This window comes from Pelophylax lessonae (assembly GCF_965119305.1).
Source record: "Pelophylax lessonae genome assembly, chromosome: 7".
Lineage (NCBI taxonomy): Eukaryota > Metazoa > Chordata > Amphibia > Anura > Ranidae > Pelophylax > Pelophylax lessonae.
In genome coordinates, this window is record NC_138774.1 from 205,193,788 (window position 1) to 205,265,876 (window position 72,089).

Consider the following 72,089-nt stretch of genomic DNA (forward strand, 5'->3'; position numbering starts at 1 on the left):
GACTTATTAGTACAAGGAATTTGTAGTACAACTTATAGTGGTCATCCTCTTGTTGAGAGATCAGCATACTTTAACCTTTCTAACACATTCTTCAGATGCCTGGATGACCCCAGCTGAAGCCTGATCTATTGTGTACCCAATAGGGACAATTCTGGGAGGGTTAGAGGCAATTAAAGTGGATATGCAGTCAGATTAGCTGCTGAAGGCTGGTGAATTCTCTTTGTATTTTACAGTGCGTAGGGAAACCCCAAAATCCAGTTTGCTCTAATATACAACTAGGCTATTGGTGTTGTCTCTCCACCTCCTCCCATCAATAGGATTGGAAATTAAAAAAAAAAAAAAAAAACATCATGGATGGGGTCCAGAAGCCAGCTTCCTAAATTGTCATATAGTATTAGGCCACCCTGATTCTCAGTTTCCCAAGAGACCTTAGGAAATAACAGAGGAAAAGCCTAACATTGTGATACTAGTAAACATCTGACAACATTACTACAGGTTCACTTTACAGGATAATTCCACTCAAGTGTTTGAAAAAAAATCAGCTCAGGCTGCAATACTCACCTGTAAGCCAGAGCCATTCATTGCAGTACCTCTTCTTCACCATGAGCGTCTCAAATCCCTAAAAAAACAGTGCACAAAGCAAGGTCCATAAAGATATGGATGAGAGAGTTGGGGTTGAAGAACTTGAATGGGCTGACCTCAACCCAATAGAAAGCCTTTGGGATGAATTAAAGAGAAGACTTCGAGCCAGGCCTTCTTGTCCACATCAGTGCCCGACCTCAAAAATATATCTCAAAATCTGAGGCAGTCACTAGGCCATCATCCGTATTTTTATATGTAAAGACGTTGAGTTTAGTCAGACTATACAGGCCAGAAAGGAGTACTACACAAGCAATGTATAAAAACAACATTTATTTCACATATATTAAAAAGTAGATGTCAATGTACATCTTCTCATATATTGCACATGTTCCCACAAATGTAAGTTCTTATGGGAATGTTTGACTATTCTTCGCGCATTTGTGAGGTCAGGTAAAGACAACGTAGAGTTTAGTCGGACTATACAGGCCAGAAAGGATTACTACACAAGCAATGTATAAAAACAACATTTATTTCACATTTTCACAGGTAGATGTCAACATGCATCTTCTCATATATTGCACATGTTCCCACAAATATAAGTCGTGGCTATAAGATATGTACTACAAATTGGTTCCTCAGAGGCCAACGTGTTTCACTACAGTTTTTGCTTCCTCAGGGCTTGGGGAACTGACATAGTACTTTCTCAAAGCTAACCAACATCAGTGCCGGCTACCCACAAGGGGCGCTGGGGTGTACAGGAAGAGGCTGACCAGAGAGATCTTGTTTGGTAGGTAACTGGAGTCAGCTCCTCTTTCGCAATGTATATTCAGAGAAGCCAGAAGGTAGGTATCATATATTTGACTGGAGAGATCCTAACAAAGCAGAGACACACAGCCTCCCCACCCGGATTCTGGACAGAGGAGTTATAAGATACACACTCTTACATTAAGGGGACACATTACTATCAAGGAAAGTTAATGTGGAGGGACTACACGTTTTTTTTCGTCCCCCCCTCTCTTTCACCCTAATTTAGTGGACATGCATACTTGGAAGCAGATTAAGTGAATTCATGCCCCTACAGTACCAATATGTGATATGATACCTACCTTCTGGCTTCTCTGAATATACATTGCGAAAGAGGAGCTGACTCCAGTTAGCTACCAACCAAGATCTCTCCGCTCAGCCTCTTCCTGTACACCCCAGCGCCCCTTGTGTGTAGCCGGCACTGATGTTGGTTAGCTTTGAGAAAGTAGTATGTCGCTTCCCCAAGCCCTGAGGAAGCAAAAATTGTAGCGAAACACGTTGGCCTCAGAGGAACCAATTTATAGTAGCTATCTTATAGCCAAGACTTATATTTGTGGGAAAATGTTCAATATATGAGAAGATGCATGTTGACATCTACTTGTGAAAATGTGAAATAAATGTTGTTTTTATACATTGCTTGTGTAGTACTCCTTTCTGGTCTGTATAGTCCGACTAAACTCTACGTTGTCTTTACCTGACCTTACAAATGCGTTTGTGGAAGAATGGTCAAACATTCCCATAGACACACTCCTAAACCTTGTGGACAGCCTTCTCAGAAGAGTTGAAGCTGTAAAGGGTGGGCCAACCCAATATTGAACCCTACGGACTAAGACTGGATGCCAATAAAGCTCATGTGCATGTAAAGGCAGGCGTCCCAATACTTTTGGTAATATAGTGTTGTAAGATTCTGGTACCTTTGGTACCCTTATTTACCATTTTCCTTTCAAAACATTGCGTCCCACCTTTCTAGTTAGGTGGAACGCATACACCTTTAAGACGGATGACGTCATCGCTGAGCGCCGCTGAGCGGCTATTTCAATCACCAGCATTCTCTCTCACGTTGTTCGTTCAATGTGTGTCTACATGCTCACAAGCCTTGTCTTGCTGTCGGAACCTCCAGCTATTTGCCTTTACCTGGAACAGACCGGAACCTCGCATCTGATCCCGTATCTCGCTACCGGATCACTCCCTCACTACTGGACCCCTCTACTTACTAAACCTTACTAGTGATAAGTACCCCACAGGGGAATCCTCCATAACTAACTTACACTATCATCTTCTGCACATTAAGGACTGTTACTATCTATGCATACTAATTCTACCATCTGCACTGTTACATAGATTGCTAGCTCTTGAGTCTACTACCATCTATCCTTGCACTGGGTTAGTCTATCCTGTCTATGTCATCTGCTGTCCTTACCACCTGTTACCATACATGATTACTAACCTATCTGCATTCTACCTATTACCATCTACTACTCTCCTGAACATTACTATCAAGTGCTTACCATTACTGTCACTGCTCACACCTGTCCCTTCAGCACATCACCTCCATACTATCATATACATCCTATCACTCCAGGAACATCTTATTGAGTGTGTGTATATCTGTATGCTGAAGCAGACAGGCCCACAGTGATGAGTCTGGAGAGTTGGATCTGGTATTCCAACACATCTCTACATGACTACTGAGTGGAGATTCTCCAGCTGCAAATCCAGCTTACAATAAAAACGGAGGAGCGTTACAAGTGTATGTATACATGCATATTATATATATATATATATATATATATATATATATATATATATATATATTCCTTTTAGTTTGATGACTTGGTTTCATTTAATTTTTTTTTTTTCAAGTAACCTAATTAGCAAATTTGTATTCATCACTTGCCTGTAAATGTTCTACAGTTTCCTGAGTTGGCTTACACCAGTGTCTCAGCACATAAGTGTCTGTCACAAAACTCACTTTAGTAAAAAATAAATGGCATAAGGGTTATATACCTCTGACTCAGACTCTGAATTTTCATACCACGCTTCCTGTCTATTCACAGCAATTTCCTGCATATTGTGCATTACACGAGTCCTGAAAAATGTCTTCTAAGACAGGAAGTGATGTCATGACTCTCTGGTTTGAGACAGGTCCTCACATATTCTGCATTTTTTCTTAGCTGTTAATTGTGTGTTTGAATGTATCTGTTTGAAAATATTGTACGTTTTTACTTACTTTACTTTTCTCTCCAATAGGAATGATGTGACAGTAGATCCAAAGGAATTACAAAATTGAAAGTGGAATTAAACCTTTACATTTTAAAGTTTTGCTTAAATTGGTCCAGTTTTGGTTAAATTAGTTTGGCATTTTTCTCAAGTAATGCAAAAAGTACTTTGATTGGATGAAGTGGAGATTGTGACATCCCTACCCAGCCTCACCACCTCGTTCATTCAGAGAATGCTTTGCATTCATTGTGAAAAATCGAAGGCATTCTGTGAATGGCGTGGGACTTGGACCACTATGGAGTAGAGTTGAGCAAACAGTTCAAGCCGAGCAAAAGTTGGGCCCCAACATTTCGCCTGTTTGCCTGTTCGACAAACACCCGAATTTGCCCGATGTTCTCCCGCCGAGTGCCCCACAATGCACTGCGCGTCACACAGTGCATTTTAGGGCCCTGATTGGCTGACGTAACGCACTGCTGTGCACAAGAGCTCTGTCAGAGTCCTAACTGGACAAAGTCATGATGACTTTGCCCATTCATGGCTCAGTGCTCATAGTCCCACCCCCTCCCCTCCTGGACCACACCAGGCCACACGCCCTCAACATGAGGGGGTTGCTTTGGGACAGGGGGGCTCCGCCCCAAAGCACCTTCTCTCAATGTTAATAGGGACAAGGGCCTCTTCTCCACAACCCTGGGTGATGGTTGTGGGGGTCTTTGAGTGGGGGGCTTATTGGAATCTGGAAGCCCCCTTTAGCAAAGGGGACCCCAGATCTCGCCTTCCCATGTAAATGAGTGTGGGGTACATTGTACTCCTACTAATTCACCAAAAAAGTGTCAAAAAGAAATAAAAACACACACACACAGTTTTTGACAAATTACTTCTTAACAAAAATGACCCCCAATGTAGATCCATGGTCAATCATGATGCACACCACACCGCAGGACCCGAAAAAGAAAAACAAAAACTTGGCTTCGACAAAGGCTCCTTGCGATCTGTCTGCTTCTCCATTTGACAGTTTGCAACATGTATCCCAGAGCAGTACTGGGGGCCCCTATACCCTTTTTATGAATTTTTCAAAATTGGGACTTTTGATTTTTCAAGTTGAGGGTGCATAGACTTTATTAGGGTTTGGGTCTGAACTTTTGCGATGTTCGAGAGTACTGGCACGAACCATACCAGGGGGTTGTTTGGCCCAACTCTACTATGGAGGTTTTCTGCTTCCAAAGGTATGGTATATGTATACTTTCATTGGTCCAAGCAGGACCAATATAAAACTCTGCATTTTGCCCCAAAAAAAAAAAAAAAAAAAAATGTCTCCGCTAGAGTTGAGCTGTAAATATAGCTGCAGTGTGGATTATTAGTTACTTGAAGAGCATGGCTTCTTTGTTGTCAGCGGGTCATAAATGAGGTAGGAATGGTCAATTAAAAAAATATATATTTCTGTATGAAATTTGTACAGTAGAGTATTGTAATAACTGTTGCTCTGAAAAGTCTGCACGCTACCCCTACGCATTTGCAGTTGTGATAGTGAAGCTGACACTCAAATGTCTAATTTGAACAACACCATGAATATCCATATTCTACTGCTGCAAGAAAGTTCTGTTGTATCCTGTTTTTCACAACAGGGTAGATACTGCTATCCACTGGATACCCCAGTATGCGGCATGCATTTTACATCCCCGTTCATAAAATGTAGGCTGCAGTGCAAGAGCCATCAGTATCCCAGTGTTCTCTCGCACTTACCATCTTTTAGTAACCCTGTTATTATTTGTTCAGAACAGACATAGAGAAAGGCCTAAAGCCAAAAAAAAAAAATTAAAAATAGGCGAAGGGCAGGCATGACTAGGCTTGCAGGGTAGTTTGGCAGTTAGAGGGTTAATAGAATATGGTCAGGAGTGGTACAACATGTGGAGCCGGTGATTCGGTAAAATGTAAGGTAGGTAGGAGCAGCGTAAGTGGAGAGGTGGAGTCGTGAAGTCGGAGGGGCACTTCGAGCCAACGGACAAAGAAGAGGCTTCCCTACCAAACGGCCTTGTGGATGGTGGACTTGTTGTGTGGCTGTAGTAATATGGCCGTTGGGGTCCTTGGAGGCATCCAAAATATTCTGTGTAATATCAGAGTAGGGACCCTTCTATGGTATGGTGTCCTATGGTTAATTCCAGTTAATGGTGGTTTAACGGGAATTTATGGAAATGGAAGTGTCAGCGGGAAATTTGGTATTGTCCTCAAGCCGGTGTTCTGCGGCGGAGGACCCTTAAGTGTTTCCGCAGATCCAATTTTTGTGTTGGTTCAGTAGTGCCTCCAAGGATCGGCAACCTTGGGGGTCATTGTTATTGTTCTAAGGTATGTTTATATGTTGTTAGGGTTAATAAATGGCCACTACTGCCAATTTTACTCCAAAAGTGTGTCGGTCTTATCATTTTAGTTATAAGTTGGAAGTGGGGTTCAGAGGGTTATAGTGGTCTACAGGAGCACATTTGGCACTACTTCTGGTATGCCTTAGTCATGATGTATAAATAGTTGTGTGCATTGGCCTTTTATTAATACATTATATATTTATATGACTTTAAGATCAGGTAACATTTTGGTGCCAGAAATCCAGGTAATTGCAAAGTCTTTACAACTGTTTACTTACAACTGTAATTAGTAACTATTTCTCGTGTCTGACGAGTTTATTCCCACACATCCCTAGTTGCCTAACTAGATTTACCTGTAAACTGCCAACTGCTACAGGACAAAAATCTAAAACTGTTTACGAAACACGTCCCCTCGTGATTGCCGGGATTACACATCCCTGCCGTTTATTTTACTGATGTTGTTTTTAAGCCTTAAAGGATCAATCTACCAAAAGCCAGGTTCACACTGGTGCAAAATACACTCCGACTTTGAGAGCACGTCGCATGGCATGGAAAAATCATTGTTTCCCTACGAGAGCCATCTTAACTGGTCCGACTTGTGCAAAGGTTCCTGCACTACTTTCGGCTGACTTGGATCTGATTTCAGCCCATTGATTTTAATGGAAGTCGTCTTCAAGTCAGATCACCATCTTCACTGATCCAACTTGTGACATGCGACATGTGCTCAGAGGCAATGTTAGGAATGCAAAATTTATTGGAACAAAAAAGTCTTGGGGTCCCCCCCCAAAATACATACCAGGCTCTGCAAGTCTGGTATGGATTTTAAGGGGAAATCTCACCCCAAACCAAAAAAAAAAAAAGTGGCATGAGGTCAGACCTTTATCCGAGCATGCAGCAAAGGGGGGAAGAATAAGCGAGCAACCCCCCACCTCCTGAACAATGCCAGACCACATGCCATCAGCATAGGGGGGTGCTTTGGGGCAGGGGGGCTCTGCCCCCTGCACCCAAAAGCACCTTGTCCCCATGTTGATGGGAACAAGGGTCTCTTCCCCACAACCCTGGGCGGTGGTTGTTGGGGTCAGTGGGCAGGGGGTTTATCGGAATCTGGAAGCCCCCTTTGAAAAGGGGGCCCCAGATACCGCCCCCCCCCCTACATAGCACCCCTATCAATTCACCCCAAAAAAAAACAGTGTAGTGTAAGAAAAATAGGAAGCAGTTTTTGGGAAGTCTTTTATTAAAAATTAATAATGTCCCCTGTGGTAGTTCCAATCACGATGTCCACCACCACCGCCCCGATAAAAAAAAAAATGCTCTTGCCCCAACAAAGGCTCCCACCGTTCTGGCAGCTCCGGTGTCTGACAGTTCTTAAATAACTATGGGGTGTGGCCATGCGGTGACTTCACCAGAAGATCCCGCCTTTTTTATGTCACCGCCTCGGGCATGATGGGTCTGTGATGTGACAAGGGGCGGGGTCTCCAGGTGAAGTCACTGCATAGCCATGCCACATAGGTATATAAGAACTGTCAGACATCGGAGCCGCCAGAAAGACGGGAGCCTGCGTTGGAGCGTCAGTCATAATTGACGTTGAAGCTACCATGGGGGACATTATTCTTTTTTAATAAAGTACTTATCAAAAACTGCCTCCTGTTTTTCTTACACTACACAGTTTTTTTTTTTTTTTTGGTGAATGGGTAGGGGTACTATGTACCCCATACTCATTCACATGGGGGGCAGGATTCAGATTCCAATAAGCCCCCTGCCCGCAAATCCCTACAACCACCGCCCAAGGTTGTGGGGAAGAGACCCTTGTCTACATCAACATGGCAACAAGGTGCTATGAGGTGGGGGAGCAGAGCCCCCCCTGCCCCAAAGCACCCCCTATGTTGAGGGCATGTGGCCTGGCATAGTTCAGGATGGGGGGGGCGCTTGCTCCAACCCTTTTCTGGCCTGCCAAGCTGCATGCTCAGATAAGGGTCTGGTATGGCTTATGGATTTTGGGGGGGACCCCACGCTCTGTGCAATACAACTACATAGAACAGATGAGCATACCCTCTTTTTTTTATTTCAGCAACAAAAATTAGCTTTACAACTACTCTAAAGATTGAGGACTAATTGATCCACAGTGCCTGCAGCTACAGATGTCTGTGAGGGCTTGTTTTAAAGCGGTAGTAAATGGCTGTGTTTTTTGTAACCTGCAAGGTAAAGCCATAATGTGCTAGTATGCATGACATACTAGCACCCTATGTAAAACTTACGTGAATACAAAGCCTTCCAGCGATGAGTTGTCACCTTCTAGGTTTGTGGACTCTGGTTGTGTGAGTGGCTGAAGCCGTAATTATGTCACTTCAGCACATGCACGCAGGAGCCGCCCTTTGCGGCACAGGACGGCGCATGTGCTGGTGATTGGTGATGTCACCGGCTGCATGTACAGTAAATATCTCCTAAATGGTGAACGGTTAGGAGATATTTACATTACCTATAGGTAAGCCTTATTATAGGCTTACCTATAGGTAAAAGTCAGAGATGGGAGTTTACTCCCACTTTAAAACCAATTTATTGTTTGTTGAGAATGTGCATGTGCATTATTGTGTTGAATGTCTATAATCTGGCAACAATTTCACTTTAAGGCCTTACTGGCTGTACATGCACACATAGGCTTTTAAAGGTGTTTAGAGGCAAAAAAAACAATATCATTGCATCCAGGAGCAGCAGAGTTTTGGCAGAAAAAATGCTGGATGCTTCTAAACACATGTAAACGTGTGTTAATGCTAGGCACATTTAGTGCTTTAGCATTAATTCATTTCAATGGGCAAAATAAATTATTATTCTGGCCAATGAAATAAGTAACACCCAAACGCTTGATGCAGTGAAGAGTGCTTAAATGCGTTACACACTTTTTTACAAGCGTCAAGTGTTTTTTTCTGCCAAAATGCCCCTGCCAGGAGGAAAGACATCTAGGAGAGATAGAAATACGTCCAGTGTGCATGAGGCCTTAAAGTGTTTAACCCAAATGTACTAAAACTGTAATACTGTATGAACCAAGTACCTCTGAGCCCCCTCCTTCCAATTCACAACAATGGAAGCCTGATGGCATAAACACATAGGAGCTACCATGGCTTGTTCTTGATGATGCATGCTCTGGGTTAGGTAATCATCCACTTACCAACTTCTCTGCCTCATAAAACCCTGGACTGCAGTGAATATGCATGTTGGAAATTCTCACTTTACCAGTGTTGATAATGAGGCAAGGATGAGGATGACAGGAAAAATAGAATTTTTTGTCTTACCGTAAAATCCATTTTTCTGATGTTCATTGACGGACAGCTCTTGACTGTAGGGTTATGCTTCCCCCTACAGGAGTAGGACACTAGGCAGAGAAAAAGCTTGAACATGCCTATGGGGCAGTCCCTGGGGGTATACTACAACTTACTGCTATAGGTATTCAGTTTTGTAACAAGTAGTGTCAGAAGGAAAAAAAAACCCAACTCCATAGAGGGGAGGGTGTTGTGTCTGTCAATGAACATCAGAGAAATGGATTTTACAGTAAGACAAAAATCCAATTTTCTCTTTCTTTCATTGACAGACACAGCTCTTCATCTTCTTGTACGTAGTAACGTCCTAAAGCAGTGTCAAACATCAGGGGTTTGAACAGCAGAAAAAAGGAAACTTCCCCAAGGTTAAACCTAGCCAATCAGGTAACCTGGAGCTCAACTGTCAACAACTGGAGCTAATCTGAAAAAAAACACCCTCAAAGAGGAAAAGTCCTCTAAACAACAGCCTGCAAAACTTTGCAGCCAAAAGAAGCATCCGCAGATGCCAGCACATCCACTTTATAAAACTTTGTGAATGTGTGTACAGACGACCAGGTAGCCGCCTGCAAACCTGCATCACTGACGCCTGACGATGAAAGTAGAGTGCGCCTTTACAGGGAAAGGAGGAACCTGACCCTTAATTGAATAACCCTGAACCACAGTCTGTCTGATCCATCTAGAAATGGTAACAGCAGAAGCAGCCAGCTCTTGCGAGGTCCATCCATGAGGGCAAAAAGTGAGTCTGATGTCCTAAAAGACTCCGTAGCTGCCAGATACACCCTTATTGCCAAAACCAAATCCAGGGAGTGCAAGGCAACTTCCTTAGGATGTTTAGGCTTGGGACACAGGGAGGAAAACACAATGTCATCATTCAGATGAAAGTCAGAGACGATCTTCTGAAGGACATGAACGCAGAACCTCCTTATCCCCGTGAACCACCAGGTAAGGTGAACGACAAGACAACGCCGCCAGTTCAGACATCCTTCGCGGTTGGCTTGGATCCCTTGTCTTGAGACCCTGAGGGATGAAAAAGTCGCTTGTGAGCCGTCTGCGACCAGAAGCCTGAGGAAGAAGAGAACTCTTTCCCCCTGTGAGGCCCTTGATGATGTCATCCATGGAAGCTCCAAACAAACGACCCTCCACGAATGGAAGTAGGCTGAAACCCGCAGCCTAAATTTTTTAAGGCACCCAGCCGCCAGGACGCGAGCCCCAGTGGAGCCAACCCAGGGGCAGCAGAGGGGAAGGCGGATGCCCAAACGGGAGGCAGTGGCATCAGCCACCCTCACAGGGATCACCTCACATAGTTTCCAGCGAGTATGCTGCAAAGCCTACATTTTTGACTAGATCTGGCAAAGTGGGGGTGCGTACTCGCGCATGGTAAAACATCTGCTCCCCCAGCCCAACTGCTGCAGGGAGCCCAGAGGACATCCCTGCCCTATTCACCAACCACCAGGATGGCAGGAACCCTGCTCAACCCCCCGTTGCACCCCAGGAAAACCCGGTCAGTAGCAACTTTAACCAGCCGCCCTTAAGAGCATGTGGAAACAGACAGCTCATAACCTCAATCAGGGAGGAGGGGGGGGGGGGGGTGTGAGGGGCCAAAAGACCCACAATAAAAACACACCAGGAACAGGGTGGGCACCGCTCCGGACAGGACACCGCTCCATCCTAATGTAGGTGCTGTCAGCCAGGAGGAAATGATGCAACTCAGGCCAAAGCTAGTTAGTATGCGCCCTCGCAAGACGTTTAACTGGCAGGTCATCCCCCGTCCAGTGGGGCTAGGCCACGGGTGAGAGAGAGGGGGGGGTGAGAGAGAGAGGGGGGTGAGAGAGAGAGAGGGGGGGGGGTTACAGAGAGAGAGGGGGGTGACGGAGAGAGAGAGGGGGTGACGTGGAGAGAGAGAAGAGGTGACAGGGAGAGAGAGGGGGGGGTGACAGGGAGAGAGAGTGCTGACAGGGAGAGAGGGTGCTGACAGGGAGAGAGGGTGCTGACAGGGAGAGAGGGGGGGGGGTGACAGGGAGAGAGAGGGAGGTAACAGGGAGAGAAGGGGGGTGACAGGGAGAGGAGAGGGTGTGACAGGGAGAGAGGGGGGGGGGGGCAGGAAGAGAAGGGGGGTTGACAGGGAGAGAAAGGGTGACAGGGAGAGAAGGGGGGTGACAGGGAGAGGAGAGGGTGTGACAGGGAGAGAGGGGGGACAGGAAGAGAGGGGGTTGACAGGGAGAGAGGGGGGGACAGGAAGAGAGGGGGGGACAGGAAGAGAAGGGGGTTGACAGGGAGAGAGAGGGGGGGTGACAGGGAGAGAGGGGGGGTGACAGGGAGAGGGGAGGTGACAGGGAGAGAGCGGGGGTGACAGGGAGAGAGAAGGAGTACCAGAGAAAGAGAGAGAGAAGGGGTGACACAGGTGCACATTATAATCTGTCAGGGTGAAGACTGGAAATCAGCTGACCGGGGGGGGGGGGGGGACATACAGGCTGCACACTACAGAGGGTGGTGGGGGGGGGGGGAGTATATCCAGGGCGGAAACTTGTTGAGCACAGCTCCCCGGGGGACACACAGCGGCTCTATGTACCTGAGAAGCTCCCAGAAGTCCAGGTAGGACAGGATCAGCAGCAGTGGGTCAGACGGCAGATTGGCCAGTCCCAGGTCCAGGGCCCCGGGGTCATCTTGGTGGCAACCCGCGGAGCAAGCGCGACTTCTCCTTTTCCCACCACCACACCACTCCCCATTGCAAGAAGCACGCGAACATGCCTGCCCCTTCCAGCTGCTGCCTGGAGTGGACACAGGGCTCCGGGATTGGAGCCGCATGCTGCCTGGGGGCGCCAGGGGTGCAGGCTGAGCGGAGGGCACAATTTTTTTGTGCCCCCCCCCTCGGCCTGCGCCCCTGGCGGGCACCGGTCTTGCCAACCCCTTGGTGCGCCCCTGGCAAGGAACTAGGTCCTTATTACTGACTAGGCAGAAAAAAACTGAATACCTATAGCAGGAAGTGGGAGTATACCCCCAGGGAATGCCCCATAGGCGTGTTTAAGCTTTTTCTCTGCCTAGTATCCTACTCCTGTAGGGGGCAGTATAACCCTATGGTCAAGAAGATGAAGAGCTGTGTCCATAAATGAACAAAAGAGAAAACAAGCTGGCAATGACAGCTAATATATGTCTAGCAGTTTGTCCCTAATCACAGTTAAACCGTAATGATTGCAACTACTTCCCTTTTTTTTCAAATATCCTCCTTTTCCATTAGATGGGAGTTCACTAAAAGGCAAAAAAAGACACAACGCAACAGAAGTGAGTGTGTTTGTAGCCATTTATACATTTGATGGATATTTCAGACTAGCTACAATAACAGTTGTCTCTTGTCAGCAAAGCTATTAAATAGCAGGGCTCCTTTCAAAAAAGAGAAACATGACATACCCTTCAACGGAAACAAGAGATAGACTCCTCCCACCCTGATTCTCCCATCAGAACACGTTGGTCACAAACCGACATTTCCTTTCTATTTCCACTGCAAAGATCACCAATATATTGCGCTGCAATCTACTGTAGACCTCTCCAGCGGTGAAAAGGTTAAACTGATGCAAGAAGGACCTGCAAAGTGGTTAATGCGGAGCAGTGATTTCTTTTTTTTTAGTTTTTTCTTTTTTATCTTTTTTCAAATACATACAATAATTTAAAATATATCATTTCTTATTATTTCATATTTGTTTTTGTCTTGGTCAGCAAATGAAACAAAAGCTTTGGCAAAACAATTTTGACAGAGAGAGAGATGACAGCAGTGTGCCCTACTGGTGTAGAGGGAATTCCAGGACAACCTCAGCCGATAACACCAGACTTTGTACGCCACCAAATGTTGTGCTTGGTACTGGGCTTAGGTGACACAGCTGGTTACAGAAAAAGAGACTTTTTACTGATATGGTCAAGTCACAGTCTATACCCGTCCATCCATGCCTATGTACATTGCCACTTAGAAAAGGTTGTTAGGAAAAGAGACAGATAAAAGAAGGGAGAAAAAGTGAAGGTTGGGGAAGACGAGAGAGAGAGAGAAAGAACGAGAGAGGGAGAGTTAGGACAGACAAACTACAAAGGGAAGCAAGTTCACCAAGATGAATTGTAAGATGTAAACTAAATTGGTTTAGATATCACTGTCAACCACAAAGTCTATTTGACCGATATGTAACAAAGTTTGGAGAGAAAGTTGGTTGCCGGTATCCAGTAGCTTTGGATTCCAATGTCGGCACTATCCCAGATAATACTGCTTGCCATATAGCTACATGATTGAACAGGAAGAGAGTGGATTACGAATCTGACAGCTGCAAGCTGCACCACAGTACTGGCGGAAGGTTTGATAACAGCTGCGGTCAGCTTCGCTGCTCCATTGCACCGGGTTGGCCGAGAGGGCTTCAGCTGGTAGCCGGTTGAGAATGCTGGTGTTGACAGCAAGGGCGGCTAGGCCATAGTCTGTAAAGAGCACCGTTTCCCGTTTACAGGTGGGGCAGGAAATAAACTTGTACTTCGGACAAGATTCATAGAGGATCTGAAGGCATTCCTCACAGACAGAGTGGAGACAGGACAAGATACGGGGCCTCTTGTTGGTGAAATTGTACATATGACCACAAGTCGGACACTCTAAAGGCTCACAAGGTGTGGACGGATGCAGCACATACTGGTTTACGATGACCTCATCAGACGGAGTTTTACGATGGTAACAAATCTCTGTGCTCGCCTTCCGTTGTCCGGGGTAGATCTTTTCTCGCCGCGGCGGAGGAGGTGTCCGTGGAAGCCCCAAAGTGCCTGGAGTGCCCTCGAGACTGGGCATCTCCCCGCAGGCCTGGTTGACGATAATTTCTGATTCTGAAGGCCAGGCCCGTTTGGCAACTAGAGGAGGTTCCCTCCGTGATGGAGGACCGTACCGCGGCTGAGAGTTCTGGCATTCAGAGAACTTCTCTGCCTGTATGATCTTCATGGCCTCCATTTTGATGATGACCTGTTGCCCTTTCAGACAGGACATAAGAATTTTTTTCACATTACTGTCCGCAACTTTGTTTTCTCCTAGAGCCCCCTGCATGTGGCTAGTGGGATGTGGAATCGTTCTAACACTTAAAATTTTCTATTTGGCAAAACGTTGCTTCTGGAGAAGCCTCTGTTAGTAGGTTGACCTAAAGGGATGTCCATGCTCTCCAGCACCTTGGCGTAATCTAACAGTCAATGACGCAAACACAGGTGATAAGTCTCCAAGCAATTCTGTAGGTTTTGTGCAAGGTCCAGAATCCGTAAGATGTCAATGTATCACAGTATTTTAAAGTTGTAATCCAAGATCTATTTTTAAATATCTCCACTTCTTGAACTTGTGGAGGAGATGTGGATCCTGAAAATTTCCAGGCAACCGTGTTCCTTGAAGACAGGCTTATCTGTACAACAACATCACATCAAGGGCAGCATGTACCTTGTTAGCAGGTGCTCCACCTCTCTGTGCTTTATTGCTGTTTGTGTGCAGGGCTGGAGCAAGGCTAAAGAATGTTTTAGCAAATTCCTTTCTTCTGACAGCCTCCTTTGCTCCCACCAGCAGGTCAGTTACATTCCAGGAGGCTGAAGATCTCTGTGCAAGGTTGGCATGGGTTAGATTCATATATCCTGTTTGAGTCTCAGGGCAAGAGGTGGAGTCATAAAACCTTGCTGGCTCTAGATGGAATCTTCAATAAAGAAGGAGCTGAGTCTACCTCGGTCAATGATTACCTCCGCTACTGCTGAATCGTCACGTAGGGGACCCTCTGTTTCTGCAAGCACCTGTGCAAAAATAATAAAGAGAATGTTAACCTGAAGGACAGCAAGTAAAATTTTACAGTTGTTAAACATTCAAGTATTTTAAAGAGTTTTAATAACTTTCCTGGCTGAATATGTAAGTTCTTTAGAAATTAAAAACACCTAAAAACTGACCAAAATAAGATGCAATATAGATCCTTCGGCACATCATAAACGTGTATTCCAGCTGTGTGTTTAGTCTCTTGCCTGGAGTTCAGAGTTAACATAAAGTCAGTTTAATAAAAGCATAGGACAGCATTTACAAGAGGCTGGTGGCTTTTGCTTTATGTAAATGAAGTGTCAAAATATTCAACGGAAAATCTTGAGAGAACAAGAGACAAAAACAGTTTCACTTCCTATTTTTTTACTTTGGGGACGGTTTACCTGCCAGCTCATCACCTTCTTTGTGGTAGTGTGGTTGTTGCAGCTTACAATACGCAAATCATAATTCTCCACAATTCTCTACTAAAGGTGGCCGAAGATGGATCATTACTCCATCTACACGAGTGAGATGGGTAAATCGGAGTTCCGGCCACAAAATCGACCTAGTCGATTTTGGGCCATCCACTTGCTCTTGGTCACCTGAAAAACAAATAGATAGTTACGATTTTTTTTTTTTGTTTACTTACCTTGTTATTGAAGAATAATATACTCACCTTTCTCTTCCACTTCCTCCCTCTGTGGCCGCGGCCCGCGCCGTCACTTCCTCTTTGCATTGATTGCTGGGAGCTGAACGTCATCGCTCCCAAGAATCAATGCGCCTGCACCGGCCCCGCTCGTCACTTTCGGTGCGGCGCCTTATTCCCTGCTAAACGGCTTCTGGGCATGCCCAGAAGCTGTGGAGGGATGATGCGCCTGCACCGAAAGTGACGAGCGGGGCTGGTGCAGGCGCATTCTGGGAGAAGAGGACACGGAAGAGGATGCAGAAGAGGACGCGCTGGCTTCAGCTGCCCACATCCGAGATGGCAGCGCTGGAGAAGAAATTTTCAAGGTAAGTATTTCTTCTAAAAGGTAAGTGCGACCCGGGACAGTACAGAGGCTATCCATTGTGGAATGTACTAGCCCTGACTGTCCCGGGGGTATTTTTAGCTAAATTTCACCCCCGTGGCCGGAACTCCGCTCACCCTTTGGGACACTGTATTTTGACAGCAGGATTCTCGGCTATCAGGACACTAATCAGTGGCTGCCAATTGGCTGCAACCATTAATCAACAAAAGTTTTCCAACATTCCCATTTGACAAAAGTGGTTCTAATGATTTACTTCTGTTGAACAGGAATGCCTACACATTGATCGAAATTCAGCTGGTCCCTGCAGAACTGTGTCCCGTGACACAGGAAAAGAATTGGCCAGGCCAGGCTCTCCTCACCAGACGATAAGTGCTGATCGTAGTGGTAATTGTACCCACACTGTGGTATGGTGACCCCCACCTGCTACAGGAAATGTCTGGACTAGATGACCAGCAGCTAAACTGGTTTACCCAATGCCAGTGAAAGAAGGGGGTACCACCATATCTCCCAACCTTTTGAGATGGGAACGAGGGACACCTACTAGCAAACATATGAAGGCATTTGACATACCCACTGCCACGCCACCCCTTAAAGGAGAATTAACAAAAAAAAAAGATTAAACACACAAGTGCTTTTTTTTTTTTTTTTTTACCACTACTATTCCTTTATATTCGCTTTGGAAATTTACAAATGCAGCAATTTAGAAATTGAATGAAAGGTTTAGCACTGGGAAACACTTTTTGAAAGATAAAGAGTGCATTTTATATCCAACTTTACCGATCAGACCAGAATGAGGGACAAATGAGGAGGAAGGAGGGACAGAGGGACATTGCTCCAAATCAGAGACAGTCTCTTGAAATCGGGGACAGTTGGGAGCTATGGGTATCACTAGGAAACCAAAATGGGAACATTTTGTATTAGATTTGAGTTGTTATATTATGTTATGCCGTTTCCTTTTGGTTAATGCTATCAGAACACAAACAAGCTCACATAGTCCATTCAGTGATGCAAAAAATAAAGCAATTACAAGGACCACAGCATATCTGCAAACAGCATAATTTGAGGTGCATCATATTCTTTGGTTACACATTCTTTGGATGAGGGAATCTCCCCCTTTGAGACACTGTATTTTGACAGTAGGACTGTCCACTCTCTCAGTACACTGATTAGTGGCTACCGATTGGTTACAGCTGCTGATCGGCAAAAAAAATTTCCAACACTCCTGTTTGACAAAAATTGATCTAATGCAGCGGTCACTAAATGGCGGCCCGCGGTCCATTGGCGGCCCGCGCGATGCTTCCGCCCGGACCGCCACCTGTATTCTGCCCCCTCCTCACTGCGGCTCCCGGCTCACTTGCAGCCGGTGTCCTGTCAGGCCGCGAGCCGCGAGTAGGGGCGTGACGTCACGCGCGCGCCCTGCCCCCTGCTCCTGACTGATAGACATTGCGGTGTCCTGTCGGGCCGCGAGTAGGGGCGTGATGTCACTCGCGCGTCCCGCCCCCTGCTCCTGACTGCGGCTTCCTCTAAGCAGGGCAGCGAGCTAGGGTGTGACACTATGTGCACGCCCCGCCCCCCTGTTCGCGGCTTTTGGACAGCTCCTGGCTCCAGATATGTGGAGCACATTTTTAGAGGGGAATATCTGCATTTAAAAAAAAACCTCTCAAGCTTTAACAAGTGTGCAGACAAGTGGCATATTTTGTTGTGCTCATTAGAGTGCCCCATAAAAGAAACAAAATATGCCCATCAGAGTACTCCCTTGACATAAAATGTGCCCCATATTTTATGCTAAGGGACAAGCTGATGGGCATATTTTATGTTAAGGGGCACGTTAATGGGCATATTTTATGTTGAGCGCAACGCTGATTTACACGTTTTGTTTTGCCCATCAGAATGCCCCCTAACATAAAATGTGCCCATCAGAGTGCCCCTTATTTTATGTTAATGGTCACGCTGATGGGAATATTTTATGTTAAGGGGCACTCTGATGTGCATATTTATGCTGTGGTACACACTGATGGGCATATTTTATGTTAAGGGGCACTCTGATGGACATATTTATGCTATGGGGAACTCTAATGGGCATATTTTATGTTAAGAGCAACGCTGATTTACACGTTTTCTTTTGCCCATCAGCGATCCCACCATCATAAAATATGCCCATCAGGGTGCCCCCTAACATAAAATGTGCCCATCAGCATGACCCTTAACATAAAATATGCCCATCAGCGTGCCCCTTATTTTATGTTAAGGGTCACGCTGATGGGCAAATGTTATGCTAAGGGGCACGCTGATGAGCATATTTTATGTTAAGGGTCACGCTGGTGGGCACATTTTGTTCTGCCCCTCAGAGTGCCCCTAACATAAAATGTGCCCATCAGCTTGCCCCTTATTTTATGTTAAGGGTCATGCTGATGGGCATATTTTATGTTAAGGGGCATGCTGATGTGCATATTTATGCTGTAGTACACACTGATGGGCATATTTTATGTTAAGGGGCATGCTGATGTGCATATTTATGCTGTGGTACACTCTGATGGACATATTTATGCTATGGGGCACACTGATGGGCATTTTTTATGTTAAGGGGCACTCTAATAGGCATATTTTATGTTAAGAGCAACGCTGATTTACACGTTTTGTTTTGCCCATCAGCGTGCCCCCTAACAAAATGTGCCCATCAGAGTGCCCCCTAACATAAAATGTGCCCATCAGCGTGCCCCCTAACATAAAATGTGCCCATCAGAGTGCCCCCTAACACAAAATGTGCCCATCAGCGTGCCCCTTATTTTATGTTAAGGGTCACGCTGATGGGCAAATTTTATGCTAAGGGTCACGCTCTCGGACACATTTTATGTTAAGGGGCACTCAAATGGGCATATTTTATGTTAAGAACAACGCTGATGAACACGTTTTGTTTTGCCCATCTTTCTGAGTCATAGCACAGACTTCAGATCCGGACCTCGGCCCAAAGAAAATTTTAGCGACCGGACCTCCTTGAATTTTAATTCATTACCTCTGATCTAATGGATCACAATTCAGCTGGTCACTGCTGAACCGGCCGAATTTCAACCCATCTATGGCCAGATTTAGAGAAATTCAACTACTTTGCAATGATTTCTAATTGTCTAGAGCAGGGGTCTCCAAACCAGAGATGTATAGTAACTAAGTAGAACTACTTCACTATTGTACTTAAGTACTGAAAGGCGGTATCTGTACTTTCCTAGAGTAGAATTTTTTTCTCCTACTTCCACTTTTACTTCACTACATTTTTTCAATGATTTCAATACTTCTACTCCGATATTTTTTTTTTTGTGCTGCATAGTTACTCGTTACAATTATAAAAATTACCACTGCCAGAACAGTAGATGGCAGGTTTCATGAAGCTCAAAACATGTGTATTATCAGCGCATACGAAAATAAATGCTACTGTATGTATAAATAAAAGCTGCATTTGAAAAAATAAAAACAATATGATGTTCAAACTTTTGACTTCTTTCTTTAATAACTACATAACACAGTACTTGTACTTTTACTTTCAGTACTTGAGTAGCAATTTTGTTTTCAAAACTACTGGTACTTTTACTTTCAGTACTTGAGTAGCAAATTTTTTTAAAAAACTACTTGCAATACTTAAGTACAAAAAATGTTGAATGCTTTAGTACTTCTACTCAAGTCACTTTTTGATCGAGCACTTGTACTTTTACTCAAGTATGGGTTTCGAGTACTTTATACAACTCTTCTCCAAACTTCCTAAAGCAAGGGACAGTTTACTTTTCTTCAGACTTTAGGGGGGCCGAACTGTGCCCAATGTGAGGAAAAAACGCCCAATCTTTGATATTAGGGGGAAAAATAGTTGGAGTCAGTGGGAGGAATAGTGCCCCATTTTTGTTGTTAATAGAAGGATTTATGCCCCATCGTTGGTGTCGGTGGAAGGAATTATTCCTCAAGGGCTGCATAAAGGCAAGCAAAAGGCTGCATCCTGCCCCAGGGCCACAGTTTGGAGATCACTTGTCCAGAGAATTATCACTGAATTTGAAGACTTTCAACTTGAGTTCCAATTAATACTCCAGGATTGTAGAAAATAGTGTTGAGAGTTGAGTTTTCCTTTAACTTTGATCCAGGGTGTCAAGGGGCTTTGTGTGCTTTCGTCACATAACAATTGCTCAACAAGACTGGAACATCCTGAGTCTTCGGGAACACTGCCGGAAATTTCACCAGCCCGTTCCAAGTTCTACAATATAAGTCCCATGACACAGGAAAAGCATTGGCCAGGCTCTTCTCGCCCATGAACAATAAGTGCTGATTGTAGCGATAATTGTACCCCCCCCCTCTATGGTGACCCCACCTGCTACAGGAAATGTCCGGACTAGATGACTAGCAGCTAAACTGGTTTACCCAATGCCAGGGAAAGGAGGGGGTACCACTAGGGAACCAAAATGTAAACATTTTTTATTACATTGAAGTTTTAGCCCAGTTTAATTCCTGTATTATGTTGTTGTGCCCTTTCCCTTTGGTAATGTTATCAGAACACAAACAAGCTCACATAGTCCAGTTAATGATGCAAAAATAAAGCAATCTGCAGTTACAAGGACCACCGCCTAACTGCAAACAGCATCATTTGATGTGTATCATATTCTTTGGTTACAAAATGACTTCCATACTATATATGACTGCTTTGCTCTGAAAACAGGGACTCCCATTTTCTAAACCTAAAATATTTTCTTAGGAGGCTTAGCTCTTTCCTGACATTCTCATGTCTTCATTGCTTGTCTGTTGTTTTTCATGCCTGAACTGTGTCTGGTTTGGTCTGCTTTCTCAACACATTTCCCACTCACCACCAGTACATATAATACTCTATAGCAGCTTCTGTCAATTGGGGTTCCATTAAACCCAAGGGTTCATCCATAGGTTTATAGGAGTTCCTTGTGCAAGGAGCAAATTCTGCCTCTCAGATGAGTAACAACTGACACCAATGATGTTTAGGGGAGAATTCTTCCCACTGAGCACCAATGTAAGGCGCATTCTTCCCACTGAACACCAATGTAAGGAGCATTCTTCCCACTGACCACCAATGTAAGGCGCATTCTTCCCACTGACCACCAATGTAAGGAGTATTCTTCCAGCTGAGCACCAATGTAAGAAACATTCTACCTACTGAGCACCAATGTAAGGAGCATTCTTCTCACTGAGCACCAATGTAAGGAGCATTCTTCCCACTGACCACCAATGTAAGGAGTATTCTTCCAGCTGAGCACCAATGTAAGAAACATTCTACCTACTGAGTACCAATGTAAGGAGCATTCTTCCCACTGAGCACCAATGGAAGGAGCATTCTTCCCACTGAGCACCAATGTAAGGAGTATTCTTACAGCTGAGCACCAATGAGAGGAACATTCTTACCATTGATCACCAATGAGAAGAACATTCTTCTTACTAACCACCAATGTTGAGAGTATTCTTCCCACTGACCACCAATGTAAGGAGCATTCTTCCCACTGACCATGAATGTAAGAAGCATTCTTCCCACTGATCAGCAAAGAGAAGAGGATTATTTTCACTGACAATGAATGAAAAGAGCAAACGCCCCACTGATCACCAATATAAAAAGCAATAGTTTCACTGACCACAAATGTAAGAAACATTCTTTCCAATTTTGTTTATTAAAAGTCTTGCAATCAATAAGCATAAAATCAATATACATAAATAAATATATACATATTTACATGAAAAGGGGGGAAAAAAATACATAGCAAATTCTGCTCTCAAATAAAGACTGCCTTTACAGCAAAAACAAAACTCACATCATGAAACACATCATTACCGGGAAAAATAATCTTAATAAGACTCACACCACCACACCAGACATCAAACCTGCGAGGTCAAGAAACAAAACCACTCCCATTATGCATGCAGCCCTTCTTCAAAAATGAAGATATTAACTAACAAAAGCTAAGGGCGTGAAAGAAATAGCATAGGAAAAAAGCTTTTCACCCAGAGATGGACAGTTCACCAAAAGCAGGTCTGATATTCCTCCACGCCCTTATCCAGACCGCTCGAGGCTCCCTGCCCTTCTCAAGACCCCGAATCTTCCCAACCTCACCCAAAATATCGTACACCACCACCTCGACAGGGAGGACTTTCTTCCGCAGGGTAATCTGGCACCGTGCATTCCACGTGAAGTAACGGACAACTATACTAACTAGAAAAAGTGTATCCAAATCAAAATCCCAGCAAGTCGGGAATGCCCCGTACACCCACTCCGCATAACTCATGCGATAGAGAAAGGGGATGCCTAGAGCCCTCCCCACCCTTTTATACACCTCTATGTTAAAGGGACACTGGAGCAAAAAGTGGTCCATAGACTCCACTTTACCAACACACTCCGCTCTAGGAAAATCCCGATCATCCACAGGGCGATGCTTCAGGTTCCCTCTCACATAGAGCCTTCCATGGAAAGCGAGCCAGGCTTGATCCCTAAACTTCAAAGGGATTCTTCCTAAGTTAATTAAACGCAACCCCTCCCTCATTACGGGGCCTGGGCAATCCCTTAAGGTCAGCGACACACTGAAAGCAGAGCCCAAAATCCTCTTCTCCAGAAGCTTTCTGGGGAGGGACTTGATATCCCCCACTGTCACCTGCCACTGCTTAAGTATTTTCAGACACGGGGCAACATAAGGCAAACTTGCCATGTCGGACTCTCAGACTTTTCACTGGCCTGCCATCTTCCCAGCATCGCAGAAAAGGCCTAAACCAAGATTGAAAAATACCCACCCATCCCGGCGGGGTCTCTGCTAACATATTACCAAGATTATACTTTAAAAAAAGCAGAGAAAAGAAAACTATAGGGTTGACCATTCCTAGACCACCCTCCCGCCTGGACAGGTAAGTTACATTGCGTTTGATCAGGTTCAGCCTATTTCCCCATAACAGTTGGAAAAAGCAGCTGTACACCCTTGCATAGAGAGATTCCGGCAAGATACAGACAAAGCTGACATATAAAAAGATTGGGATCAGGTAAGTTTTAATCAAGTCAACCCTTTCCCTCAAGGAAAGTTTCCATTTCTTCCAGCTTGCCACCTTGGCATTGGCATTCAACAACCTGCTTTCCCAATTTCGATGACCATAGTCACCAGGACCAAATTTGATGCCCAACACTTTAATTTCCTGCTGGGGCTCTGGGAAGGCATCCGGAAGTTCGAAGCTTTCACCCTCCTCACCCATCCAGAAAACTTCACTCTTTTCATGATTGATTTTAGAGCCAGAAGCCTCAGTGTACTGCTCTATCACAGAGACCACCTCCTGCGCCTCCTCCATCCCAGAGATAATAACAGACACGGCATAGGCCACGACCTTCAAAGGCGGCACACCAGCAATGCCCAAAGGCACCCCACACAACTATCCACTCTCTAACCTTCTTATGAAGGGGTCGATTGCGAATACATATAGCAGGGGGCTCAAAGGACACCCCTGGCGCACCCCAGAGCCAACCTCAAAAGGCCGTCCAACCCAACCATTAACAAGTGGGAAGCTCTCAGCCCCTTTATATAATGTTTTCAGCCAATCAATAAACCTCCCCTGCAGGCCGTATCTACCAAGTAGCAAATACAGGTACTCATGATTGACTCGATCAAAAGCCTTCGCCTGATCCAATGCCAGCAAGTACTTTCTCCATCCAGCAGCCCTGCATCGCTCCAAAGCCTCCCGGACAGCTAAAATTGCTGAAAAGGTACTTCTGCCCTGGACCGAGCAGTGCTGATGATTGGACAACAAATCGCCAAGATCTTTCTATCAACATTGAGAAGACTGATGGGGCGCCAGTTCTCAATTATTGAGGGGTCTTTACCTTTTGACAGAAGAATCACAGCGGATTGCCTCATGGAGGGAGGGAGAGAACCCTCTTCTAAACAGCTGTTATAAACCTCCGCTAAAAAGGGAGCCAGAATGGACTTAAAACACTTGTAAAATTCAGCTGTCAACCCATCTGGCCCAGGCGACTTTTTGGTAGCCAGCTTCTCTATAGCACGAACTACCTCATCCGCTGAAATTGGTTCTGTCAAATCCATCAAAGGCAATGTATCATTTCCCAATCCTGGAGTAGAATCCAGAAAGCTTTCCATCCTGTCCTGACTAAGGTCCTTTCTTCCCAGAAGGTCTGCGTAATATGACCTGAAGATCTCCAGGATCCCTGATCTGGACTTCACCAGGGAACCCGTACTACCTATGACCGTCTTAACTGCTATGCCTTGCTTACAGTTCTGGTAAGGATCAGGCGAGTGATATTTCCCATAATCTCTCTCCAGAACCAAGGAGGCATGCCGGTCGTATTGACACTTCCTAAGAAGAAGCTTTACCTCCGAGATCTCCCCTGGATCTCCTCCATACGAGACAAGACGATCAAGCTTCCTCCGCAAATGCTGGTAGGCAATATACATACCAAGTTGCTTCTTCTTACTTATGGCCTTGAAAAGTCCAATCGCCCTTTGTTTCACAAGCTCCCACCACTCTGACTTACTGCTGCAAAAGTCCAGAATAGAAACCTGTGCCTGAAAAAAATCCTCAAAGGATTGTCTTACCTCTACATCTTCCAGGAGAGCCGAATTCAGTTTCCAGGTACCCCTTCCCCTGGGTGGAGTGTCCGAGGCATTCAGAGTCACAGACAGCATACAGTGGTCAGAGAACTCCACCGCCCTCAACTCAGGAGCCGAGAAAGCAGAGTTCTCCTTTAAAAAAAAACCTATCTATCCTACTCTGACTATTCCCTCTCTGAAACGTGAATCCCGTGCTGCCAGGGCAGTGCTTAATGTGCACATCTACCAGGCCTGCTTGTCTAACCATATCTCTAAGAAAAACGCTATCATAACCCAGCCTGTCTATGGAGACCCTCCTGTCTTCAGGCCTAATTATGGTGTTAAAGTCACCTCCAAAGACAACCTGCTGGGATGTAAAAGGAAAGGCTTGATCTTTGTGAAGAGGCATTTCCTGTCCCATTTTGACTGCGGTCCATAGATATTGATGAGGCGCAGGTCCTGCCCCCTAACAGAGACGTCTAAGACCATGCATCTCCCCATTTCTACCTCAATTACCCGCCGGCACGTTACCATATCGGTTTTAAAAAGAACCGCAACTCTGCTGCAAGGCTCAGCCGCAAGAGACCAAAAGGAGGGACCGCATCTCCACTCCCTTTTTGCTAGATGGACATCGGCCAAAGTATTGAGCCAGGTCTCTTGCAAAAACAAAATCTCAGCATCAAACTCACTGAGCAAAAATAAGGCAATATCACGAGCTCTTGCAGATTTCACGCTGGCGACATTAATGGTCGCCACCTTTATCAGAGCGGGCACTGCCATCAGGATGATTGGGGTAGTCGTTTCTTAACCTCCACCACACTCTCATCACCCGAAACAGCTCTCTTTACACTATGTGACTCCCCCTCATCCATAGATGATAAAGAAATGGATAAATCGGATACTAACTCCTCCCCTTATAAAACCGAAAATGTGTTGCCAAGAGGAACCCCTCCTGGCTCTAACTGTAAGGAGGAAACGACCGCTTTACTGGTTTTCCTCTTTTTCTTTTTCTTCCTCCTTGTCCTCTCCCACCCCTCCTCATCCGAATCCTCCACAACAGAGGGTGAGACATGGGACATGGACACCCCTCCCTCAACCCCATCGACCCCACCACCATCCAGCACCCCTGCACCCTCTTGGCCGCGTTTGCGGTGTCGAGAGACAGGGACTGGAGGTGGAGTAGGCCGAGGGGGAAGATCCACTATACCTGCCCCCCCAGCAGCTTCCGCTAGTCTGGAGGATCTACGCACAGTAGATGTAGGAACAACCACAGGAGGGACAGACTCAGGGACCACATCACCAGGGGAAACAAAATCTGACACAACAGACACAGGAAGGACAGACTCAGGGACCACATCACTAGGGGAAACAGAATCTGACACAACAGACACAGGAGGGGCAGCAACAATTTCCTCTCTAACTTCAGCTGCTTCATCTTCTTTATCAAGCCTCTGCAGCTCAGTCTCCAATCCTGGCAAGTTATGCAGTGCCTCTGGGCACTGGCTATATGGATGACCCAGCTGCTGGCACAAATTGCACCGAATCTGGGTGCATTCTCTGGCCAAATGGCCTAAATCCTGGCACAGTGAGCACTTCTTGTGGGTGCAGGACGATGCAAAGTGGCCTTTATCACCACATTTATTACACACCTTAGGCTGACCTTGGTAGAAAATGGTCAGCCTATCCCTACCCACTAAGGCTGAGCAGGGAAGGTGCTGAACTACATCGCCCAGCACCCCCAATTTTAGTGACACTGTCCAGGCCCCTGTCCATATCCCATGCTCATCAAGGACCTTCTGCAGTGGAGTGAGGACCTCGCCATATCGGCGTAGCCATACTAATAAATCAGCCTCTGGTATGGATTCGTTACGCACCAAAATGGTCACCGACTTTATCAAAGGCTGCCTTGAAATTACCTTTGGCACCAAACCTCTCCACTGCTGAAGGCCCTTGCACCTCCTATATCTCTCCCAGAAGAGATCCAAACTTTCAGGTTTTACAAAAGACAAATCAAATTCATAACTCCCCACCGGGCAAATTAAAGCAAAAATATCACAGGCTTTAAACCCCATTTCCAAAATCAACTCAGCCACCCTCCCCCTTACTATTGGGGTTCCTTCCCCCTCCCACCTCAACTGTACCACATTCCTCCTCCTATACCCACTAACCTGCCCCCCAAAAAACCTCCCTGAATTGTGATTAACAGAATCCCCACCACCCACCCTGGTGCGACTCCCCAAAGCTGAAGCATAGCTTCCAACATTCCTCCCAGCAGAAAATCCATCAGTTTTTTTTAAATTATCTGACACACACTTAGCAGATAACGATTGCACAGATTCGGGATTGGTCTGTGCAATCGAATCTTTCCTCTGCTGAGCAGGGGGAGAAATAACATTTTCATTTTTCCCAGCATTACTAACCCCTTCACCACCACCCACCACATTCATTGCTTTAACATTAATGTCATTTTTTATACTTGCTGGGATATTTATTATTCCTGTTGTCTTCACAGCAGAATCCATAGCTTCTGCTGCACTGGTAAGAGTTTCAGCAGTCATCCTCTCTTCCACTGGGACAGAGTTTTCAGTTGTAGAAAAAGAAACCTGTTTTAACACAGCAGCAGGTAAAGCATTGCAGGATATTTCCATTGCTACTTCCATTCCACTTGCAGCACCATGTTGATCCCCTCCTCCACCAGCAATCAGCTGGTCAATCAGCCCTGGAACACTGGGAAACTCAGCTGAAGCAAACTCTTTGGAGTTTGCAGCCATTTTGCTTGTAGAGGGACTACTGGTCTCAGCAGGAGCAGAAAAATCTATGCCTGGGGTGTTAGATGCAGGTCCATCCACCTTTCTTTCACAATCTGGTGATTCTGTCAGGGATTTTCCCTGCATGTCTGCACCGGATTTCTCCTCAGCAATAACTGCAATATGCAGTTCCTTCTCACCTGGGACACCATCCACTACAGCAGGTGGGGCAGACATGCTGGAAGGCAGCATGGTGTACTGGGATTTCTCCACCAGTACTGGCTTTGCTGGCTTGTATCTCCTCTGCCCGTCCTCAGGGATTTCTGATGGATCATCAGAAAAGACAAACTTGTCTGCTTTCAGGGGTGACTCCATCTCCTGGATGAATGTCAGGGATCCATGTCCACTCTCAACCCCCTGGCTGGTTGCCGCTGGTGATTCCCAGTTCTGGCATGGGGGGAGAGGTGCAGAGGCAGATGGAGCCGGGTCATCCATTAACCGAGGCTGCTGATCCACAGAGCTGATGTCTGGCTGGTAAATCTCCTCTCATTGTCAAACTTTTCTTTAAATGCTCCACTTCTGTCTTTCAGCCTTTCCAATAATAAAGATTGTTCCTTTACCTTTTCTTCCAATTCCTGTAACTCAGGCTTCATGGCTGTACGATTTTTACTCCAGGCCTGGAAATACTTGGTTTTGAAGGATTTGTGTTCAGCCTTCAAAACTTTAAGTTTTTCTTCCGCTCTCCCAATCGCCCTAAAACGATTGATAAACTTTTGGCTGAAGACATCTGCATTCTCATCGGGGCCTGGACCCACAGACAGGTCCTCCACCTCCTCCTCACTAGGCCCCGTGTCATCAGGGGGATCCCTCCCAGGGCCTCCCCCAGGATCAGGCATTGTTCCTGGGCCAAGCTAGCAGGCAAGGCCCAGGCTTGAAAAAAGGCTGGATCTCAGAGAGAGCTCCTTGGGTGTGTCCTCCTCCTCCTTCCCACTGACCACCAATGTAAAGAGCATTCTTCCCACTGACCACCAATGTAAGAAGCATTCTTCCCACTGAGCACCAATGTAAGAAGCATTCTTCCCACTGACCACCAATGTAAGGAGCATTCTTCCCCCTGACTATCACACTTATGTACTGGGAGAAGTTGATATAGTAATCATTGGCAGAGATTCCCCTGGCCTGAAAAATTATCTCAACGGTTTCTCTGAGTTAGAAAGGCTGGTCAGGGCTGTTCCATAGGAATTGCAGATATGAATTTGTGTCAAGGCAGTTGTACTCAGACATCCATTTCTCAGAAAAAAATGGGCAAAGAGATATCTTCTCATCCCAAAGATATCTGGACGCTTTTGGACTCATGGCATTCTTTTTAAGTAAGATAAAAGAATCAAAGTAAAAAACGCACAAGTCTTCGAATGAATTAAAGAGTAAGCAGCAAACACAAAAGAGGACATCCTCTTCCTCTCTAATAATCTCTATTTATATGTTAATACGTGTTGAGCTATATGCTGTATACCATTTTATTCACACTGGTATATAAACTATATTACCAAAAGTATTGGCATGCCTTCCTTTACACGCAGATGAACTTTAACCTCCCTGGCGGTATGATTATTTCAGATTTTAGGTGTTGAAAGCGGTACCATTATTTTGCATGGAAATCTGTTCTGTACATTTTAAAACTCACCTTTCCCTGCGATCCCCCGCCGTCTTCCCACTGTCCTCCCTCACCGTCCTCCTGCCGTCCTCCCGCTGTGTGCTCGGCCAATGCCGGCACCTGTCTTCCGGTTCCCTTCCCTGTGAGCGTTGCGATGCAGGGGGGGTGGAACTGGCGCGAATTTCAAAAAAGTAAATACACTAAATGACATGATACAAAGTTGTGATCCTAATGGATTACACTGTATCATGCCATTTCACCACAGGATTGCACCTGGTGACTTTTCCAGTGCCCTGCCTGTGCTTTTCCAGTTCTTTGTGCCTAAATTGAGAACTACCATGGCGTCCAAAAAGCGTTCTTTTTGCGCAAAAGCGCTTTTAGGCAAATTGGAAAACAGCGACAGCGAAACGGAGTTACTTGAATTCATCATCAGGTAGGGAAAGTGATGACAGTCTCTTTCTGGCACATCGCTCCGTTGGAAATTCTGAAGAATCATTTGATATACTTCCCAAATTCCACACGCTATGTGCCAGAAAGAGACATGAGAATCATAGCTGTCGTCACTTTCCGTACCTGATGACGAATTTTACCACGAATCGCTATCGCTCAGTTCTTCAAGTAACTCCGTTTCGCTGTCGCTGTTTTCCAGTTCATCTAAAAGCGCTTTTGTGAAAAAAAAAAACGCTTTTTGGACGCCATGGTCGTTCAAAATGTTCTAGGCACAAAGCACTGGAAAAGCACAGGCAGAGCACTGGAAAAGTATCCAGGTGAAATCCTGTGGTGAAATGGCATGATACAGTGTAATCCGTTAGGATCACAGCTTTGTATCGTGTCATTTGTGTATTTACACTTTTGAATTTGCCGCTGGTTCCTCCTCCCTGCGTTGCAACGCTTGCAGGGAAGAGAACCGTAAGGCAAGTGCAGGCAATCAGCCATGCACAGAGCGGGGAGAGAGTGCGAGGACGGTGGGGAGGACTGCGGGGGATCGCAGGGAAGGTGAGTAACATTGGGGGGTAATCCCGAGTGTGGCCTGGGGTTACCGCTTTTGGTACTGAAAATGAACCCTGAGCCACACTCGGGAACACCGCCAAGGAGGTTAATGGCATCCCAGTCTTAGTCCGTAGGGTTCAATATTGAGTTGGCCCACCCTTTGCAGCTATAACAGCTTCAACTCTTCTGGGAAGGCTGTCCACAAGGTTTAGGAGTGTGTCTATGGGAATGTTTGACCACTCTTCCAGAAGTGCATTTGTGAGGTCAGGCACTGATGTGGAAGAGAAGGAAGTGATGTGGAAGGCCTGGCTCACAGTTTCTGCTCTAATTCATCCCAAAGGTGTTCTATTGGGTTGAGGTCAGGACTCACTCTTCCATATCTTTATGGATCTTGCTTTGTGCACTGGTCCAAATCATTTGGTGGAGGAGGGATTATGGGGTGGGGTTGTTTTTCAGGGGTTGGGCTTGGCCCCTTCGTTCCAGTAAAGGGAACTCTTAAGACCAAGACATTTTGGACAATCTTCCTATTCCTACATGACTGCACACCTATGCCCAAAGCAAGGTCCATAAAGACATAGATGCACGAGTTTGGGGTGGAGGAACTTGACTGCCCTGCACAGAGTCCTGACCTCAACCCGATAGAACATCTTTGGGATGAATTAGAGCACAGACTGTGAGCCAGGCCTTCTCATCCAACATCAGTGCCTAGCCTCACAAATGCACTTCTGGAAGAATGGTCAAACATTCCCATAGAAACACTCCTAAACCTTGTGGACAGCCTTCCCAGAAGAGTTGAAGCTGTTATAGCTGCAAAGGGTGGGCCAACTCACTATTGAACCCTACAGTATAAGACTGGGATGCCATTAAACTTCATGTGCTTGTAAAGGCAGGCGTCCCAATACTTATAGTAACATAGTGTATAAATGGCGCAACATGTATTATTATTTTTTATTATTATTATACAGGATTTATATAGCGCCAACAGTTTGCACACCGCTTTGCAATGTGAGGGAAGATAATACAGTTGCAATACAATTCAGTACAGGAGGAACTAGAGGGCCCTGCTCGTTAGAGCTTACAATCTAGAAGCAATCTAAGTAAGATCACTTTTGTGACATTGCACCAAATCCTTTCAATAATTGTTACGCTTGCTTTTGATCGGTCTGCTGACCCAATCAATCCCACTTTCCTCCTTCTTTTTCAATCCACCAACCTGCTGTACAGTCCGCGCAATCTTATTTGTCAGTGGGTGTGCAATAAATGATGGCTATTCTATATAATACAACTGAAAAACCATGTTTCTATATTTAATGTAAATGTGGATTATCTGTATGAGGAAGGGGGATTCTTGGATTTTATTTTTGCAGACCAGTAAGATAGTTGAATAGTATAAGTACCAGCTTCAGAAATGCATTCATCGTCTCCATAGAGAGTCAACACAAATCCCTACAGTGGACACTAAGGCTACATTCACATGTGGGCGTAGCGGATCGTGGGCAGAATCACAGCGATTCTGCCCGCGATCCAGAAATCAATGCAAATCGCGGGACGCCTGTGCGTTGCCCGTGATTTGCAATGGCACCCCAAACGCTCTGCGATGTTGTCGATTTTATGCCTGCCGAATCGCGGTAACATCACGCAAACAAAATCGTGGGACGCATGACGCCCCAAAGAAGCTCTTGTACCTTTTCTGGGTGTCATGCGTCCAGCGATTTTCTTTGCGCGATGTTACTGTGATTCAGCAGGCGGAAATCGCGGTAACATCGCACAGCGTTTGGGGTGCCATTGCAAATCACGGGCATCTCACATGCGTGCCACAATTTGCATTGATTTTCGGATCGCGGGCAGAATTGCGGTGATTCTGCCCGCGATCCGCTACACCCACATGTGAACGTAGCCTAATACATCCAAGGACTGGCAGCACCGAATTACATTTTCTAGTAGGGCAGTGCATTTTCAAGTTTGTTTTTTTTCTTTCTTTGCCCCTTTGGCAGTGCAAAATACAGACCCAAAATAATTGTGCAATGTATTTTGCAGAAAAGAAAAGGGAAATTGTGTAAACAGCTTTCTCATGTCACTACAGATTATGCAACAAAAGTTTGTGAGAATGGTTTTTCAAAAATAAAAAGTGTGTTCATATATACTGTATATATATATATAATATACTATACTATACAATACTATATTAGCAAAAGTATTGGGACGGCTGCCTTTACACGCACATGGACTTTAATGCATGGACTTTGGGATAAATTAGAGCAGAGACTGCAAGCCAGGCCTTCTCTCCAACATCAGTGCCTGACCTCACAAATGCACTTCTGGAAGAATGGTGAAACATTCCCATAGACACACTCCTAAACCTTGTGGACAGACTTCCCAGAAGAGTTGAAGCTGTTATAACTGCAAAGGGTGGGCCAACTCAATACTGAACCCTATGGACTAAAACTGGGATGCGGTTAAAGTTGAAGTGCGTGTAAAGGCAGGTGTCCCAATACTTTTTGGTAATGTAGTGTATGTATTTGCAAACTGTTCTACCTTATGTCCAATGTTTGGTGGGGTGAAGTAAGAGAACAATGTCACTCTGTGGCAGCCCAATGACAAGTCTAGCCTCTCCTATGTTCAGACCCCTGTCAATGTGTGACAATGCAACGGTTGGGTAGTCTGGGAATTCTGCTAACCACTGGAATCCCGGAAACCTATTAAAGTCACCCGATTCAACTCGGCAGTGATGATCCTGAGACATGAGTTTTGGTGGAGCTGGCCTTTCCCCCAATTTATAAGAACTGTGGGAAACTGAAGTGCTTTTCCCGTAACAAGATGACAAAGGAAGTGGGAATGTGTAAGGTGAACACGTTGCCTGATTGTTTATACACATGCACTTGTATTGTTCAATATTCAGCGTGGGTTTCCGTCATGCCGCATGGACAGCTTGGCGCTCTGCTGGTCTGTTAGTGGCATTGTGCGGGGAGAGTGACCTGCTCCCAATCAGGGGACACCTCTCTCCCTGTCATCGCCATTCTTCACCCTGCTATCTCTGCCTAGCAACTGTTTTTATTCAAAATGTTTATCCTAAATGTGGAAACAATGAAAGCGTTACCGTTCTTCAAACGATAAAATTGTAAAAGATTAAAAAAACAGACTTGCACTAAACATCCAGATGGGTCCCAACAGTCTATAAGAACATACATACAGTGGGTACGGAAAGTATTCAGACCCCCTTAAATTTTTCACTCTTTGTTATATTGCAGCCATTTGCTAAAATCATTTAAGTTCATTCTTCTTCCTCATGAATGTACACATAGCACCCCATACTGACAGAAAAACACAGAAATGTTGACATTGTTGCAGATTTATTAAAAAAGAAAAACTGAAATATCACATGGTCCTAAGTATTCAGACCCTTTGCTCAGTATTTAGTAGAAGCCCCCCTTTTGATCTAATACAGCCAGGAGTCTTTTTGGGAAAGATGCAACAAGTCTTTCACACTCTGCCATTCCTCCTTGCAGATCCTCTCCAGTGCTGTCAGGTTGGATGGTAAACGTTGGTGGACAGCCATTTTTAGGTCTCTCCAGAGATGCTCAATTGGGTTTAAGTCAGGGCTCTGGCTGGGCCATTCAAGAACAGTCACGGAGTTGTTGTGAAGCCACTCCTTCGTTATTTTAGCTGTGTGCTTAGGGTCATTGTCTTGTTGGAAGGTAAACCTTCGGCCCAGTCTGAGGTCCAGAGCACTCTGGAGAAGGTTTTTGTCCAGGATATCCCTGTACTTGGCCGCATTCATCTTTCCCTCGATTGCAACCAGTCGTCCTGTCCCTGCAGCTGAAAAACACCCCCACAGCATGATGCTGCCACCACCATGCTTCACTGTTGGGACTGTATTGGACAGGTGATGAGCAGTGCCTGGTTTTCTCCACACATACCGCTTAGAATTAAGGCCAAAAAGTTCTATTTTGGTCTCATCAGACCAGAGAATCTTATTTCTCACCATCTTGGAGTCCTTCAGGTGTTTTTTAGCAAACTCCATGCGGGCTTTCATGTGTCTTACACTGAGGAGAGGCTTCCGTCGGGCCACTCTGCCATAAAGCCCCGACTGGTGGAGGGCTGCAGTGATGGTTGACTTTCTACAACTTTCTCCCATCTCCTGACTGCATCTCTGGAGCTCAGCCACAGTGATCTTTGTGTTCTTCTTTACCTCTCTCACCAAGGCTCTTCTCCCCCGATAGCTCAGTTTGGCCGGACGGCCAGCTCTAGGAAGGGTTCTGGTCGTCCCAAACGTCTTCCATTTGAGGATTATGGAGGCCACTGTGCTCTTAGGAACCTTAAGTGCAGCAGAAATCTTTTTGTAACCTTGGCCAGATCTGTGCATTGCCACAATTCTGTCTCTGAGCTCTTCAGGCAGTTCCTTTGACCTCATGATTCTCATTTGCTCTGACATGCATTGTGATCTGGAAGGTCTTATATAGACAGGTGTGTGGCTTTCCTAATCAAGTCCAATCAGTATAATCAAACACAGCTGGACTCAAATGAAGGTGTAGAACCATCTCAAGGATGATCAGAAGAAATGGAAAGCACCTGAGTTAAATATATGAGTGTCACAGCAAAGGGTCTGAATACTGAGGACCATGTAATATTTCAGTTTTTCTTTTTTAATAAATCTGCAACAATGTCAACAATTCTGTGTTTTTCTGTCAGTATGGGGTGCTATGTGTACATTCATGAGGAAGAAGAATGAACTTAAATGATTTTAGCAAATGGCTGCAATATAACAAAGAGTGAAAAATTTAAGGGGGTCTGAATACTTTCCGTACCCACTGTAGATTTCCAAAAAATAATAAAAGTATTTTTTTTTTTTTGCATGAATGTATCAACTAGTTAGAACATTTTCATTACATTTAAAGCGGAGTTCCGGCCTCGGGGGTCAATTTGAGCTAAAAATACCCCCAGGACAGTCAGGGCTAGTACATTCCACAATGGATAGCCTCTGAACTGTCCCGGGTCGCACTTACCTGCAAGAAGAAATACTTACCTTGAAAATTTCTTCTCCAACGCTGTCATCTCAGGTGTGGGTAGCTGAAGCCGCAGCGTCCCTCTTCGTGTCCTCTTCCGTGACGTTGGAGTCCCACAATGCACTGCACCGGCCCCGCCGTCACTTCCGGTGCAGGCGCGTCATCCCTGCACAGCTTCTGGGCATGCCCAGAAGCTGTTTAGCAGGGAATGCCGCGCCTGCACCGGAAGTGATGAGCGGGGCCGGTGCAGGCGCATTGATTCCTGGGAGCGATGACGTCCAAGGAGTCATCGCAAACCAGAAGTGACGGCGCGGGCCGCGGCCGCAGAGGGAGGAAGTGGAAGGCAGGTGAGTATATTTTCTTCTATAATAAGGTAAGTGATCAAAAAAATAGCCAGTATCCATTTCTTTTTCATGTTCCCCTTAGCAAGCGGATGGCCCAAAATCGATTTTATCGATTTTGTGGCCGGAACTCCGCTTTAAGGCTGACTTACATTGATCCAGCTTGGCCATATCTTATTTTTCGTATTTCACTTCCAGAGGGCTGCTGGGGGTGCAGAAATTCGCTGTAGTAGTCTGTACTGCATACAGTTAGCGCTAGTCTCTTCCGGGTGCTGCTGGAGCAACTTGCTATCTTTATACTGAACACAGGGAGGCGCTTGTATTATTCCAAAGAATACAAAGTGTTCTCTGATTGGATGAGGCAGAGATTGTGACATCATCCACCCCTCCTCTCCACCTCCTCCAATGAGAGAATACCTTGCATTCACTGAAAAAATACTGTACAAGAATGCTGTCTGTGAAAGCTGGAGGTGCCAAGTGATTGACCCCCCTATGTTCAGTATACAGATGGCAAGTTGCTGGAGCTGCACCAAGAGACCAGTGCTGGCTGTCTGTACCACATTCTACTATAGTGAATCTTTGCAACCCCAGGAGCCCTCCGAATGTGAAATTTGAAGAATTAGATGTAACCAAGCTGGACCAATGTAAAAAAAAAAGTCAAAGCCCAATTTCAGACAATTAAAAAAATGATCCCCTGCAGTGAGGCTGTGCGGGCACCCAGGGGAAGGTGGTAAAAACAGGATTGTGGAAAATAGTGTTGAGAGTTGAGTTTTCCTTTAACTGTGATCCAGTGTGTCATTGGGCTTTGTGGTTAAATGCTTGTTTTGGTCTAGGACAAACAAGAGGCCCCGAGGGCCAAATCGGGTCCGCCATGTAATTTCATGTGGCCCTCTCCTGCAGCTGCGGAAACCCCCAAATTTCCGCCTCCACCTTGTCTCAGCAGCTGGCAGCTGAGAGGAGGACAGAACTCCTCCTTCAGATTCTGCGCTACTCTGTGCAGCCGCAGAGACTCCTCTCTGAAAACCCCACTCCCTCCCCAGTTGGCAGAAAAGAGGAGGACAGAACTCCTCCTACAGATCCTGCACTTCTCTGTGCAGCCGCAGACACTCCTCTCTGAAAACCCCTCCCCAGTTGGCAGAAGAGAGGAGGACAGAACTCCTCCTTCAGATCCAGCGCCTCTCTGTGCAGCCCCGCTGCACCCACTCATCTCCGCCTCCCCTTGTCTCAGCATTTAGGGTCCGCCTCTGTTCCTCCTCCAGACCCTGCCCTTTCTGCTTCACAGTTCTACCCCCAGCTTCACCCCAGCAGCAGCACAAGGTAAGGGGGGTGCACTGTGATGAAAGGGAGAGTGGGGACTGATGACTTCTGTTTGTGGGGGGGGCTCTTGACATTTGATGTAAGGTGGGGTGGCATTCTGAACATTTAGTCTTACAGATACAACCCTTTCTTTGAGGGCAAACATAACACTGATGTGACCTGTGGTGGAATTGAGTTTGACACCCCTGGTCTGGGGGAACGAAAAAAAGATTTAGGCCAGCCATACATGGTTTGATCTGTTAATGGGCAGGCTGAATGTACCAAGTCAATTGATCAAGTTGGGCACAACCAGCCTGCCGGATTCTCTTGCGATTACTGCTGGTGGCCGCTATAGCTGCTAGCGATAATCACTGGGAGAAGACAGAAGCTCGGTAGGAGGGATTCCCATGTCAGTACTATCCATGTTGATGGGGGAAGCGTGTGAATTTCTTCCCTGCAACCATTGAAATTTGCACCGTGTATGGCTGGCCTTATTTACCGGATCTTCCACACCTCCCTGCAGCTAGCTAGCTGCCCACAGCTTCTCCCCCACACTCCAGCTGTCTATGGTCCTGATATCAAGAACAAAACAGGGTCCATAGCCCTGCACTGGACGTGATGACGTTGAAGGACAGTCCACCGACCAGGAAGCGGAGGATCGGGTGAGTAATACTCATTCTCTCCCCCTGACAAAACAAGCTATTACCATTGTAGTGTGGGATCAGCCCCACTGCAAGGGATCATTTCACAATTTTCCTGGAGTTGGGCTTTAATTCCTTGAGTTCACGATGAACCCTCTACAGCAAGGGTCTCCAAATGATGGTCTTCCAGTTGTTCGGGAACTACAATTCCCATCATGCCCTTGTCATGTCTGTGAATGTCAGAGTTTTCCAATGCCTCATGGGACGTGGTTCTGCAACAGCTGCAGGGCCGTAGTTTGGAGATCCCTGCTCTACAGTACCGTGTGACGGCAGTTGGCACCCGCCACACACAATAATGACATGGTATTATATCATATTATTCATAAACTGCTACTTCCAAAGAACAGCTGTCAGCAATTACCCAATACAATCATTACAGGCAAATAGTTATTATTATGGGAGGAGTACGGCAAACATTTCAATATTTTAGGTAGCTGTCAGTATCTGAAAGGGAAACTGGACTCTGCCCATGTAGGGTTAAGCAACAGGTGCACTTTAATGGCATCCCCTACCAGCCCAACTATGCTCACCTTCCCTTTGCTTCCCTTGATGCTACCGGCAGAGTTACCTTCCCTTCACTCTCCTACCATTGGGAGCAAATGAGAGTCGTGACTTGGTTACTAAACCCAGGAGCTTGCACTCACTATACCTGCTCTCCCACAGTACACAGAACAACAGTTATTCTACTAAATATAATACCTTTTCTCATCAGCAGTATATAGCAGTCTTGTGACTTCTATCTGTTCCTATTGAAGCTAGTAGGAGGAGTTTTCATACTGCACTCACTGTCCTATCAGGATCCAGGACCCCTGACCCTCTGTCTGGACAATGCTGATTGGCCCTGTGCCGATCACATGCATCTCCCAAGAAAAAAAAAACTTTCTAGCAATACACACCAAACTGAGCATGTGCAGCCTGACTCCAAAGGCTCTGTCTTATCTGGACATGTTCTGGAGTCAGTGGAAGAAGAGGAGGATCCGTGCATACAGGATCAAACAGCCCTTTTACACAATGCAGAGGATTAACCCCTTAGGTTCCACAGTGAGTATTATAGTGATCGACCGATTATCGGCAAAGCCGATATATTGAGGGCCGATCTGCACTTTCCCCGATATATCGGAATTGGCCACCAAGGTGACCAATGTTGCTGATATTTCAGGAAAGTACTTGTACCGGGGTGATGCCTGCAGCTAGAGGCCTCACCCCGGTACCGGCGTCCATAGCCGACGGTCGGCTGTCTTGTAATGACAACCGATGCGGCTGAGAAGCCGCTCGGCTGTCATTACAAGGAGCGGGAGGGGACGTCCCCCCCCCTCCCGCCGCCTTCCGCGATCAAAAGACCCGATCAAAGCCGCATTTGGCTCTTATCAGATCTCCATGTAAAAACCTGGACGTAATGTCATGACATCACTTCTAGGTACTTGGCGCCAGATTAAAAAAAAAATTACAGCATTCAAGACAGTCAACCGTTTTGAATGCTTTTAAGTGCAGATCCCTTCATAAAGAGTACCTGTCAAGTGATAAAAATAAAAAATAAAATGTACGAAAATATCGGCCAATACCGATATGCAATTGCCAAAATATTGGTATCAGTATCGGCAACGAAAAACCAATATCGGTCGATCACTAGAGTATGGTTTACTGCATGTACAGACTGATTTTACTGCTGCCTGCATTCACTATATCTGGTCTCCCACAGTACACAGAACATGGAAATACAATTATTTGAATAAATATAAACTGCTTTTCCCTACTGCTTATAGACCTTTTCTCATCAGCAGTATTTAGCAGTCAGTGTCTGGTTGAAGCTTGTAGGAGGAGTTTTCATTCTCCTCTGACTGTCCTTTGAGGCTGCAGGACCCCGGACCCTCTGTCTGGACAATACTGATTGGCCCTGTGCTGATCACATGCACTTTTCCAAGAAAAATAAATAAACTCTAGCAATACACACCAAACTGAGCATGTGCAGAGTGCCCCCTAAGGCTCTGTTCAATCAGGAGATGGATTGGGGGCTGTGGAAAAGGGGGAGGTCCAGAGAAGACAGGATCAAACAGCCTTTTTACACAATGCAGAGGATTAACCCCTTAGATTCCACAGTGGGTATAACAAGCATGCTTTACTGTATATATACAGACTGATTTTACAGTTGTGGGTTTAGTAACACTTTAACACACATAACTGAGGACTCTCCCCACCTCCATCTGATAGCCATGAGTAGCCTGAGCCTGAGCAGCCAGTTGCCAATACCAGCACTGTCAATAGAGAGGAAGAAGAGTTAATCACATACTCCCAATACTCAGAAGTACTTCTTTAAATTTACACTTTGACTTTGACTGAGGATAGGAGTGGAATTTCGATCCCTCTGAACATACAGCTTCTCTCGGTATCAGGCTGATCTTTTCGCTGCAATACTTTCCATGTTATAAATAAGAGAAGAGTATGCAGATCAGGGTTCTGACTTCATTGACTTCCCTGATTTCCATGCTTGTTTCTGCTCAAAGTACTAAAGACACAGCCAGGCAACATAGCATTTTCAGAAGCATGTCAGCAATTACTTTCTGTATTTAACTCATTTTTATCAGATTTTCTTTAAAGTGTTACTAAACCCAGGACCCTGCATTCACTATATCTGGTCTCCCACAGTACACAGAACATGGAAATGCAATTATTTTAGTAAATATAAACTGCTAAATACATTTTCTCATCAGCAGTTACAGCAGACTTCTGACTTCTATCAGTGTCTGGTTAAAGCTTGTAGGAGGAGATTTCATACTGCACTGACTGGCCTATGAGGCTGCAGGACCCCTGACCCTCTGCCTGGACAGTGCCAATTGGCCCTCTGCTGATCACATGCACCCTCCAAAAAAAAAAACCCTCTAGTAATATACACCAAATTGAGCATGTGCCCCCAAGGCTCTGTTCAATCAAGAGGGGACAGTGGAAGAAGGGGAGGTTCAGAGAAGACAGGATCAAACAGCCTTTTGCACAATGCAGAGGATTAACCCCTTAGGCTCCACAGTGAGTACAATAAGCATGCTTTATTGCATAAACAGATTGATTTTACTGCTGTGGGTTTAATAACACTTCAATATCTCTCTAAATGTTCACATTTTACACAGAGATCCCTAAACGATTATCTGATCCCTATTCGAATTCCTTGAACTCCATACTTATAAATGACTGCCTACATCGTACGCCAAGGCTGCCGGCTCTAAGCAGGGGTCTACCCCCGCCGATTCCTGGCATCAGGAGCAACTGATCTATCCAAGTTGATATACAAGGGAATGCTGGAATTTGTAGTCCAACAACGGCTGGCAAGTTGTGATTAAAGGGAAGCTGTGATTATTTTTCATGTTTAACCTATTAATGCCATTGTCATCAGCATAAAGGGGACCCATCACAAAGAAAACACCTGCCAAAGTACAACCCACATATGTGATGAATAACTATGGCTGCTCCCAGGTTACTGTATAAGAACAAAATATACAGAAAAATATTAAAGTATAACTAAAGGCAAAACCTTTTTTTTACTTTTGGATGGAGTGGAGAGGGATTAGAACCCCTGTTAGTTTTTATTGCTGCCTGTGTGCCCATTAGGGAGATTCACCCTCTCTATTTTTCCTCTTTACCATTATCATTGAAAGTGAAAGTAAAAGAAAATCCTAAATTTTGGGTTGTCCCCAGAAAAGTAATAGAAATCTTCCAATGGGGACACTAGTTCTGATGACCTGGGGGTCCCCAAAGAATTCCCTGAATTTGCAGGTATTTCCTCTCACTTCCTGTTTGGCTGTGGGACAGGAAGTGAAGGGAAATCTCTGCAATGGGACACAGATGGCAAAAGGGGTTACAATCCTCCCTTGCGCTATCCAAAATGAAAAAAAAAAAAGTTTTGCCTATAGTTCTACTTTAAAGCGGTTCCAAAGGCATTCTTTGCATTCAGATAAAAAACCTTCTGTGTGTAGCGGCCCCCCTAATACTTACCTGAGCCCCATCGCAATCCAGTGATGTTGCACGAGAGCCTCAGCGGTCCAGGACTCTCCCTCCTGATTGGCTGAGACGCAGCAGTTGGCAGATTGGCTCCTGCTGCTGTCAATCTAAGGCAGTGAACCAATAAGGAAAGAGAGGAGGCGGGGCCGAGTCACAGGCCCAATTTCTGGATACACAGAGCTGTAGCTTTGCTCAGGTGCCCCCATAGCAAGCTGCTTGCTGTGGGGGGCACTCGGCAGGAGGGAGGGGCCAGGAGAACCAGTGAGGGATCCAAGAAAAGGAGGATCCAAGCTGCTCTGTGCAAAACCACTGCACAGAGCAAGTAAGTATTACATGTTTGTTATTTTTAAACCCAAAAAAAAAAAAAAAAAACAAGACTTTCGTATCAATTTAACCTTTTTGCGCTGGCGCGGGGGGTTTATGATCATGTGACTGCCATGATTGGCTGTCATGGTGGTCACATGATCAGAAAGCTCCCGTTCGCAAGCAGCGATCTGGAATTTTCCATTAGCAGTTGGTAACTGTGCTGTGAGCGCGCAGGTTGCGTCAGTGCCAGGACAAGCTCATCTAGAGCCCAGGGCGAACATGCAAAATTGCTCCTCCCCCACCCAAGATGTATGATTATGTGTCAGCAAAAAAAAAAAAAAAATCAAGCACTAACTTGCATGCTCCCCCTAAGCATAAATCCCCCCTTCCTCCCAGAATAAACCCACGCCCCTGCTGAAATCCCCTTTCCTGGCACAAATCTTTGCCCCCACACCCCCAGCTTAAATCCTCTCTCTACCCATATGCCCTCAGCACAAACCCCCTCCCCATAAAAAAAACATCTTCCCCCTCCTAGCACAAGTCTTCTACCCCTCAAATTTCCCCTCCGAGTACAAATCCTTCCCTCCATTCCAAATCCCCTCCTCCTAGCACAAATACACCCCAACTATCCCAACAATTCTTACCCTCTCCCAACACAATTTTTCTCCCCCCAATCTGCTCGTGGTGCCCCCCTACCTAGTGCCCAGGGCCCTGTGTTCTCATGTCTAGTGTGGTCAGTTTTTAATAGGAAAGCAGAGGGACTGGCAGGAACACCAGAGATTTCACACAAAGGAAGCAATACAAAGAGAACAGGATACTCCTTCATACAAGTACAGCAGGCACATATCAGAAATAGGAAATGCTGGGATAACAAACACTATAAAGCAGCTTGGCAGGGTAAGGCCCCGTTCACACTGGGGCGAAGCTACTTTGCCGGGCGACATCATAGGTCGCGGCGCGCTGCTCGCCCCGCGACCTCGGAGCGGCCGGCACGGACTTCATAACATTGAAGTCTATGCAGGTCACCCCAAAGAAGCTCCGGACCCTTTTTCTAAGTCGGTCCTATTAGAACGGGTCCACAGCTTCTCTATGGAAGGCGACCTACGGCGAACTGTCAGGCGACCAGGTCGCCTGACAGGTCGCCCCAGTGTGAACGGGGGCTTAGAGAAGGTTCCTTTTGGTTTATGTTTTACAGCCCCTGAATTATTTTCGCCCTGATAACAGAGTTGATTTAACACAATACAAATATCTACATACAAACACATATACACTATATTGTGTTGAGCTATATACTGTATACCATTTTTTTCACACTGGTATATACACTATATTACCAAAAGTATTAGGACGCCTGCCTTTACACACACATGGACTTTAATGGCATCCCAGTCTTAGTCCGTAGGGTTCAATATTGAGTTGGCCCACCCTTTGCAGCTATAACAGCTTCAACTCTTCTGGGAAGGCTGTCTACAAGGTTTAGGAGTGTTTCTATGGGAATGTTTGACCATTCTTTCAGAAGCGCATTTGTGAGGTCAGGAACTGATGTTGCACGAGAAGGCCTGGCTCGCAGTTTCTGCTCAAATTTATCCCTAAAGTGTTCTATCAGGTTGAGGTCAGGCCTCTGTGCAGGTCAGTCAAGTTCCTCCACCCCAAACTCGCTCATCTATGTCTTGATGGACCTTGCTTTGTGCGCTGGTCCAAATCATTTGGTGGAGGGGGGGATTATGGGATGGGGTTGTTTTTCAGGGGTTGGGTTTGGCCCCTTACTTCCAGTGAAAGGAACTTCTAAGGTGCCAGCATACCAAGACATTTTGGACAATTTCATGCTTCCAACTTTGTGAGAACAGTTTGGGGATGGCCCTTTCCTGTTCCAACATGACTGCACACCAGTGCACAAAGCAAGGTCCATAAAGACATGGATGAGCGAGTTTGGGATGGAGGAACTTGACTGGCCTGCACAGAGTCATGACCTTACCAGCTAGACCACCTTTGGGATGAATTAGAGCAGAGACTTCAAGCCAGACCTTCTCGTCCACATCAGTGCCTGACCTCACAAATTAACTTCTGGAAGAATGGTCAAATATTCCCATAGACACACTCCTAAACCTTGTGGACAGCCTTCCCAGAAGAGTTGAAGCTGTTATAGCTGCAAAGGGTGGGCCAACTCAATATTGAACCCTATGGACTAAGACTGGGATGCCATTAAGGTTCATGTGTGTGTAAAAGCAGGCGTCCCAATACTTTTGGTGATATAGCGTATATCTCAAATTGGTGCCTGGCGTGGTAAAACTGTATGCTGCGTGTAGTTTGTCTACTTGCATTATTAAAAATTAAGGTAAAAATTTAAATTGATTATTGATTAAAAAAAAATGTAAAAAATGTAAAATTGAAATTCTTTTTTATGGAAAAAAAAAAAGTAAATTCTAGTCTTTTTAAATGTTGTGAGATCCTACAATATCACAGGGTTATTGGGATCGGACCGCGTGGAATGCAAACCTATTCCTGACAGCCAATATATCTAGCAGCCTATAGAGACAATAGCACAATGGAGGAACAATAGGCAATGATGATCTGCCGGGAATAGGAGAGAGGCTGATTTACCATTTACCAAAAATAAAATATATATCATTCCCCGTGATAGTGACCCATCATTTTTAACAATAGTGACACGTTTAGTCAAGATCACGTAATTACAGGAAGTTATGACTATGTGAGCCTGGGAAAGACCCTTTTGGAATGCCATTTAAGGCAATTATTTAATAGTAAAACACAAGGAGCAAGTATGTGCACTAACATTGCAGCCAATCAGACTTTAGCATTTAGTCATGCACTGTAGGGAACGATAATTAAAGGTAAATTATGAATTTGGTACACAAAGACCTTTTGCATTTTGCTGCTTATTTAAAATTTTAGGGACCCACTAAAGGACCCATTTACAGATATGCATTGTGGTAACATGGCACAATACTCCAACTAAAACACACCTAAGCAGCACCATAACCCACAGATTGCGGTACGCTGTCTTGACAAAACTCGTGCAGGTGCTTTAAAACCCGCAATGTGGTGCCTCGGCAGCCCGTTCAAAATGATCAATGCTCTTCAACAAAGTGGACCAGTGAGAATGGGTCCAAAAAGTTCTACCGCTCAAAAGTCATATTTAGGCTTCTTGTATCTCCCGAAACTTGCTGGTCAGCCAATTTGCTTGATCATTACAAGGGCATCTCATTCTTTTTATATTCATCTTATATACACTATATTGTCAAAAGTATTGGGATGCCTTGCTTTACACGCACATGAACTTTAATGGCATCCCTGTCTTAGTCTGTAGGGTTCAATATAGAGTTGGCCCATCCTTTGCAGCTATAACAGCTTCAACTCTTCTGGGAAGGCTGTCCACAAGGTTTAGGAGTGTTTCTATGGGCATGTTTGACCATTCTTCCAGAAGAGATCAGGCACTGATGTTGGAAGGCCTGGCTCATAGTCTCCACTCTAATTCATCCTAAAGGTGTTCTATCAGGTTTAGGTCAGGACTCTGTTCAGGCCAGTCAAGTTCCTCCACCCTAAATTCGCTCACCCATGTCTTTATGGACCTTGCCTTGTGCACTGGTGCACAGTCATTTATACCATCCCCAAACTGTTTCCAGGGGGGATTATGGTGTGGGTTGTTTTTCAGGGGTTGGGTTTGGTTGGTTGGTTCCAGTGAAATCATTTATTCATGTCTTTATGACCTTGCTTTGTACACTGGTGCGCAGCCATGTTGGAGCAAGAAGGGGCCAACCCTTAAACTCTTCCCACAAAGTTGGGAGCATGAAATTGTCCAAAATGTCTTGGTATGCTGACACCTTAGGAGTTCCATTTACTGGAAATAAGAGACCAATCCCAACCCCTGAAAAACAACCCCACACCATAAACCCCGCTCCACCAAATGGTTTGGACCAGTGCACAAGATCCATAAAGACATGGATGAGAGAGTTTGGGGTTGAGGAACTTGACTGGCCTGACCTCAACCCAATAGAACACCTATGGGATGAATTAGAGCGGAGACTGCAAGCCAGGCCTTCTTGTCCGACATCAGTGCCTGACCTCACAAATGCGCTTCTAGAAGAATGGTCAAACATTCCCATAGACACACTCCTAAACCTTGTGGACAGCCTTCCCAGAAGAGTTGAAGCTGTTATAGCTGCAAAGGGTCGGCCAACTCAATTTTGAACCCTACGGACTAAGACTGGGATGCCATTAAAGTTTATGTGCGTAGAAAGGCAGGTGTCCCAATATTTATGACAATATAGTGTATTTAAAGAGGTTGTAAACCCATGAAATTTCTTTTTTTTTTGCTGCAACCTGAAAGAAAAACCCATAATGAGCCCAGTCGCCCGTCTTCCGGGATCGCGGCATCCGACCATCTGATTGGCCGGAGCAACGGTGACGTCACTCCCGCGCACGCACGCGGGAGCCAACGGTCACGGCACGGGGCTCTGAAGAAACGGCACCAGCGGCTGTTCCTTCAGAGCGCATGCGCCAGTGATGTCACTGGCTGCATGTAAGGTAAATATCTCCTAAACGGTGCATGGTTAGGAGATATTTACAGTACCTATAGGTAAGCCTTATCATAGGCTTACCTATAGGTACAAATTATTCTTTAGGCTTTACTTCCTCTTTAAAAAATGCAACAGAAGGTATGAGGTACAACAGGGAACTTGTCTGTTTTAGGAAGGTGTAGGAATCAAAGTTGGGTAAAAACAGGCTAAGGTCCTGATCACATTATCGCACTGTAGGAACGTGCATGCTCCAGATTGCATTACTGCAATGCAAGCCACCAAGTGCTACTTGCATTGGTGAAATGTGGTGCCATTCATCCCAACGCTGTTAATGAAGGTGAGGATTTGATTTCTGGGCCGCATGGGGTGCACGCCGGGCCATTAATTTTGAGCAGCACATCTAAAGTTGTGTAAGAAGAACCACACTGCATCGCAGTGGTTAGGTGTGAACCTAGCCCAGAGATATCGGTGTGATGATCTCAACATCGATTTCTTCTTCTGAGCTTACAGTCTAACATCCTTATCACAAAAGGACCAGTCTTGGAGGAAGCCAGTTATCCAACCAGTATATATTTTAAGAAACAGAAGCAGACTCAGGTAGACACATGGAGCACATACAAACTCCAAGCAGAAAGTATCTTCTCAGGGACCACTCCAGTGCTGAAAAGCTAGTCCAATAATTGCCCCAACATTGACCCATATTGTTATCACTTTATCTAAGAGGAAGCTACATTAACCAACTATTTATTGAGTAAAGAAATTTCCACACGTTTTGTGGTACTGTCATCTGTTCAACTCTCACACTTGAGAACTTCCTCTTTTGATCTGGGTGACCGAGGTATTGAACACGATTTTGCTTGAACCACAATTGAATGTTTATCAGGGGTCTTCAAACTATGGCCCTCCAGTTGTTTAAAGCCCCGTACACACGCACAGATCGTCGTCATACAAATGTTCGTCTTTTCTCCCCGGGATGTCGGTGTCTGTTGAAAAGTGCAAAGACAGCACAAGGACAGCACAAGAATTTTGTCCGCAGACTTCAGCTGACTGCAGAAGTGATGTCATGTAATGGTTAACTTTCCCTGTGTTTTTTATTTTCTGAGCATGCCCAGTCTTGCAAATCTGCGGTCTGTCGGCTGATTTCTGTACTGACAGGCGAACAATCATCCGTTCTGGTGTCCGCAGACAAAAATTTTCATGTTTGCAAGAAAGACTCTTGTCCGCGGATTGTGTGCAGACAGCTGTCGGAGGCACCATACTAACACGCGTACAATCGGCAGATCTTTCGTCCGCCGACGTTTGTATGACGACGATCTGTGTGTGTGTACGGGGCTTTAGAACTACAATTCCCATCATACCTAGTCATGTCTGTGAATGCCAGAGTTTTACAATGCCTCATGGGATGTGTAGTTCCGCAACAGCTGGAGGGCCGTAGTTTGAGGATCCCTGGCACTTAGCTCGTGGGTGGCCCTGTTGGCACCCTTATGCTCAACCTAAATCGATTTTATGATTGACTTTTGTCAAAGGAGTCGGTAGGAAAAGTTTTGTCCATTCAAACTTTTTAACCCAGAGGAACCCCTAAAATAATTTTAAGGTCCCAGGGACCCCTTATTGAAATCAGTTTATTGGGTTCAGTGGGAAAATTCTGCTTACCCTGTTTGCCAGTGGGAAAAATTACCCTTAAAATGGTTCTAAAGGCAGAAGTTTTTTTTATGTTAAAGCATTAAATGCGTTAAGATAAAAAAACCTTCAGTGTGCAGCAGCCCCCCCCCCCCTTACTTACCTGAGCCCATCTCGATCCAGCGATGTTGCATGGGAATCCTGGCTGCCTGGAGTTCTCCCTCCTGATTGGCTAAGACACAGCAGAGGGCGCCATTGGCTCCCACTGCTGTCAATTAAGGTTGGTGAGCCAATGAGGAGAGAGAGGGGGCAGGGCTGTGGCTCTGTATGTGAATGCCAGCAGCTTGGCTCGGGTGCCCCCATAGTAAGCTACTTGCTGTGGGGGCACTTGGCAGGAGCAAGGGGCAGGAGCGCTGGCGAGATACCCAAAAGAGGAGGATCTGGGCTGCTCTGTGCAAAACTAACTGCACAGAGGAAGTATGACATGTTTGTTATTTTTAAACTAAAAAAAGAGGCTAATATCACTTTAACCCTAGCACACACGGGCTGAATGTCAGACGGCATTGGCTGGTTCAGTTGAAAGTGTGCAACATTTGGCCCGTGTCTACTGTAGCTGGTCCCTTCTGGTGAAGGGCCATGACCGAAAAAGGTTTGCCGATCGGCTCCTAATCAGCGATCCCAGCCAATAGCTGAGAGTGCTGACTGGAGTGTTCTGGCGGGGGGGCCGTCCCCCTGTCAGAACACAATTCAACAGCACAGCAGGGGAGATTGCTGTACTAACATTGCATAGTTAGTACAGCGGCTCCCCCTGAGCAGTTTTTTTTACGTTCAGCCCTGTTGGATTGAACAAAAAAAAGTAGTAGTGTGTGTGAAGCTTTATAGACAGCTAAAAAGATTGTTGGTGTCAAGCAGTTGGCTCTTCAAGTGACAATGGCTCTGGAACTATGCATGAACCATCAAATGTGAGGTCAATCAACCACAGCTCAAGGAACCCCTTGCAACCTCTGGAGGAACCCTGGTTGGAAATAACCAGTAAAGACTATTCTGCTGAACAAACTAGTCTGTTAAAATCTGAGAGCAAAGTAAATGCCATTTGTAAAAAGAGAGCTCAGCAAATAAACTAAACCTACCTACCTGACATGACAATAACTCTGCTTTAGGCCGTTTTCACACTAGCTACGGCTGTGGCTCGCAGCAGGGGGTCCAATGCGTCCCTGTTCCCTGTTTCAGGTGCGAATCAGGTCCAAATTTTTGCCTGAATTTAGACCTGAAATGGACCAGAAGACGCACAGGACCCTTTTCCAGAGCCCCCGGAGCTGTGTAAACCGGCTCCATTGAGAGCTGGTGTTCTACCAAATACTCCAACTCGCCAAAATCTCCAACCACATCACTTCTGGTGACTCTAAAGCAGCAATAATTGGACATTTCGACGAGCTGACGTTTTCACAGACCACTGGCAGCGTATACACTTTGGTACACGCTATAATGAGTGGACATTGTTAGTCCACCTGCTACTAACCAACAACATGGCTGCCCCCAAGGCAGCGATAACTTTTTTCTTCCTTACCCAGGCAACTGATTGTGTACCGTAGTGTATTGACTGCCGATATTCTGTGAAAACAGGCAACTGATCATGTACCGGTGTGCATTGACTGCCGGTGGTCTGTGAAAACAGGTAACTGATCATGTACTGTAGTGCATTGACTGCCGGTGGTCTGTGAAAACAGGCAACTGATCATGTACCGGTGTGCATTGACTGCCGGTGGTCTGTGAAAACAGGCAACTGATCATGTACTGTAGTGCATTGACTGCCGGTGGTCTGTGAAAACAGGCAACTGATCATGTACCGGTGTGCATTGACTGCCGGTGGTCTGAAAACACAAACTCGTCCAAATCTCCAATTATTGCTGCAGTAGAGTCAGCGGAAGTGATGTGGTTGGAGATTTTGGCGAGTTGCAATTTTCAGCAGAACACCGGTCACAGTCTCCTGCCATTCGAATCGGATGTGGGGAAACCCATTTATGTTGACTGTTGACTGTTTCAAGTGCGATTCACATGAAAATTTTTGCTTGAATTTGCACCTGAACTGGACCCAAAAACGCACAGGACCCTTTTTAAAACCGCACTGCGGCCAAGCCGGAAATGTGTGATCTGGCTCCATTGAAAGCCGGTGTTCTGCCGAAAAACTCCAACTTGCAGAGATCGTGTTTTCACACAACACCGGTAGCCTATACACTCCGGTAGATGCTATAAATATTGCAGATTGTTAGTCCCCCTGCTAGTTGCTGCCGTCTTGGAGGCGGCCATGTTTCTAGTTACTAGCGGGCGGACTAACAATCTGCACTACTTATAGCATGTACCAGAGTGTTTAGACTGCCGGTGTTCTCGTCTTGGAGGCAGCCATGTTTCTGGTTACTAACGGGCGGACTAACAATCTGCACTACTTATAGCATGTACCGGAGTGTATAGGCTGTCGGTGTTCTGTGAAATCTCCAATTATTCCTGGTGTACATTTACCGGAAATACCGCCGTTGGCGTTGGAGATCTCGGCAAGTTGGAGTTTTCGGCAAAACACCGGTCACATTCATGTTATGCGAATTGGATGTGGTTAAAAACGCATCCAATTTGCATATGTGTTAACTCGTCCTAAGTATACTTCCTGCAAAAGTATATTTACCTTGCCTGTCTTCCCATCCCTTTCCCTGGTATAAAGTAACACTCTCTCCCCATCCTTGTATACTTACCTGAATCTCCCAGCCATGGTGCACGGTGCTGTTTACATCCTGCAGGCTAAATCTCCATCCCGCTGGCTGCACCTGCGCACTAAGTCCTCATAGACTTCCATATTGCCATCTCTCGAGCGTCCCCTGCCTCGGGGGACAGCCACACAGAAGAAAAATGCAAAGAGACTTTTATCAGCAGGATGTAAACATTGCAGGAGGAAGGTAAGCATGCATCTGAGGAAGGGGTGGGTAGATACTTCAGGTTGTAGGGGAGGGAGGCAATAAGTGCACTTTGTTTTAAAATGCACATATCCTTTAAGTGTTATTATTCTTTACACATTAATGTGGTCACCTACGGTTTGAATTTCCAACTCAAGCTGCGGGTGGCCCTTTTGGCACCCTGCTGTTTAACAAAATGCGATTCTACAATCTACTTTTGTCAAAGGAGTCAGTAGGAAAATATTCATCCAAACAGTACCTGAATCCAATCAGATGCAGGCGCTGTCTGGGTGGGCATCAGCTGCCAGAGCAGTGGCTGCTGCGTACAATAGCTGGCAGGGGGATTCGTCATTTAGCCCTCGTGCCTCATCATCAGATTTGACAGGTCAAATTGCATGCCAAGTCCAAACGCAATATTCCCCATGCACACATTCATGGGAATAGCTAACAGGGGTCTTCAAACTATGGCCCTCCAGTTGTTCAGGAACTACAATTCCCATCATGCCCTAGCCAAGGCTGTGAATGTCAGAGTTTCACAATGCCTCATGGATTGTGTAGTTCCGCAACAGCTGGAGGGCCGTAGTTTAAGGATCCCTGAGCTAGACCATTGCTGGGTGTTGTAATGGCCACCAGCTGGAAACCATAGACCATCTGAATGGAGAAATATCATCAGCACACCAAGGATTCCTCAGAAGGCTCCAAAGCTTTATTCACATGGTCACAGGGTACACATATCACAACGTTTCGAGCCACGCAGGGTCCCTTCCTCAGTCACTTGCCTGAGGAAGGGGCCCTGCGTGGCTCGAAACGTTGACATATGTGTACCCTGTGACCATGTGAATAAAGCTTTGGAGCCTTCTGAGGAATCCTTGGTGTGCTGATGACATTTCTCCATTCAAATTGCATGAAAAGTCATGCCCCATACACACGTGCAGATTACTTACCTTTTCTATGTAGTGCAAGGGCCTGCCGGATTGCATACAAATTGAAAGTGTTTAGGTTTGACCTCATATTATATGGTTTTGGTAAGTCTGCAGACAAAAGTCTGCAGATAATCTGCACGTGTGTATGGGGCATCACACCCTGTTGTTGGCAACAGAATTGTTCAAATCGGTGCGATGCCGGCTTTGTGGTGCCGCACCGATATGAAAAAGCAGTTCCTGCACTGCTTTTGGCGATTTCAGGTGCACCAGATATCAGCCAAGTTGTACCTGAAGTCACACTGACATGCAGCTTTAAATTTGGCGATATCAAGTGAAGTCGCACAATTTCAAAGCAGCATTATGTGAACCAGGGCTCAATATTGTTTAGTGTGGATGGAGGAATCAATTCATTTCGCTTGTTCAGTCTGGGGGGGGGGCGCTAAACAAGGAAATCTGCATGTGTATGGCTGGCTTTACTTATCCACCTTGCCCAGTTTACTTGAATACACCCTAATGGCTTACAACCAACTAAGTAACTGAGATCAAGACTATAGTCAATAAGAGCCCCCCAATTAGCAAGCAGCTAACATGACTCAGATAGTGAACATAAGAATCTCATTGGCTGCTGCAGCTTAATATCATACTATTTCATTTGACTAATAGTGACACAAAGGGTATATTTAGGAAAACTCAGAATCTGGTGCAGCTGTGCTTGGCAGCCAATCAGCTTCTAACTTCAGCTTGTTCAATTAAGCTTTGACATTAAGCCCCCATTTACATCGGCGCAATTTGACAGGTCAATTCGCAGCCTATTGCCAGCAATGGCAGTGGCACCATCCCAATCGGTGCGACGCCGACTTTGCGGCACCGCACCAATTTCCAAAAGTAGTTCCTGCACTACTTTTGGCGACTTCGGGGGCAACTTTGAAATCATGCGAGTTCAGGTGAAGTCGCAGGATTTCAAACCCGCATTCAGTGTGAACCTAACCTCAGCCCCCGCTCACATCAGCGTGATTTGACAGGTCAAATCACATGTCAAATCGCAGTCTATTGGCGGCAATGGGAGCGTCCCAATCAGTGCAACGCCGACTTTGCGGTGCTGCACCGATTTCCAAAATTAGTTCCTACACTACTTATGGCGACTTCGGGTGCGATTTCAATAGGCATCTGTGCATGAACCCGCGCAGTTGTCTTTAAAGTCACCCCCCAAAGTCGGACTGAAGTGTGGCTTTGAAATCGTGCGAGTTCAGGTGAAGTCGCACGATTTCAAACCCGCATTCAGTGTGAACCTAACCTCAGCCCCTATTCACATTGACGCGATTTGACAGCTCAAATCGCATGTCAAATCGCAGCCTATTGCCAGCAATGGCACCGTCCCAATCGGTGTGACGCCGACTTTGCAGCGCCGCACCGATTTCCAAAAGTAGTTCCTGCACCACTTTTGGCGACTTCGGGGGCGATTTCAATAGGCATCTGTGCATGAACCCACACAGTTGTTTTTAAAGTCACCCCCGAAGTCGGACTGAAATGTGGATTTGAAATCGTGCGAATTCAGGTGAAGTCGCACAATTTCAAACCCGCATTCAGTGTAAACCTAACCTCAGCCCCCATTCACATTGACGCGATCTGACAGCTCAAATCGCATGCCAAATCGCAGCCTATTGCCAGCAATGGCACCATCCCAGTTGGTGTGAAGCTGACTGCAGCGCCGCACCGATTTCCAAAAGTAGTTCTTGCACTACTTTTGGCGACTTTGGGGGGGGGGGCGACTTCAATAGACATCTGTGCATGAACCCGCTCAGATGTCTTTCAAGTCGCCTCCGAAGCCGGACTGAAATGTGGCTTTAAAATCGTGCGAGTTCAGATGAAGTCGCACAATTTCAAACCCGCATTCAGTGTGAACCTAACCTAAGCCCCCATTCACATTGACGTGGTTTGACAGCTCAAATTGCATGTCAAATCGCAGCCTATTGCAAGAAATGGCACCGTCCCAATCGGTGTGACGCCGACTTTGCTTCCGCTCACATCAGCGCAATTTGACAGGTTAAATCGCAGTCTGTTGTCAGCAATGGGTGCATCCCAATCAGTGTGACGCCGACTTTGCTGAGCAGCGCCAATTTCCAAATGTAGTTCCTGCACTACTTTTGGCGACTTCGGAGGGCGACTTCAATAGACATCTGTGCATGAACCCGCTCTTTCAAGTCGCCCCAGAAGTCGAACTGAAATGCGGCTTTGAAATTGTGTGAGTTCAGGTGAAGTCGCGCGATTTCAAACCCGCATTCAGCGTGACCCTAACCTAAGCTCCCGCTCACATCAGCGCGATTTGACAGGTTAAATCGCAGTCTGTTGACGGCAATTGGAGCATCCCAATCAGTGTGACGCCGACTTTGCAGTGCTGCACCGATTTCCAAAAGTAGTTCCTGCACTACTTTTGGCGACTTCGGGGGTGACCTCAATAGACATCTGTGTATGAACCCGGACCGAAAAGCGGTTTTAAAATAGTGCGAGTTCAGGTGAAGTCGCACTATTCCAAAGCCGCATTCAGTGTGAACGAGGGCTTAAACCTGGAAGCTGATTTGGTTTCTATGCAGAGCTGCACCAGATTTTGCACTCTCCAGTTTTAGTAAATCACCCCAAAAGCATCAACAAAACCAATCCATACCATGAAGTGTATGGAATGGGTCCAGTATTAGAAGAGTATGGCGTTCACGTGGCTAATAAATTCATATCTCTACGTGCATCACCTGCGCTATACGTGGAATCAAATACATCCATGGGGTCAGCTTCCTTTCCAGGAAAATGATACAAATAGCCTAATAATATCAAAGAACGTAAAAGAAAACAGCAAAAAATCCTATAAAAACAGAGGTAAAAAAAATAAACAAACACCTTTTTGACTACGTGCTGAAAAGAGGATTTGTCCGTGAAGCCAAATAGATGGAGAAAAGTTATCGGCTGCCACTAGGGCCATCACAGCATCCTTGACCCTTCCAACCACCTACAGCAAGTCAATAAACATTCCTCAATAAAGGCACCTATATTCTGGGTTCAAGCACGTAGGAAGAACCAAGAGGTCGTAAACAAAATGAACCGGGAATAACAACGATGATTAAATATTTAAAATGTCTCGTCGACTTATAAAGCCAACATTGGTTGCCGTGAGCCGAAAGCACCAATATTTACCATCTGCTCAGCTAACGGGGGGGAGAATATCAATCACAATCGCACGCGTGCCCGCACCCGCACCACAAGCACGCAACGCACACACCTCCTTCTTGTATGTGCCAGCATCCCTGCAAGGTAGCGCAAAGGGCTACCAAGTGTGGTATCTTCGCCCGACTTGATTTAGCGCTTAGCGGGTTTTAGAGGAGATATGGAAAGATGACCACCGATGGGCTACCGCGTTTTGATTGTCGCCTTTTACCTTATTTAATGGCTGCAAGACAGAAAAGAAGACACCTTATGAGCTGGCGGATCCCAACCAATGCCCCGCACCACCCTTGCCTCCTGTCTAGGGCTGTTGGGTGAATTTTGGAAGGCCAGATTCTCCAAAGGTTATCTGAAAGGCAGAGTAGATGCAGCCAGCATACACCCCCTCTTCCTCCTCCTCTTTCTTCTCTCTCTCTGTGTTCTGCACTCTATATAGCTCCAGCACACACAATGCATCCCCCCCACCCCCCCAGCTCCAGATTTACATTTAAATGAGCGTGCAATCCATAGCGATCACCTCCGCCAGGGGGGCTTGCCTGGATACAAAAAGCATTAATCGCCCTGTTCGGATTAGAACGTAGACCCCTGTCATCTTGCAATAATCCAATCCAAAATTTGGAAGGGAAAAAAAAAATGGGAAAGAAAATAGCTTGTGGTGTTGTAATGCTTCTTTGGAACGGGTCCAGGCTTATTAGCTGGGCTGATTGCCTTCCCTGGTGGGCACAGTGGGCGAGCAGAATGATGGAAGGTCCTGGATCTCACGGTTGGGGGACCTCATACCTGATGCAACACAGGAGCAATGGTTGTTGGATGATCCCCCCTCCCCACCACCACCCTATACACACACCTCCCAGAGAAGGGATTCAGGCTGTTAAGGAAGATGAAAATCCTACCAGCTGGAAGATCCGTAGCACAAGCTGCTGCTTCATTCCCCCTCCTTGCAATGAAATGGCTCTTTCTTTGCTCCTGATCCTCCCTGAGCCTTGGCTGTCTGCAGTGGGCTCTGCTGCAGTGATGCAGACTGTTTCTCTCAATCAGTTAGCACAAGCCCAGTGGGATGCAGGGGAGCTGGGTCCACCCTCTGCAAGGCGCAACTGTCAGTACTCAGTCTCCTCCCCCTGTCACTGCCTCTTCCATTCATCTACCACCTATATGTTCTGTTCTATGCATCCTTCCAGCTGCTGATTAATGACTGGAGGTGGTGGGGGGGAAGCAGACACTGGCTCTTTATGCTGCCCCCACCCCCTCCTCCCATCCAGAAAAAACACACTGCTGTATTTATGTGTAGACAGGAGACTGACGTAGCCTGCACGCAGAATAATGGCACGCTTATATACAGGTATTCAGGTATTGAATATACTGTACGGGCGCTCGCATTCCATTCTTTGCTGCTCTCCAGAATTGAATATTCACCGATTATCCACAGAAACCGTCTATTCAATGCAGCGACATTCACTCATAGAATAAACGCATGCGCCAAGCGGACATAACGGGGTGGCGCACGCAAGACAAGTACAGTAAAACCTTGGATTGCGAGTAACTTGGTCTGCGAGTGTTTTACAAGACGTCACTGGTCCCCAAAAAGTGTCATTTAGTGTCCAATTTGTCCGCCGCAATGTCGCAGTCCCGCTAAAAATCGCTGATCGCTAGCCCTAAAAACCCTCAGGTCATACTGTTACAGGTTCTATTGTTGCTTTCTTTAATCCATTTTCTTTGGCCCCTTTCACACGGGCGGTGTGCCCGACGGAGTCCGTTCTGCTCAGCGGGGGATCGATCCGCTGATCCCCGCTGAGCAGGCGGATGACAGCTCTGTCTCTGCTCTGTGTGCGGAGACGGAGCTGTCAGATCCCCGCTGTCCTCTATGGGGAGATCAGATGACAGCTCTGTCTCCGCTCTGTGTGATGAGACAGAGCTGTCAGATCCCCGCTGTCCTCTATGGGGAGATCGGATGAGAACGGACCGCCTGTCCGTTCTCATCCGATCCGATCCGCTGGACGGAAGGTAAATAGGGTTTCCAACCGTCCGGATTTCACGGACAGGATCGGATGGGATAGCAGCGGGTGGCAGCATACATGTCTCCGCTGAAATCCGCTGCCCCATAGGGATGCATGGAGCATCCGATCCGACTGACAGGCGGATCGGATTGGATCGCCCGTTTGAAAGGGACCTTTTTGTTTCTCTACAGTATGTAATACCTTGGCTCTCTTGAGTCCCATTTGTTTATGGTATTGTATGTTTCCATGGTATTGTATGTTTCCATTATTGTTTGAAAAGTCCCTTTGGGAATTCATTTGTACTTAAAAATGTTTTCAATAAAAATACAATTTACTAAAATAAAATCGCTGATCACCGCCATTACTATTAAAAACAATAAAAAAAAATAAATAAAAAGTCCTTAAATCTATCCGATAGCAAGACAAATACAGTAAAACCTTGGATTGCGAGTAACTGAGTCTGCAAGCGTTTTACAGGACGAGCAACATTTGTTTAATATATTTTGACCACTTCCGGCTATACTGCAGCACGGCAGCCCGGCTGCATGAAATCACAAACCTGGACACAGCGGAGCCAATCAGCGGTTCTGGTGGCCACGATCGTTCTCTGGAGAGGCAGAACCGCGGTCTGTGAGGGAGCAAACTGGAGATCTTGTGTTTATGCTAAGCAAAAACACGGACCTCTGTCTTCCCCCAGTCAAAGCACCTCCCACACAGTTAGAAAGCACTCCCAGGTAACACATTTAATCCTTTGATCGCCCCTGATGTTAACCCCTTCCCTGCCAGTGTCATTAGTACAATGACAGTGCTATTTTTTTTAGTACTGATCTCTGTCTTCCCCCAGTCAAAGCAACCCCCACACCTACAGTTAGAAAGCACTCCCCAGAAGCACATTTCACCCTTTGATCGCCCTAGATGTTAACCCCTTCCCTGCCAGTGTCATCAGTTAAATGACAGTGCATTTTTTTTTTTTTTTTTTAGCACTGATCACTGTATTTGTGTCACTGGTCCCCAAAAAGTGTCACTTGGTGTCCAATTTTCGCAGTCCTGCTAAAAATCGCTGATCGCCGCCATTACTAGTAAAAACAATTTAAAAAATGAAATGTCCATAAATCTATCTCATAGCTTGTAGACCCCATAATGTTTGCGCAAACCAATGAATATACGCCAATTGGAATTTTCTTTACCGAAAATATGTAGCAGAATACATATTGGCCTAAGTTGAAGAAATTTGATTTTTTACATTTTTTTATTGGATGTGTTTTATAGCTGAAAGTAAAAAAAAATATTGTTGTTTTTTTTTTTTTAAATTGTCAGCCTTTTTTTTGTTTATAGCGCAAAATATAAAAACCGCAGAGGATTAAATACCACCACAAGAAAACTCTATATGTGGGGGAAAAGGGACATCAATTGAATTTGGGTACAGCGTCGCACGACAACGCAAATGTCACCTAAACAAAGCAGTGCCGTATCGCAAAAATTACCTGGTCAGGAAGGGGAGGGGGGTAAACCTTCCGGAGCTGAAGTGGTTAAAGTAGAACTATAGGCAAAACTTTTTTTTTTTTTCACTTTGGACAGAGAAAGGGAGGGCTACAACCCCTATAAGGTTACTTTTTGCCATCTGTGTCCCCTTGCGGAGATTTACCTTCACTTCTTGTCCCGTAGCCAAAACAGGAAGTAAGAGGAAGTCACTGCAAATTAGTGGAAAATCTTGGGGACCCCAAGGTTCCTAGAACTAGTATCCCCATTGGAATACTTCTTCTCTATTCCTTTTCAGGATTTTCGGTTACTTTCACTTTCAATGATAATGTTTAACAGGACAAATAGAGAAGATGAATCTCTGTAACAGGGACATAGACAGCCATAAAAACTGACAGATGATCTAATCTAGTGATGGTGAACCTTGGCACCCCAGATGTTTTGGAACTATGTTTCCCATGATGCTCACCTACACTGCAGAGTGCATGAGCATCATGGGAAATGTAGTTCCAAAACATCTGGGGTGCCAAGGTTCGCCATTTCTTTCTCCCCTCTATGAAAAACGAAAAAACAAGTGTTGCCTTTAGTTATACTTTAACTTGATAAACATGCGAGGTCTTGCGGTATGAGGAGGGTCACATCCCATTTTAGTCAATGAGAACTGTCTTAATTAGCACTACTGAAAGTCGCTCCGACATTAGAGAAGTTTCCTGTACTAATTCAAGGGGAATTCTATCCGACTTTTGCCCAGAGACATTAACCAGTTCTGGACCGGAAGATTTGCCCTCTTAATGACCAGGTCCTATTTTGCGAATCAGCACTGCGTTATTTTAAGGGACAATTGCGCGGTCATGCAACGCTGTACCCAAATAAATTTTACGTCTTTTTTTCCCCACAAATAGAGTTTTCTTTTGGTGGTATTTGATCAACTCTGCGATTTCTATTTTTTGTGCTATAAACAAAAAAAGAGCGACAATTTTGAAAAAAAAAAACCAATATTTTTCACATTCTGATATATAACATTCTCAAAAAAAAAATGTAAAAATCTAAATTTTTTTAACATTTTAGGCCAATTTGTTTTCTGCTACATATTTTTGGTAATAAAAATTGCAATAAGCGTATTTTGATTGGTTTGCGCAAAAGTGATTGCGTCTACTAACTACGGGAAAGATTTATGTAATTTTTAATGTTTTTTTTTTTTACTAGTAATAGCGGCGATCTGCGATTTTTTGCGGGACTGCGACATTGCAGGGGACAGATCGGACCCCTAACTGACATTTTTGACACCTTTGGGGGTACTAGTGACATTACTACAGTAAGCAGTGCTAAAGAATATGCACTGTTACTGTAATAATGACACTGGTAGGGAAGGGGTTAACAGTATAGGTGATCAAGGGGGTAAATGTGAGCCTAGGGGAGTGATTCTAACTGTGGGGGGGTGGGGGGGGTGGCTTCTGAGATGACCATAAATACATGTGATCCTATATAGCAGGATCACATGAGCTCTGTGATCATTGCAGGGAGAAGGACGGTCGGCTGTGTTTACAACAGCCGACTGTTCTTCTCTCTCAGCGAGGAGAGATCGGGGCTGTCAGGCGACAGACACACGCATCGGCTTCCCCGCTGATGATCGGGGGCGCGCACGGGCCCCCCTAGCGGCCTTCAGGAGGGCGACATAGGCCTACGTCGCTTTGCCTGCCCGTGGAGTAAAAAGACAGCAGGTTGTCTGGAAGTGGTTACAGCAGTTGCAAACCGCTGCACTTTTTTTTGTTTTTACTTATCTGCAAGGCAAAGGCATAATGTGCTAGTATGCATCGCATACTAGCACATTATGTTAAACTTACCTGAAAAGGCATCGCATCGCTGGAGGCAGCGTCCACCTATACCCGGTCTTCCTTCTGTTTTTGCGGCTCCGGCTCTGTGACATCACGGCAGTGTGCCGTGATGACGTCATCAGTGTGCCGCGATGATGTCACTCCTGCGCATGCGCGCAGGAGCCACCAGTTACGGCACGGGTGACCGTTCCTTCAGAGCTCATGCGCCAGTGACGTATCTGGCTGCTAGCTCAGTAAATATCTCCTAAATGGTGCAAGTTTAGGAGATAGTTACACTACCTATAGGTAAGCCCTAATATAAGCTTACCTATAGGTAAAACCTAAAGATGGAAATTGACTTCCTCTGTAAAGTGTTACTAAACCAACAACAGTAAAATGAGTGTGTATATGCAGTAAAGCATGCTTGTTATACTCACTGTGGAACCTAGGTTAATCCTCTGCATTGTGTAAAATGGCTGTTTGATCCTGTCTTCTCTGATCCTCCCCTTCTTGCATTGTCCCCATAAAATGTCCAGCTAAGACAGAGTCTTTGGAGTCACTCTGCACATGTGCAGTTTGGTGTGTATTGCTAGAGAGTTTTTTTCTTGGGAGAATGCTGTGATCAGCACAGGGCCAATCAGCACTGTCCAGACAGAGGGTCAGGGGTCCTGGATCCTGATAGGACACCCAGTGCAGTATGACAACTCCTCTTACAAGCTTTACCAGGAACTGATAGAAGTCACAAGATTGCTATATACTGCTGACGAGAAAAGGTATCTAGCAGTTTATATTTGCTGGAATAATTGCATTTCCATGTTCTGTGTACTGGGCGAGACCAGAGATAGGAAATGCAGGTTCAGAGTTTAGTAACACTTTAAGGGCACATGCACACTGCAGCTCAGCTCAAAAAAAAAAAAAAAAAAAAAAAAAGCTGCTTTAGCAGGCATTTAAGCTTTTTTCAGCTTGAAGAAGTTTGTACTTTTTGGACTCTTTTGCAGGTTTTTATTGAGCTTCTTTGAGCTCCTTTTAGCTTCTTTGAGCTTTTTTGAGCATTAGTGTTTTTTTTTTTTCACAACCCCTCCCCTCGGTCATTTTTTTCCTTTTTTTTTGTGTTTTTATGCTCATGCGCGCTTTTTTGCTTGTTTCCGTGCGTTTTTGGGCACTTAGGCATCTTTTCTGCTGGAAAGCTCCTCTCAAAAACATGAGTTTGGTGGAGTTTTCCTTTCTGCCTGTAGGAGCATATGCCTGAAAACTCCTAAAAAAGCCATAATGTGCATGGACACATTGACTAACATGGAGGGGAGGTTCCAGGCAGAAAAAATGAGAACTCAAAAAAGCTCAAAAGCCTGTAGGAGTCGCTTCTTTGAGCTGCAGGGTGCAGGAGGGTTTTTGAAAAAAAAATGCTAATGCTCAAAAAAGCTCAAAGGAGCTCAACGAAGCTCAATAAAAACATGCGAAAGAGCACAAAAAAAGCACAAGCTTCTTCAAGCTAAAAAAAAAAAAGCTCAAAGGAGCTCAACGAAGCTCAATAAAAACACGTAAAAGAGCACAAAAAAAGCACAAGCTTCTTCAAGCTAAAAAAAAAAAAAAGCTCAAATGCCTGTAAAAGCAGCTTTTTTTTTTTTTTTCTTTTTGAGCTGCAGTTTGCATGAGCCCTAACTCGGATCCTCATCTTAATTGATGTGAACTCCCAGTTCCAGGTCACCTGATCGCTGTGAGAGCATCTGATTGGCTATTGCAGTGATCAGTCACAGTAAAGCCCACCCCTGTGTTTCTCTCTCTGTGAATGGAGACGAAAGATACATAGTTTTTTTTTCTCTCTGTAAGGAGGGAGAAAGATACAATGTGTGTAAAAAAAAAAAATAGTAATAATAATAATAAAAAAAAACCTTGATCAGGGCTTGATCTAGATTAGTGCCAGGGTTAGTGTTTGTGCCAAGGCCAGGGTAAGGGTCAAAGGTCACGGTCAGCATATTTTGGGAAGGATTTTTTTTTTTTTTTAAACATTTTTTTTTAATTAGTGTCAGCATGTTTTAGGTAGGATAAAAAAAAGAAGAAGCAAAATGCGCACTATAATATAAAATATATATATTTTTTTACTATTTTTGGCCAGTTTTCCTTTAATAATTAAAAAAATCTAAATCAGAAGATATTCATTACCATTTACCACCAAATAAAAGCACAATTTGTCCAGAAAAAAAACCAAAAAAAAAAAAAACAAGGTATAATCCACCTAGATTCTCAAAGTAGCTGTGATGATATGTACAGTTTTACTAACATATCTCAAAGTTGCAAAATTGTGCTTAGGCATTCAATTTATTTTACCCTAAGGGCTCTTTCACACGGTCCGCCTCCGTAGGCGGATCCGTGCTGCTCAGCGGGGATCGATCCACCGATCCCCGCTGAGCCGGCGGATGACAGCTCCGTCTCCGCTTGCAGTGCGGGGTGGGAGGTGTCACAGCTCCTGCCGCTCTCATCCGATCCGATCCCTGAACGGATGGAAAAATAGGGTTTCCATCCGTCCGGATTTCACGGACAGGATCGGATGTGGATGGCAGCGGACATGTCACCGCTGACATCCGCTGCTCCATAGAGCTGAATGGAGCATCCGATCAGATCCACCTAAAAAACTGACAGGCGGATCTGATCGGAACACCCATGTGAAAGAGCCCTTAGGCACAAAGGGTTTTAAAGTAGAATTATAGGCAAAACATTTTTTTTTTTCATTTTGGATTGCGTAAGTTATAACCCCTGTAAGATTTTTTTTTTTTTTTTGCCATCTGCGTCCCAATGCGGAGATTTCCCTTCACTTCCTGTCCATAGCCAAACAGGAAGTGAGAGGAAATACCTGCAAATTCAGGGAATTCTTTGAGGACCCCCAGATCACCAGAACTAGTGTCCCCATTGGAAGATTTCCTCTCTTACTTTTCTGGGGACAACCCAAAATGTAGGGTTTTTTTTATTTTACATTTACTTTCAATGATAATGGTAAACAGGACAAATAGAGAGGCTGAGTGCCGGTTCACACTAGGGCGACCTGTGAGGCGACCTGGTCGCCTCACAGGTCGCCGCAGGTCGCCTCCCATAGGGAAGCTGCGGACCCGTTCTAATAGGAGAGACACAAGTCGCTCCGACCTAGAAAAAGGGTCCGGAGCTTCTTTGGGGCGACCCGGAGGCGACCGCCATAGACTTCAATGTTATGAAGTCCGTGGCGGCCGCTCCAAGGTCGCGGCGCGCTGCTCGCACCGCGACCTCGGAGGTCGCGGTGCGAAGTAGCGTCGCTGCAATGTGAACCGGCGCTAAATCTCCTCAACAGGGATACAGACAGAAATAAAAACTGACAGATGTTCTAATCCCTCTCCATCCAAAACCAAAAAAAAAAAAAAAAAGATTTGCCTCTAGTTTTACTTTAACCACTTGACCTCAGAAAGATTGCCTTGTATTGTTTATCGTTATATAGTGTTCCCAGACCACCCTGGTCTAGTGAGGGGCTGCAAGGCTGAAGCATTACGAGGTTGCCGTGTCGTTTGTTCTCATCAACAAGTCTATAGCCGAGCTGGATAGAGGATTGCACCACTCAGAGCGCAGGGAATAGGTGTTTTGCACCGACAATCTATCTACTTGTTTTGTCCTCTTCACTCCTCTCAAGATCTCCTGATTTCTAGACCCCTCGTCACCGCCTCCTATGCTAACCTCCAGAACTTTTCTAGAGTCTCTCCCATCCTCTGGAACTCCCTACCCCAATCTGTATGACTACACTATATTACCATTTTACCTTTACTGCATGAGCAGACTGATTTTACTGTTGTGGGTTTTGTAAGACTTTAAGCAAATTACAGCGAAGATGCATTGTGTCTGTGAAAATATTTGAAACGTTCGTACAGTGAACTTTTAAAACATAGACCCTATAGCAGTGATGGCGAACCTTGGCATCCCAGATGTTTTAAAACTACATTTCCCATGATGCTCATGCACTCTGCAGTGTAGTTGAGCATCATGGGAAATGTAGTTCCAAAACATCTGGGGTGCCAAGGTTCGCAATCGCTGCCCTATAGTATACTACAGTGCATCCGGAAAGTATTCACTTTTCCACATTTTGTTTTGTTACAGCCTCATTCCAAAATGGATAAGGGGCCTTTCACACAGGCGTTCCGTATGTCCGTTTTTCCTTCCATCCGTTTGCGGATGAAAAACTGACATATGTATGTCTATGCGATTGACCATCCGCTGACATCCGTTTTGCGTCCATTCCGTTCAGTTCCTTTTTTTGAGACGGAAGAGAACCCTTTTTTTCTTCCATTTAAAAAATAGAACGGACCCAAAAATGGATGTCATCTGCTAACGTCCGCAATCCCATAGACATACATTATGTCCGTTTTTCATCCGCAAACGGATGGATGAAAAACGGACATACGGAACGGACCCTACAAAAGTGCATCCGTGTCCGTTTAAAAAAAAAAAAAGTGACTGAACGGATAAAAAAACTGAACTGACCATGTGAAAGGACCCTAAATTTATTTTTTTTCCTCAAAATTCTACAAATAATTCCCCAGAATGACAATGGGAAAAATGTTTGTTTGACGTCTTTGCAAATTTATTAAAAATAAAAAACAAAAAAATCACATGTACATAAGTATTCACAGCCTTTGCCATAACACTCAAAATTGAGCTAAGGTGCATCCTGTTTCCTCCATCGATCATCCTTGAGATGTTTCTACAACTTGATTGGAGTCCACCTGTGTTAAATTTAGTTGAATGGACATGATTTGGAAAGGCACACACCTGTTAACAATGCATGTTAGAGCACAAACCAAGTTGTGAAGTCCAAGGTATTGTCTGGGGACCTCCGAGACAGGATTGTATTGAAGCACAGATCTAGGGAAGGGTACAGAAACATTTCTGCAGCATTGAAGATCCCAATGAGCACAGTGGCCGCCATCATCTGTAAATGGAAGAAGTTTGGAACCACCAGGAATCTTCCTAGAGCGGGCCGCCTGGCCAAACTGAGCGATCGGGGGGAGAAGGGCCTTAGTCTGGGAGGTGACCAAGAACCGGATGGTCACTCTGACAGAGCTCCAGTGTTTCTCTGTGGAGAGAGGAGAACCTTCCAGAAGAACAACCATCTCTGCAGCACTTCACCAATCAGGCCTGAATGGTAGAGTGGCCAGACGGAAGCCACTGCTCAGTAAAAGGCACATGACAGCCCGTCTGGAGTAATAGGCACCTGAAGGACTCTCAGACCATGAGAAAAAAAATGGTCTGGTCTGATGAAACAAAGATTGAACTCTTTGGCAAGAATGACAAGCGTCATGTCTGGAGGAAACCAGGCACCGCTCATCACCTGGCCAATACCATCCCTACAGTGAAGTATGGTGGTGGCAGCATCATGATGTGGTTATATTTTTCAGCGGCAGGAACTGGGAGACTAGTCAAGTTTGAGGGAAAGATAAACGCAGCAATGTACACAGACACCCTTGATAAAAACCTGCTCCAGAGCGCTCTGGACCTCAGACTGGGGCGAAGGTTCATCTTCCAACAGGACAACAACCCTGAGCACACAGCCAAGATAACAAAGGAGTGGCTATGGGACAACTCCCAGCCAGAGCCTAGACCTGAACCCGATTTAACGTCTCTGGAGGGATCTTAACATGGCTGTGCACTGACGCTCCCCATCCAACCTGATGGAGCTTGAGAGGTCTGCCAAGAAGAATGGGAGAAACTGCCCAAAAATCAGTGTGCCAAGCTTGTAGCATCATACTCAAAAAGACTTGAGGCTGTAAGCTTTTCCACTGCATGGAACCGAACGGTTCAGCTCGCTTTTGTGCTTTTCCACTGCTGGTACCCAGTGTTGTATCTTGGCCTAGGCCAACAAGGCCCAGGCCTAGGGCAGCACTTTGCAGGGGGGCAGCAAAAGGCCACTGATGAGGCAGGACTGATAAGCTGCACTGATAGGGCTGCACTGATGGGCACTGATGGGGCTGTACTGATGGCCACTGATGAGGCTGCACTGATGGGCAGTAATGAGGCTGAACTGATGAGCACTGATAAGGCTGCACTGATGGGCACTGATGAAGCTGAACTTATGGGAACTGATGAGGCTGCACTGATGGGCACCGATAGACTGTGGTTGTGGTCTGTGGTTTACAGATGACAGGGAGGGTCATAAACACGAAAGGGTGTGGCCTTTACAGGAAGGGGTGGGTCATATTTAAATTAGGGGTGCCCAGGTTTAGTCAGGCCTAGGGCAGCACAAAACCTAAATACACCACTGCTGGTACCGCATGGTACGGTGTAGGAACGGTTCGGTCTTATCTGCATAGGGGGAGCCCCATGAAGTTTGAGCGCATTTGGGGACCATGGTTGGATGTGCCAGGCCTGGCTCCTCCACACCTGGTCACTAATAGATTCCTGGGGAGAGTCGTTTCTTCAGCCCCTTGAGTCTGTTGTAGACCTCATTATTCATTTTTGATTAGGGCCTGGATAGTTATGGTATGGGCGTGGGAGGACCAGACTACATACTCCTTTTTACCTGGAGGGACGGTGGGGTTGTTAGTGGGGGGGGGGGGGGATTTTCCGTTGTCCCCCCCCCCCCTTGTGCTTGGAGATTGCACCACCAATTGCTATCTTTCTTATTTTTCCTTCCTCTGTGTTCTATCTTTCTTTCTCTTTCTTCTTCTTTCTCTCTTTCAGTCCAGTTATGTTCTCCAATATGGCGGGGCCGGTTTCAAAGATGCTCCGCTGGTCATAGATCCGATTGCAGGCACTGATACGTGCACTGGTACATTCTCCTTGAACCTAGGGGGATCCCTGATTTAGAGGTGAATTCTACATCAATCATTCCTGTTTTCCCTGGGTTTGGGATTATGTGCCTGTATTTATTCCAGTGTCAACTACTGTTTACTGTTAAGTGCTATTACTACCCGGCTGGGGTTCACTGTGTTGGATGTAACTTTCTCTTTTTGTTTCTCTGTTGTTTGTAATGAAAAGTTTTTTTAATAAAAATTATCTGATTTAAAAAAAAGGAACGGTTCGGTACGGTACGGCGGCGCTTTTCCACTGCATGGAACCGAACGGTACGGCTCTCAAAAACAGTACCACCTCGATTGTGGTTCCAAGAGGTACCATACCGGGTACCATATCCCACAATCCTTTGCATGCAGTCACTACTAGCCACTGATTGGTCAGAGAATCGTTGTTATCCCACCCACTTAACTTTAGTACTACTTTAGTGGAAAAGCAAACCATACCGTACTGTACCGAACCATTCCAACACCGTACCATGCGGTAGCAGCAGTGGAAAAGCAAACCGGCCAAGCAGGGCCAAGCAGGGCCGAGTAGAGCCGAGCCGGTGGAAAAGTGCCATGGTGCCAAAGGTGCTTCAACAAAGTATTGAGCAAAGGCTGTGAATACCTATGTACATGGGATTTTTTATTTTTTTTATTTTTTAAATAAATTTGCAAAGATTTCAAACAAGCTTCTTTCACGTTGCCATTATGGGGGATTGTTTGTAGAATTTTGAAGAAAATAATGAAATTAATCAATTTTGGAATAAAGCTCTAACATAACAAAATGTGGAAAAAGTGAAGCGCTGTGAATACTTTCTGGATTCACTCCTGTATACTAATAAAGTATACAAAAGTTATTTGCCTGGCTGTCATTTTGACCCTCTGGCTTCAAAGTTTTCGGAGCCACAGGCCCGAAACGAATCTACAGATCAGGAGTTCTGATTTCACTCTTTGCCGACTGCATTCTCATTTCAAGTCCGTGACTGAGAAGGTATTGAAGACAGAGGATCGTATAACAAGAAGGCTGCTAGCAATAAGCAATGGTAGGCTATGTATCCTCCTTTATCCTCAGGCCCCATCATCCCTATGTGCTCCCATATGTATTCCTGTTGGGATGTGTTGCCATTCATTTTCAATGGCAGCCCAAATGTGAAAAGAATAAAGAACAAACACCTGCCTCGCCATGCATTGCCAGGGGGTAGGTGTGTTCTTTAGCCAGTGAATGCATGCTGAGGACTCATTGTAAATGAATGGGCAATGCAGCTCAAAAAAGCATGTAGGGGTGTAAACGGGCCCTAAAAGGGAACCTGTCATAAGAAATAAAACCTGTTGCTTTATTGCCCACCTCCTTCAGTATATGTTAGTTTTACATTCATCACACCAACCATCTTTCAAAGTTTCTAGTTTCCCGGTTTCCATACGGGTCTTCTGGCTTCAGTGAATCGCTGAAGCAAAATAAGCATGCAAATAGTAAATTCGCAAGCCCTTAAGCGGCATACTTGTTCTGCGGCAGTGCCTTGATAAAGTACAAAGTAGGAGGATCAGCATGATATAAACCAACTTGGAAGAAGCCAATGAAATCAGAACTCATAATCTGCAAACTTGTTCTAAGCCAGCTACAGAGAGCCAGGCAGTTAGCATTTTCAGAAGGAGGTCATTCAATGGACCTTTAACAGCAAGCCATTTGCACTGTTTTTGTTGTGTATGTATGGACAGTCAAATCTCACACATGATTTTCTTTTTTGCAGTAGTTGATCAGCAATGATGCTGAATGCAGTGGGAGGCACATAAATAACCAGCCACTAGAGGGCTCCCTAGGAAATATAGAATATCGTCATGAAGTATCTGCTCCTGTATTGAATTGTATTGTAACTGTATTGCAGTGGCGGCTAGTGCGTTGGGGGCGCAGGGGCACCGCCCCCCCTATCCATGCGTCCGGCCCCCTAATCTACATGCGGGGGCGCCGGACGCATGTAGTTCAATGGGGGTTTTTTTTTCTGAAGCACCTGATTAGAGCCAGAGGCTCTAATAGGCTTCAGAAAAGGGTGGGTCCGGGTCACAGAGCACTGTGCCCTAGCCCACCCATTTGTGTGACAATAGCAAATGAAAATTCGCTATTGTCACACGGATCCTCCTCCTGGCCAATCAGGAAGCGGGTCCTAGACCCGTTTCCTGATTAACTGAAAGGCAAACCCATGGCATTGGCCAAGGAGGAGGAGGCGGGAGGACTTGAGGAGACGCAGGGAGACGCGGGGGACTGAGGAGAAGCCGCCGCTGCAAATCAGGTAAGTGCACTGGTCACTCTGCATTGAAGGGGGCACGCTGGTCACTCTGCATTGAAGGAGGCACGCTGGTCTCTCTGCATTAAAGGGGGCACGCTGGTCACTCTGCATTGAAGGGGGCATGAGGGTCACTCTGCATTTAAGGGGGCATGCTGGTCACTCTGCACTGAAGGGGGCACGATGGTCTCTCTGCATTGAAGGAGACACGCTGGTCACTCTGCATTGAAGGGGGCACAATGGTCTCTCTGCATTGAAGGGGGCACGATGGTCACTCTGCATTGAAGGGGGCACAATGGTCTCTCTGCATTGAAGGGGGCACAATGGTCTCTCTGCATTGAAGGGGGCACGATGGTCACTCTGCATTGAAGGGGGCACGATGGTCTCTCTGCATTGAAGGGGGAACGATGGTCTCTCTGCATTGAAGGGGGCATGATGGTCTCTCTGCATTGAAGGGGGCATGATGGTCTCTGTGCATTGAAGGGGGCATGATGGTCTCTGTGCATTGAAGGGGGCATGATGGTCTCTCTGCATTGAAGGGGGCACGCTGGTCACTCTGCATTGAAGGGGGCACGCTGGTCACTCTGCATTGAAGGGGGCACGCTGGTCACTCTGCATTGAAGGGGGCACGCTGGTTATTCTATATTGAAGGGGGCACGCTGGTCACTCTGCATTGAAGGGGGCATGCTGGTCACTCTGCATTGATGAGGGCACACTGATCACTGGTCACTCTGTATTGATAGGGGCACACTGATCACTGGTCACTCTGCATTGAAGGGGGCACACTATACCTTGATTACTGAAGGCCCCTTTCACACTTTTGTGACTTCAAAGTCACACAATTTTTTCAGCGTTTTTTTCTGCAAAGCAATGCCTATTACATTTTTCTGTTTGCGCCCCCCCCCCCCCCCCAAAAAAAAATTTTGAGCACCAGCCACCACTGCTGTATTGTCTTCCCTCACATTGTAAAGGGCTGCGCAAACTGTTGGCGCTATATAAATCCTATATAATAATATTAATAATGAAGTGTTGGCGCAGTAAGCAGGAAAAATGTGAAAATCCTGTGAAGGACAATTCTATGCATGAAGGTAAAAAATCTTCAGTGTGCAGCTCCCCCCTGCCCCTGATTCTTACCTGAGCTCGATCCAGCGATGTGCACAAAAGCAGAAGTTCTCATGGGTCTCTCCCTCCTCAAAGGCTGAGACACAGCAGAAGGAGCCATTGGCTCCTACTGCTGTCAATTACAGCCAGCGAGGAGGGATTGAGGGTCAGGGCTAAGCCACACCCTGTGTGTCTCATAGACACAGAGAGGTGGCTCAGGAGCAAACATGCACAAGTGCCCCCAGAGCAAGCAGCTTGCTATGGGGGGCACTTAGCAGGGGAGAGGGGCCATGAGCACAAGCAGGGGACCCGAAAAGAGGAGGATTGCTTTACCTTTGCAGTAACAGTTCATAATGAGTGTTCAGTGAAAATGTAGATAGATAGATAGATAGATAGATAGATAGATAGATAGATAGATAGATAGATAGATAGATAGATAGATAGATAGATAGATAGATAGATAGATAGATAGATAGATAGATAGATAGATAGATAGATAGATAGATAGATAGATAGATAGATAGATAGATAGATAGATAGATAGTACACTCCTCACATTTTTGTTAATATTTTATTATCATGTGACAACACTGAAGGAATGACAATGACACTTTGCTACAATGTAAAGTAGTGATGTACAGCTTGTATAACAGTGTAAATTTGCTGTCCCCTCAAAAATAACTCAACACACAGCCATTAATGTCTAAACTAGCCTTTTTCAACCAGTGTGCCCAGGTACCCCGGGGTGCCTTGGGGTTTTTTTGGGGGTGCCTTGGCAAAATGCCTAAAAATTGCCAAAAAATTGTACACAAGCCAGGGTGTGGATGAAGGCTGCCTTTTTAGTTACAGAAAGTCAAAGGATTCAATTGTGTACTATTACAATCTTCTAGCTGTCGGCATCCTAACAACCAATGGCATCATCAGTTGATAAGGAGAATATCAGTCGCTTGCAAAGCATCCTTGTTTGACTGTGTCACGCCCTGGAGCTGGTGGATGTTAGAGACCTTGCACTCCTCCACCTTCAGTTTGAGGATGCCCCACAGGTGTGCAATAGGGTTTAGGTCTGGAGACATGCTTTGCCAGTCCATCGCCTTTACCCTCAGCTTCTTTAGCAAGGCAGCGGTTGTCTTGGAGGTGTGTTTGGGGTCGTTATCATGTTGGAATACTGCCCTGCGGCCCAGTCTCTGAAGGGAGAGGATCATGCTCTGCTTTAATATGGCACAGTACATGTTGGCATTCATGGTTCCCTCAATGAACTGTAACTCCCCAGTGCTGGCAGCACTTATACAGCCCCAGACCATGACACTCCCACCACCATACTTGTACTCCTCACCTGGCTGTCACCACACACACTTGACACCATCTGAACCGAATAAGTTTATCTTGGTCTCATCAGACCACAGGACATGGTTCCAGTAATCCATGTCCTTAGTCTGCTTGTCTTTGACAAACTGTTTGCGGGCTTTCTTGTGCATCATCTTTAGAAGATGCTTCCTTCTTGGACGACAGCTATGCAGACCGATTTAAGGCAGTGTGCGGCGTATGGTCGGAGCACTGACAGGCTGACCCCCCACTCCTTTAACCTCTGCATCAATGCTGGCAGCACTCATACATCATTTCCCAAAGACAACCTCTGGATATGACACTGAGCACGTGCACTCAACTTCCTTGGTCGACCATGGCGAGGCCTGTTCTGAGTGAAACCTGTCCTGTTAAACCACTGTATGGTCTTGGCCACCCTGC

At 45.7% G+C, this 72,089-nt stretch overlaps 1 protein-coding gene across 2 annotated transcripts; it reads right to left on the bottom strand.

The window, feature by feature from the left end:
• Window positions 1–12,551: 12,551 nt before the first annotated feature.
• RNF208 (ring finger protein 208) lies at window positions 12,552–56,070 on the bottom strand. Of its 2 annotated transcripts, none has more exons than XM_082264702.1 (2): window positions 55,788–56,070; window positions 12,552–15,046 (listed from the first exon to the last, which is right to left on the bottom strand). In XM_082264702.1, the coding sequence occupies exon 2, from the start codon at window positions 14,325–14,327 to the stop codon at window positions 13,530–13,532; it is 798 nt and encodes a 265-aa protein (XP_082120828.1). In that variant the 5' UTR covers window positions 14,328–15,046; window positions 55,788–56,070; the 3' UTR covers window positions 12,552–13,529. The 2 variants fall into 2 exon arrangements, with proteins under 2 accessions (XP_082120828.1, XP_082120829.1); XM_082264703.1 differs by lacking the exon at window positions 55,788–56,070 and adding an exon at window positions 54,953–55,033.
• Window positions 56,071–72,089: the final 16,019 nt, after the last annotated feature.

Excerpts from the sequence above, each read along its gene's own strand:
- RNF208 (XM_082264702.1), bottom strand. The coding sequence starts at position 14,327 with ATGCAGGGGGCTCTAGGAGAAAACAAAGTTGCGGACAGTAATGTGAAA.